At 39.4% G+C, this 72,089-nt stretch overlaps 1 protein-coding gene across 1 annotated transcript; it reads right to left on the bottom strand.

Annotated features, from left to right (window-relative positions):
- Positions 1-22,669: 22,669 nt before the first annotated feature.
- On the bottom strand, positions 22,670-69,304 carry LOC147438885 (uncharacterized). Its single transcript, XM_086483938.1, has 6 exons — positions 69,148-69,304; positions 25,343-25,429; positions 24,695-24,802; positions 24,349-24,591; positions 24,144-24,269; positions 22,670-23,808 (listed from the first exon to the last, which is right to left on the bottom strand). Exons 1-6 carry the CDS (start codon positions 69,302-69,304, stop codon positions 22,670-22,672), a joined length of 1,860 nt encoding a protein of 619 aa, XP_086340064.1.
- Positions 69,305-72,089: the final 2,785 nt, after the last annotated feature.

The following is a 72,089-nucleotide window of genomic DNA, read 5'->3' as shown; positions in this document are numbered from 1 at the left end:
AATTGAAAGGGGCACCATTTTTAAGCCATTTTTCATGCTTTTTGCCAGAGTAGGCTTCTTGCTAGGACCTTGGGCCGATGAGCCTACAGAGAGCCAAGATAGAGAGAGTGTGTGTGAGTTCTTGGGTTGGCTTTTCTGTGCAGAGGTGTGTGCCTGTAAAGGCCCAAGTGTGTGTTTTATTGCACGGTGACCATGTGGGTGCGCTGTTTGATGTAAATGAGTTGTAAAGAGTGTTTGAGTAGTGGTGAAGCCTCCATTGTGTTTGCTCTTGTGTCGTTTCCCCTTCCCCCCTTCGCTTTCTCCTGCTTTTGTGTTTCCCCTCAATGCTGGAAGTGTGGATGTTTGTGCCCCCCCGGACCGACGATGTTTTGTGTGAGAGAGTGAGATTTAGCTGCTCTATGTGTGTGTAAGGGTGGAGACCAACCATGGACGGAGGTGTGTGTTGTGTGGTGGATTTGTGGAGTGTGTGAGCGGTGGAAATTGGGTAGGTGGTGGTCTGCTAGTCAGAAGTTTCTTTTGAAGGTGTTTTTTGAGAGGAAAGGGGTGATGTGGATACCCTGAGCTATAGAGAGGCCCTTGTGTTTGTGTAGGGTGTCTTCCCCCATTCCCTCTCTCCATCTTCTGGTGCCCCTAGTGAGGAGCATGCTGATGCTCCTAGTTGAAGTCAAAGCGGTGATTTTGGTGATGCCAAAGGTGCGGCCTTTGAAGAGCAGGTGCTGCTAGTGATGGCTTGGACATGATTTTCCATTTTCACTAGGGTCGAAGATGCAAAAACCTGGCTTCAAGATTATGAATTTTTTGTGATGGAAAGCGGTCTATCGAGAGAAGATGATGCGGTACAGGTGTTCCCGCTCCTGGTTCGTGGTAAAGCGAGGCTATGGTTCGATAACCTTGGTGAAGAAGAAAGGGAAAATTGCAAAGCCCTAGAGGCGGCTTTTTGAAGAAGATTCATAGTGGATGCGCAACTGGATGAAGTAAAGCGGAATTTGGACATACCACACATTTTGAAACATACTCTTGTATGTCCACTTTCATGGTAGGCCAATAGAAGTACATCTCTACTCCTCGAAGAGTAGGTTGAATGCCTCTATGCCCGCATAGGGAGGAGCATGGGATTCATACATGACTTTCTCACGAAGGGAGTGGGTAACACATAGCCTATTGCCATGGAGAAGATAACCATCCTACAAGGTGAATGGTTCCTCTTTCTTCCCCAAAGCAAGGGTCGACATTATATCTTTAAAGTTTGGGTTAGAAGCATACTCATCTATCATAGAAGATAGATCATTGTGAGTTGCTATAGACACCACATTGACTTTTGGTCATCGTGAAAGTGCATCGGACACTTTTTGTGCTTACTAGCAATGTGAGAAATATGAAAATAAAATTACGAAAGAAAATTTGCCCACCTGTTTGAGAACAGATCAAGCGGGCATCCATTTGGCCGGACACGTAGCCGGACACCACATTTATACTCTATTAATTGTCCGAGCTAGTGTAGTGATACTCTATGTAAATCCTAATTCTAAAGTAGCAGGTCAATTCCGTCAGTTGTAATGATGTCATCATAATTGTAAAGTCCGTGTGAGCCGGCCACCGGCCATTTAGAATGCCCTATGTATAAAGGTCAATAACTTTAATGTGAAAGAAGGCTTATCTCTAGAACAAAGGGAGATTTGAAAATGTACGCTCAAGCTACGAGATGCTCCAACTTGTAATCATCGCATTAATGAATGGGTAATCAGTTTTCAATTCCAAAACTTGCATTGTGTTCCTCTCTCTTTGCTCTTCAATTCAAGTGTAAGCATTGTCAGTTTTGTTGTGGTTTGAAACTACGTGTCTGTGAGCTATAATTACAGATTTGAGTGCTAAAATCACTATTTATAGTCGCTTTGAAAATAGGAGAGTGTTCTTAGACCATAGGGAGACCTTTTTGGATTGATCTGTTGCAATTTTCAGGACCTTTTAATGATGGATCGTGATTTTGGTACCTTGTTGGATTGCGACCAGAGTTGGTAGTATAGTGTCCCTAGGTGTCTTAAACCTCCTCCTAAAGTTTCGTTGCGCCAATGTTAGCAGGTCGCCACGACAGACATCTGCAACATAGCTTTTTGGTACTAACATAATATCAATACTCAGGGAAGTGAGTCGGATGGGACACGGAGACTTTTTGAGATCGTCAATCTCAAGAAGTGAACCTTAACAAGCAAACACACTAGCTCAACAAACAAACCAATACTCAAAGATCAGGGAAATCTGCCTATGTCCTTTCTCACAGCTCTAGGTCATCACACCATTTCGGCACTTGAACCGACTCAAAATGCAACGAAGCTTTAGAAGGAGTTCTAGGACACCTAGGGGCACTATCCTACCAAGTCTGTGCGCAATCCAACAAGGTACCAAAATCACGATCCATCATGAAAATAGTTCTAAAAACTGCAACAAATCAGTCTAGATAGGTCACCCTATGGTCTAGGAACACTCTCCTATGGTCAAAATGACTAAAAACAGTGATTTAAGCACTCAAATTTTCAATTAAGGTTCATTAACACGTAGTCGCGAACCACAACAAAATTGACAATGCTTACACTAGAATGAAAGAGCAAAGAAAGAGGAACACACTGAAAGTTTTGGAATTGAAAACTGATTACCCATTCATTAGTTGCGATGATTACAAGGTGGAGCACCTTCGTAGCTTGAGTGTACATTTTCAGAGCTCCCTCTTCTTCTATAAAGATAAGCCTTATTTCACATTAAAGTTATTGACCTTTATACCTAGGACATTCTAAATGGCCAGTGGCTAGCTCACACGGACCTTTACAATTATCATGACATCATTAAAACTTAGGGAATTGACCTACTACTCTAGAATTAGGATTTACATAGAGTATCACTACACTAGCTCGAACAATTAATAGAGTACAAATGTGGTGTTCGGCTACGTGTCCGGCCAGATGGCTGCCAATGTTTTTCGGCTATGTGTCTAACTAGATGAATTCCCGTTTGGTCTGTCCTCAAACACCACCTCATTTGTTTGTCGAAAAGCTTGGTTTGCGTCATGAAGTACTTGAGATATTGGTGGTTTGTTTGTAAAATGAATGGAGTCCCCAATAAATAGTGCTTCCATGTGTCTAGGGCATGTAGAACAGCTAAAAGCTCTTTCTCATAAATGCCCAAGATCCGTTCATTTGTATTGAGCCTTTGGTTCTCATATGCTATGGCATGCCCTTCTTGAAGCAAGACTGCTCCAAGGCAATCACCAGAAGCATCACATCGGACCTCAAATGGCTTTGAGAGATCCGGAAGCATGAGGACTGGTTGAGAGGTAAGCTTCTCTTTGAGCTTCTCAAAAGATTTTTTCTCCTTAGCTGTCCATGAATACTTAACGTTCTTCTTTGTTAAGTCATGTAATGGTCCTGCTATTTGAGAATTTGTTTCTATCTCTAACTTCAATGGATCCATACGGATACCATCTCAAGAGATAATATGACCTAAGTATTGAATCTCTTGAAGGAAAAATTCACTTTTCTTTTGGTTGAGAAAAAGATTTTTCTCCCTCAATGCTTGAAAAAATCACTTGGAGATGTTGCTTGTGTTCCTCTAAGGACTTGGAGTAGATGATAATCTCATCAAAGAACACTCAAGTGAACTTGCAGTAGGGTCTACATATTTTCGCCATCAAATGATTGAATGTGATTGGTGCATTGGTCAAGCCAAAAGGCATGATTAGATATTCATAAAGACCAAACATTGTACAAAACGCGGTCTTTAGGATATCTTTATCCACTATCCTTATTTGATGATAGCCACTTTTTAGGTCAATCCTACTGAAGTAGGTAGAGCCTTGTAGCTTATCAAACAGACCTTCTACCTAAGGCACAAGAAATCTGTTTTTGATAGATATGGTTTAGTGCTCAATAGTCCACACACATACGGTATGTACCATCTTTCTTTTGCACTAAAAGGATTTGAGAACAAAAGGGAGAGGAGCTAGGCCTCACCATCTCTTGTGTACCAATTCTTGTACTTGCCTCATGATCTCCTCTTGTTGAGCTCGGGAAACTCGATAAGGAGGCTTGCTAGGCGGTGAGCTCCCTGGTAGGAGCTCAATTCCATGGTCATCATCCCCTCGTTTTGGAGGTAAGTCCATAGGGATATCATCGATGAAAACATCTTGGAATTCATTTAGAAAATTAGACAAGTCTAACTCTTCTTGATTCCTACCATTTTCATTTGATAAACCATTAGCATCATTAGAGGATTCTTTGACAAAAATCATGTACGCAGATATCGAGCTTTTCATTGACTTATCAAAAGCTGGTGAATTTACAAGTGGTATAGTACGACCAGACTCATTAGCATCTATAGACATGTTCTTTACCCTATAGTTGAAGTAGATTCTCCTCTCAGGTACTTCATGTTGGCAACCATGCAATCAAACCATGACGCCCCTAGGATAGAATCCTCATATTGGAGAGGAGAGATGAAAAAGTCTTCTTTGTCGACATAGATTTGGACATGAAGCCTCAACTTCCCAATCAAGGGAGTAACCGAGACTTGCTATCCCTTGAAAGCTATGTCAGCCATTATAATGTCTCCCATCTCGAAAGCTTGAATGCCCAACTTGTTGGCCAAATCCATGGATATGAAGTTGTGAGTAGAGCCATGGCCAAATAAGATGAAGGAATCATGCTCCCTTACCTTTTCCCAAGCATAGGAGAGAGATGATCCTTTGCAATGAGCATCCTCTTTGGAGCTTCAATGGTGAAAGCCCTAGGAGTCTCATTGTTTGTGAGCATTTTTCTTGGGGCAAGAATGATAGCCATGTCCTTGTGCCCCACATTTAGAACACTTATGGTCCTTGGGAAAAACTTCAAGCTCTTCATGAGAGAGTTTTTCTTTAACCTTTGTAAGCTCCCTTCTCCTTGGACCTATTGTTGTTGTATTTGTTGTTATAGAAAGTGCCTTGGGAAGAATTTTGGGCATTGGTTTCCCCTTTGCATCATTTTTGTCTTTGTTTTCCATGGGTTTGACATTCTGTCTAGCCCCAACCATGGTGTGGCGGATTACTTTGGTGATAGAGCCAGGCCGTTGGGAGTTGACATACTCGGCCATTTCTTCAAGTAATCCTGCACAAAATTGTTGTGTTTGATCGGCAAAGTATATCTTTTGAAAGATAGTAGCATTGAGATGTAAATCCCAAAACTTGTTCACATATTTGTGAATAGACTCATGTGAGAGAGGCTTCAAACTACGCCATTAAGTATGTACTTTGTCCTTTGCATCGCTTGCAAGGAATTGCTTTATGATGAAAACTCGTAGAGTTTTCCATGTCTTTGGAGCTTCACCGTTTCCACTATTGATGAGCCGATTTTTGGAAGTGCATAGATACATGGTGTAGCTTGGAGGACTCCGTGAAGCCCTTGTCTCCAAAATATGCATCAAATTGTTGGATGAAGGCCAATACTTTGTTGGTGGTGCCAAAGGTGCCATCATAGGTGAGAAAAGAGATACTCTTTCCTCCCTCTTTGAACTTCTTGAGCTTTTGTGATCTTTGCCATGCAGGGTATGATTTGTGATATCCTCCCCTCTTGTATTCTCTAGGAGAATAGCCTTAGCTTTAGTCGGGAGAGGAGGAAGGTGAAGAAGAAGGAGAAGAGGGTGACCTCTTTCTTGACCTTTTCTTCCTTTGTTTCCTCTCTTCCCTTTTGGAGTGACGAGGAGAAGGTCTGTGTGTTGATCGCTTCCTCATGGGAGGAGTTGGCGATCATCTAGACCGCCGTCTTCATGGAGCCACATCTTCAGAGGAACTTAGGGATTCATTACTTTCTTGTTCTTTGGATCCCTTCTCTCGCATGGGAGAGAGTCTTCTTTCTGGGGGTCTCATCAAGAGGCCTCCTAAGCTCTCTCTCCTCTTGGAGAGGAAGGTAAATCCCATAAGCACGAATGTTGTTGAGTAACTTCGGCTTGCAAAGTAGGGTTGCCCATAGCTTGATGCAACATAGTAACAAGATAATTGATAAACATGGGGGAATCATCAATAGCACCTTCATGTACAAAATCAAAGTTATGAATGTTCATTCTACTCTCTTGGTTATTGCCAGCCATGCTAATTATACTTATGTGTTTTACTTAGTGTATTCTTTGGCAATTCAAAACCTTAGTTTCTAATCCTCTTAGCCTTTGAAAATAAGCACTTAAGTATCTACACCCACGGTTTGAGATGGTTAATTATATAGAGTAGTGGGGTGGGTCTAACATAGCAAAATTTCCGAGGGATAGCTCCTTTTGGACTTCTTATGGATCATTAATGGTAAAGCCGTAGGAAAGTCTAAAAAGACCCCATTATTAAGACCAAAGCTCCCGAGGTGTGCGCCATATCCCACATAGTGGGCTCAACAAAATGATAACAGATCCCAGTCTCACTTGCCCTAATATAATTAACAAAATCAACCATTAATAGGCTACTTAAGGACCTCTCTTCTTAAGCAAGAAAAGAGAACCCAAATGTTATGATACCAATGTAATGGAAATGGTCTATGAACTTTGAGAATAGCGGAATTAAGAGAATTAGAGTGAGCATTTTTGTGAGATTATTTGAGAATATAGAGAGAGAGTATTAGAGAACATGACAATAGTTGATGACCGGATTTACTTGGAGCCAGCGGTCCCCCCTCCAAAAGGTGTTTGTATTATAGATTCTCTCATCATCAAGAGAGACTTGTTACAATACAATCTTTGTGTTCCTTGTGACCTTGGTGATGCTATGAAGATGGAAAGCTTCATGCATCACGAGCATAACATAGACTTTGCAAAAATCATTAACTATCCCAAGGTCTCAAACACCTTCTAAGGTGGAGAGAGTTCGCGGGGAATGAGGGAAGGGAAGAGGAAGAAGAATCATCCATAGGAGAACAAAATAGTTCCTCATTTATCATCACTCTTCTTGCTTAGCATAGCATAACAACATAGTAATGAAGATGAAGAAGATGTCAAGCTTAAGCATTGAAGCATCGCTCTTGGTTGGATTTGCATTCCATAGCCAAGAGTGTTGGTGTAGGCTCTCCACTTCTCAACAAGCATGGAGAAGGAGATGGAGCTCTTGCACTTTGCACTCCATACAATGAGAGAATGTGTGTGTGTGTGGGAGAGTACCCCCCTCTCATGCTTGGTCCACACCTCTCTCTCTCTCTCTCTCTCTCTCTCTCTCTCTCTCTCTCTCTCTCGTATTATTTAATTATTTAATTTGGACATGTGTCCTCTTTTTCCTCTTTGAAAGAAAGAACTTAATTATATATATTTTTATGTATCTAAATTCTCATTGGACCCCTTTAAAACCTATCCAATAGCATTCAAGCACATCATGAGGGCCACATGTGGAGGATCATTTGAAGGTGTGTCTTTTATGATTATAACGTCATTTGGTTTGAATTGAATACTTCAAGCACTTAGTCAATCAAGCATGGAAATGTTGATGCCTCTTGAGAGTTTATCTTTGAATTGAAGACTTCAAGAACCTTAGTTATTAAAGCACGGGAGAAGCACCTCAAGCTTTTGGGCAAGATTTCCACTAACACTTAGCAATCCGACAAGCACCTCTTGCTTGGGTAGGATTCCCACCTCAACGTCATCCCTAGCTTGCCTAAGATCAACTTTGGGAGGTCTTTAATGAAGATAACGCTAAGGTCTTTAATCTCCATTAGGTAGCATTGCTCTTTTACAAACCATCTCTCATTTGGACCCCTTTAACCTTGGGTCCGTGTTGAGACAGATCCATAAGCACATGTCTATATTCTAACCGTTCTTCCCATCTATTCTCCCACATTAAATGATCAGTTTAACACTAGAATGGTAACCTAATAGGACATAAAAGTGTCCTTTCAGGGTTTTAGGAAAAAATTCCAAAACCATAGTACTCATTTTGAAAAATCCTTTCATGAGCTTATAGTTCAATAACTACTACATATGGAAAAAATGAGAAACTTGTAATTTTTCTCATCCCTTAGTCAATACAAGCCTCCAAAGTTGACGGACCACTGCATTTTGCCCAAAACAACAATTTCTTACGGTTGATTGCAAATAAATAAGAGTGGAGATTTTTGTAGGACATGAGATAAAATGCCCCGTTAACTTGAATGGGTTGGTGACCAAAACATATGGTTGCTTTTACCTCACTAATTTGTTTTTGGGCAAAAAAAATAGGTACAAAGAAGTTGCATTTTTGTCATTCTGCGGACCTATCATCAAAGTTTCTATAGTCACGCTCAATACAGATACTATATACATGTTTTCTTAGTTCCCTTTGGGCCTCTGGATTCAAAAGGAGCCATGGAGAATGTCAAAAGGATAATAGATCTCTTACAATTGGAACCTTGGGGGTAATGATAAAGTGCTAAATACAGCAAACATGAAAAAATTGGGTTTAGCATTATGACCTCTAGAAACCCGTAGAAACTACTCAATATCTAGCCAAGTTTGTAGTCTATGATTAGATATGGTTACTACCTACAAAATACACACAATTGGCCTAAGAAACTAGCAATATTGAGAAAGTTATACTTGCTACTCTAAAATGTATCATATTCTTCAGCAATCAAAAAACTCAACCATCATCATATACTATGCTATATAGCATATTAGGTCCCCCAAAACTCAAGGAAGATTAGCTTTATGTTATACATTACACTTACACAATCAAAATTGAATTTGGATATCAAGAAAGCCACCAAAAAAATCATAAAAGTGCTAATTTTGGCCAAAAAGCAGGATTATGCAATTCTTGTAAATTGGTCATAAATTTCAATTTAACACTTAGCTCTCCCTACAAGCATCAAAACATGTTGAGAACTATGAATGCCTAACCTCTATCCATCTAAACCTCACAAACATGAAGTTTAGAGTGGTATAGTTGCCAAAAATTGAAAAAAAGCCAAAAACAGGACCTGTTTTTTCACACAGTTTAGGTTCAAAAATGTTGTGCAAGAGTAAGGTTAATGGTGAGATCGATACTCAAAAAAAAATGCTAAGTTTTTTTCAGCTTACAAGGCAACTTTGTGGATATATAGCACCTAAAAATTCATGTTCATAGTCTTCAAATAATTCAAGCAAAATGGTCACTTAATAGGACACAAAAGTGTCCAAGAACATAAAAGTGTCCTGTTACCATTCTAGTGTTAATATGAGAAAATCATTTGGGTTGGTTAGATATTAGATTTTATGACACTATATATGAGTGATTTAGAAGGTGTAATTAGTTTATTTTTTTGTTGATTATGGTGCTTAATTAGTGATAAATTGCAAATGTATTGTGTGCATTACATGGGTAGAGGTTTAATTGCATTGTGTTGAACACTTTTGTGCTTTTGATTTGCAAGAATTTTTCTAACATAAGTTTTCATGTGTGTGTATTGTAGGTGAACTTTCCAAGAAAGTTTAATTTGGGGATCACCCACCACATTGGTGGAGTTTACACATGGAGCTAGGAAACCTTGGATGTAATTTGATGTGAGTGCACTATCTCTTCTAAGTGGAATTATGCTTTTGAAACTTTTGGATGATCAATTTAATACTTTTGAAACTTTTGGATGATAAATTTTTATGCCGGTATAATGCCAACTTTGGGTAGAAAATGCATGAATGTTGGCATAAAATTGACAAATCCAATTGGTAGCTAATGATGTTTGCTTGTAAATTGAGTGGTTCATTGTGTTAGTTTCAAGTAATTTTAACTAAATCTAGTGTATGTGAACATTAATTAGTGTGTGTATGCGGCTGAAGTTAGTGAAAAGTGCTAATATATATATTTTTTTTGGAGGGGGGGGGGGGGGGGGGTGCACTTAAATTTAAGTGTGTGTATGCATGATTTTATGGATATAATTGCATGATTGGAGTGTTGATTATGTTACTAATCCAAGAATGTGCAAAAGATTTGATTAATTTTGTGGCTAATTACATGCATATTTGAGTACAAATTGGGATTTGAACACCAAAATCGAGTTTAAAATGTACCATTGGGTATGATTTCGATTTCTAATGATAGATGATGTAAGTTTATGATGTTTTCATAGCTGCAAAATGAGCCAAAGTGCCACAAATTATTGTAACTTTTTTAGCACTAATTTGCTATTTTATGCACCAACTTATCACTTAATCACACTCTAAAATCTAGATTTTTTCATGCAAATTGTGGAATCTTTCTTGCCAATGATTTCTTGAATTTTATAGAACTTAGTTTGATTATTTGGGATGTTTTGGGAGAATTTTGGTAATTTTTAGGCAATTTTTGCTAATTTACGCTCTCATACCCCACTGCTCACATCCAATCCTGAACCCACGCATGCTTTATCTTTCTTTTTTCATTTTTTTCAGTTATTAACCTACTTTTCTATTACTTAATTATTTTAATTGATTTTTGACTTTTATTTTATTTTTAATTTGATTCTATTTCTTTATTTTGTTTTTTAAAACACAAAAAAAACATTCACACACGCACACTTGCTTGGCAGCTTGCTCGCATTAGCTCACAACAACTTGGCACACACAAATTCCACTATGTGAAGGAAATGTTTTTTTTAAAAAAAATGAATATAAAATTTTTCACATAATCACACACACTGCGTTCCTTGCAAGGCAGCCTGACCCCATTGACTCTACCAATCATCCCCATACACTCAATCTCTCCCCCTTTCCTTTGCATTGCAGGTCAACCTTGCATTTGAGGCGTAAACACCTACTCACACACATGTACCTTCAAGACTTTAACTCAATAACCCATACAAACCCACATTCTCCCTCTTTTCTCCTCTCGTGTGTTGTTGGACACATGGGATTGGAGACTCACACTCTCTCCTTCACATGCTCTATGCTCTCACACCCACACCACATGTCATCCTCATAGGCAGCTACCCCAACAACTCATCCTCTCTCTCTCTCTCTCTCTCTCTCTCTCTCTCTCTCTCGCTCTCTCTCTCTCTCTCTCTCTCTCTCTCTCTCTCTCTCTCTCTCTCTCTCTCTCCGCCTTGCGTCCTACCTACAATGGGCTAAAAAAACAAAGAGAAGAAAAACAAGTACTCTTAATTTTTAAAAAACCAAAAACCCAAAAAAAGTACTTTTAATTTTTAGAAAAAACCTAGAAAATTTTTAAGAAGTGAGAAAAATCCCAAGAATTTTTAAAAAATATAAATTTATAAAATAAAAATAAAAACAAGAACAAACTATTAAAGACATCTAAAAAACAAAAATAAGTAAAACAACGTATAATAAGATTTCAAAAATAAATTTCCAAAAAGTAAAATATCCCAAAAATCAATAAAAACTAAAAGAATCACAAAAATTTATCAAAAAGGTCAAAAAATGAAGAGAATGCAAATAAATCATAAAAAACCAAGAAGATCACTAAAATAATTGTTAAAAACTTAAAAAATGTGCATTTGTGTTTCTTGTTAGTGCATATTTTAATTTTCACTTTTATGTTTTGTTTAATGTCTCCTTTTTAATTATTTTTCTTTTCTTTGTTATTGTTTCTATTTGAAAATTCTCTTTTTAAATTCTTTTTTCTTTTCTCTCTCCCATTTCTTCTCCCGCCCTCTCCCACATTGTGACACACCCACAAATACTTTATTCATGCGCACATACATCGAGAGTCCATTTTGGCTTCAATTACAGAACATTTGTCCCAATTGTACACATCGGCTTTGCTCTTAGATTTTGGTTTTAGCCTACATTTTGCCCTGCTATGATGAGCCTTTGAGATGTCTCACACGCATTATCCCATTTTGGCTTGATTTGACAACACACACTTGATCAGATTTCATCCAATTTGACCACTCATGACAAGATTTGATAGAATTTGTCGAGAGAGAAGTTTTTTGCTATAGTTTATGTAATTTAGGACCCTTTCACGTGTTGTATACCATTTTTGGCTTGGCTGTGACAGTTGATCATACACTTATGCATAGCTAACCCCGATTCAATGATTTGACCGAGATTTGTCCCAGTATAGTTTATGTAATCTAGGACCCTTTCATGTGTTGTACACCATTTTTTTCTTGGCTTTGACAATTGATCATACGCTTATGCATAGTTAACCCCGATTCAACCATTTGATCGAGATTTGTCACAGTGAGCTATTTTTTACCTAAACGGTGACCAACTTAGACGTGGAAAGCTTCACCTTCTAGACATAAGATATTTTCCTTTGCATTTGCTTAGATTCACTTGGAGATCATATTGTGCGGAGACTTCTAGGACACCCCATCTAGACACACCATCAGGATGAGAACCTTATGATATGAGTGATAGAAGAGATGTTATGAGACCTTATATACATCGAGAGGAGACTCATACAGAGGGATGAGTAGCCATTAGAATTATAGGCAGCGACTTCACAATAGGATACATCTCCTGGACCGCATTAGAGCATCATGATCCATCCAGACATAGATAGTGATGAGGATACCATGAGTCAGGACATAGAGATATGTTTATACCGCACAGGCGAGTACTAGGGCCTCTTCCTATTGTTGAGTGCTACTCATAGGCCACCATCTATAGAGATAAGCGACGCAGGTTGAGTCTAGAGCTATCATCATGAGTGGGACACATCATCCTTCTAAGCGGGCTCTACATTTCATAAGCCAAGATAGAGAGGTTTGGATTTTTATGTTGATTTTTATGTTACATATTCCATGACCATTGGATTGATCTATTCTCCACAACACGGCTAGGGTCTTGGAATGATGACCACACATAGTCCATAGACATAGTCTAGACATGACATCCCCTATTAGGTCAGCTCCCAAATCTCCACCACATATCTTGCCACAAAGTTGTAGATTCATTGAGATTTAGAGTGATGGAGATGAAGGAGACAAATAACATTATTGATGATAGGATGACTTCTCTTGAGGGGATGACAATCAAGCGACTTGTGAGACTTAGTCTTGACACTACTTGAATGTTATATAGCCTAGTTAGATAGCTCCTAAGCTAGAGGCAAGTTTTAGGCCAATGGAGGTAGATAGAGTGCAAAATTATACACATATTGATAATGCTCATGCACATATCTTAGATAGAAATACCCATCTTGAGCCTATACCTGAGGAGATTTCTCATGTACATGACCACAAGAGTGATGTTATGATGATTGAGCCATTAGAGACTGAGATACTTGCTACCTATGCTTAATCATTTTTGTGCATTTATATTGGCTGATTGTGGATTCATGATTTAATCAAATGCATTTAATTATGTTTTATTAGCTACCATTATGGATGTATAAATGTATCCTTGCTTCAGTTAATTGACCTCGGGTTTAGTTTTGTTAATGAGCCCTAAAGTTAGTAGGGTGTGACTTTAGGTTAACGCATTGACTAAAGTGCTAGTTCTTGTTGGAACAATTATCTAGAATGGTTGAAACCTTAGGGGTATTCTAGGCATAGGAAAGCTTGCAAACTATAACAACAAAGGACACTAGTAAGAATACACAGGAAATTGAAGCACAAACACAAATGCTACAAGCATAACGCTTAAGTTGGAAAAAACAAATTGGTTTGGATTTGGTCCTTCACTCACATGTAGCATTTGATATTAGAGCCCTAGAGGTTTTCTTTGAGAAGCAAAAAAAACTGAGGCACACATGTCAAATGACTTTCAATTAATGTGGACAAAGAAAAAGCAAAAGCAAGAAAATGAAAATGAGTCCAAAGGGGCTAGTTTGGTTGGTTGAGAATTTGATCCGTCGTAACCTAGGTCATGGGTTTGTTGAATATAGCCAATTGACTAGGATGGTGTCCATGGATGTATTTTGTATCTAAACGAGAAAGAATGCTCATATTGCTACAAAAAATTTTGAAAATGAAAATAAAAAATTACTTTCATAGAGCTTCAGGTAAAATTCAAGCTTTGGTTTGAAGTTGTGGTAGCTAGTTACTTAACTTAAGCTAGAAGACACAAGTAAGAAATCTTGAATTTTAGATAATCTTACTAATTTAGCTATTATTAGAGTAAATTCTTTAACCCTTGATTGTAGCAAACTTTGTTGGTAGACTCATCTGTAAGTCCAAAACTCTTGATAAAATAATTTGTGCAAGTGCAATTTTATTTTTCTTTATCGATGGTTTAACATTATGTTGGAAAAGCATCTTCACAATAATATAATAGTTTATTGACTTTTGATCTCCTCCCTCTCTCTCTCTCTCTCTCTCTCTCTCTCTCTCACACACACACACACACACACACACACACACACACATATACCCACCGTCCTTAGGAGAGGTGTTACACTCATTAAAATAAAAGTTGAAAAGGAATTCATGTGCCTTGTTGAAGGAACCACAAAGTATTTTCAAAACCAAAAGTAGAAAATGTATTCATGTATCCCTTTCAATGAAAGAATCCATTTGCACACTAAACAAGGTGAACTTATCTATTTGGAATTCTAAAACATTCAAAATTTAAAAAAATCAAGTAATTGCCTAAAAAATGAAAGGACCCATTGACAAACTAAAACACAAAGAGTATTTCTATTGTTCACGTGGAGAAAAGGTTCAATCAGAGTACAAAATGATAATTTTGGATATCCATCCAATTCTCTAAGGCAAAAGGTGAAATATATCTTTTGAAAAGTTTATTTGTATATCTTTTGGTGACTTTATAATACAATCACTCACAATTGTGAGTTTTGCAAAAAAGAAAGCCAAAATTTGAATTAAAAAAGTGAAAGGATCACGATGGCATTCTAAAACAACAAGAAGATGATAAAATCATTAGGTTGAGTTTAACTAGAATTATATAAGGTAAAGCATTGTTCCGGAATATCTCCTTTATTAAGGGACCAAGTTATCTCCTTGCAAAGAAGAAAACCGAAAATAATAGTCAATTTTTTGAATTTGCAAGATTTTTGAACTAAGTTCTCACATATTTCACCATGTTTTCTTCCCTTTACCATGGTTTTCTCATTTTGTGTGTGTGTATATATATATATATATATATATATATATATATATATATATATATATATATATATATATGTGTGTGTGTGTGTGTATGTGTAAAATAAATAAATATATGTATGTCTATGTATAGAATTTACTAGAATTATCCAAGGTGAAGCTTCACTTTAGCATTCTAAAAGAATAGAATGCAAGTGAAATCAAGCTGTGTAAGGATGTGAAATGAAAGGTGAAATAAAAAGATTCATTTAATATTTTAAAATGGAAAACACATTTAAGGTAAGTTTCCATCATCGCACCTAAAACAAAGAAAGTATGCCTAACCCAACTTAACACTAAGGCTTTTTTTAGAAATAAAAAAATTGGAGGTCTTTCTCTTTGTTCTTGAGGCCTTGTTTTAACATGCCAAAGAGGTGTTTTTTTACATGCAAGCTTCAATATGAGTTTTTGAACTCATTGAGGCTATGTCTTTCAAATCTAGGAGCCTTTCATTTTGACTAAACAAGTTTCATGTAGTAAAAAGAAGTGTATAAAAACTTACAAAGCCATGGAAGATATCTCCTTTGATTGCCAAAATCACGTCAACTCTACTGAATGAGTTTTGGAAAAAAGAATGTATAGAAACTTTAATCTATACTCTTTTTGACATGCTAAAAGCCTTAGTATCCATATGGGTAAATGTCGTTCAATTCAAGATGCTTGACATGTGTCCCTTAAAAGTTCAAGAGAAAGAAATCATTTCCTTTCAAATGCTATTTCCAAAGCTGCTTTCATTTTCTTTTTCCATGCGTCCACAACAGAGGCTGTCCATTGAAACAAAAGAAAATTTCACTTTTTTGGACTCACAAAAAAATTAGCAAGACTCCCTCTCCTCCCTCAGAAGAGTAGTTCTATCGTTTCTTTTCAACACAAAACATGGATTAGCTTGATTGAATTGAATCCAACAGTGTTGTGCTCAGCAATAGTACCATTACATTACAACTCATTGGACATCAAAATCTTGCCAAATAAATTCTATAGAGCTGTCTCTGTCCCTTGTGAATGAAGGGAGAGGTGGAAGAAAGAGTGGGAGGCTTTTGCCACCAGCTCTTGTGAATCTAGCTTGTGTATGTATAATACATAATATAATGTATATTTTTATTTTCTTTTCTTTTCATTTTTTGGCATGCTAAAGGCCTTAGTATCCATATGGGTGAAGGTCGTTCAAATTTGTTTGCTTGACATGTGTCCCTTAAAAAATTGAAAAGAAAGCATTTCTTTTCAAATTCTATTCCCAAAGCGGCTGTCATTTTTTTTGGCATGCTGAAAAAGACTAAAGAACAAAAGATTAAAGAAGCTCCGTAAGATTTTGATCCATATTTGATGTGAAGTATTGATTCAATTTATTTTTTTAATACTTTCACTATTTTAATGCTTTATTTTTTCAATACTTTCACTATTTAATGTTTTTTTTAAATATATTTTTTAATGTGTGCATGGTTAGGTGGACTAAATACTTATGTCCCGGACATTGGTGGTGGAGAGGTAGCTTCTTGCATATCAAAGCAGGAACCAAGTGAAGAGTTCTAAATAAAACTTTAAAGTTTCAAAGCGTGACATTTATGATTAAAATATTCCCACGACCTTTGGCAGTTTCGTAGTTCGTTCCCTCCACGCCCTTGGAGAACTTTCAAAAAAAATTAATCGGATGTCTCTCCCTCTCTCTCTCTCTCTCTCTCTCTCCTCTTCTCTCTCTCTCTCTACATGCACAGACACCTTGCTCTCTCCTTCTCTCTCTACATGCACAGAAACCAAGCACAGGAGAGTAAGTATTAATAGTCTTGCACAAAAATTTGCACAGAAGCTTCTCTACGAACCAAACACACAAGGGGAGTTTCTTACAAAGTTGGTAGTCTTGCAGGAGCATTTGCACATAAGCTTCTTTTCCAGGCAAAGACAAACACAGAAGGGGATTTTTGCAAGAGGTTTTGTAGAGAAGACGTTTTGCTTTTGTTTTCCAATCGGCAAGCAGCTACAGCAGCTTTTCAAGCTAAGCACAAAGGGTGTTGGTAGTGAAGCAGGAGGTTTCAAGCAACAACTACAGCTACAACTACAACTACAACTACAACTACAACTACAACTACAACTACAACTTATACATTGCAGGAAGAGTGGTCAGCGTGCCCTCTTTGCCACATATCAAGAAGGCCATGGTGGGAAGACAGCCATGTCTCGACCTTACAAGCGGTAGGACTTTAACTTTGGTCTACATGGCACCCGCATCGAGCGGAGCAGCCTCAAGCATTGGATCAACATTGGTTCTAGCACCCTTGGGTAATGGGTTTATTGGAGAAAGAAACAGGAATGCATCTATGGAAACAACATTGATTGGGGCATCGACAAGTTTTGGAGCAGGGTTGATAGATGGAACAACATGTGTTGAAGCTCCCGCAGGTTTTGGAGCATGTGCAAACCATGCCGGCATTTTCTAGTGTGCAAAATGTAGAAGGCTTGCTGCCAGAAGTTATGAAGCTCGCAGAAAGAGAGAGTATCATCCCAAGCTCAAGGAAAGTTAGAACCAATATCCATCTCATCCGATTATTGCGAAACGCCAAGCTATCGCAAAGCATATTGTCACATGTTTCAAATAGCACACAAGAGGCCTTGACAACGAGACAAACGAATCCATCATGAAGGATGTGATGAATGATGGTTGCATGCGTGAGCTCAAAATTGAGACGCAAGAGAATCCAATGCTGGTGGGTTTCAGGGACACTCTTTCCACCATCGAGAAACCCAGGAGCAAGAAAGAATTGTTTCTTAAGAGGGCGACTATCATGATGGCCATGAGAGCACCGGCCCCAAACATTTATGTAGCTTCAAAACTTCTAGGGACACATCGTAGAAACTTCTACGCAGCAAGAGAGAAATTAAAAAATGAATCCTTGCCATTGAATTTATGCGAGCGACAGACCTGCACAAAGGATGCAATCTCTGATGAGGTCGAGGAATTGGTGCTCTCCTTTTGGACAGAGAATACGCGTGTCTCGCCGAACAAGAAGGATGTGTACCGAAGACGAATCAAGAGAAAATTGTGGCAAAAGCATCCTGTGCATCTTCTGAGCAACCCCAGTGAATGTTTTTTGCATTCTGATGTTTTTCTGCACTTTGAAAAGCGTCTTGAGATTACATTAGCTTCATTCCTATCTTTCTTGTTGGCGTGTTGTAAGTTTTTTTTAGCTCTAAGATTAGGTGGGATAAATATGGTAATCAGCCCTATGGTGGCAGCCACCCCCTGGTTTTCATGAGTCCTACCATTGGAGTGATATGCGGCAGGCCGTCAGTGTTGATACAAGCTTAGTTCTTGCTGCATATCTACAGGAATGGTTTTCATAGTCACCAGATTGTGTGAGGTAAGGGTGGTAGCTATCAATTTTAACGAAGAAGGCATTGATATGATGCCCTGTCAATGAGCATGCAGCTTATAACCTGGGATGTCCACCTACTATATACATTAGTATCTTTAGAAGTCATTGTCTAGGTGGATGCCCAATCTATAAGACATATTGAGTGTAGCTACTTACTAGTAGGCATCCAGGATGGTAGTTATAGTGTTGCTTGTAGTAGAAATTTGTTGGTCTAGTAGCTAGGTTTTCCGAGCTGGTGGGGTCGTAGTTAATTTTTTTTTGGTGTGGTAGCTAGGTTCTCACATCTAGTGGTGTTTGAGCACAATGTATCAATTTAGGTCAAGAGGTGGCTATTTTCCCTTTTCACATGACTAGTATGTCCTTGGTAGCTACCTTTTGTAAGTACCTTGCTTGGTAGCTATCCCATTATTTGTGGTGGGGTGTGCTCATGAGGTGGCTACAATGACATGGATTTCAGTTTTTCTTGAGAGCAGCACAATTATGGTCTAGGTAGCTACCCATTTGGTTTTCAGCCTCCCAAGGTAGGCGTGACCAATCCCTTGCTACCTTCCATACATGGTAGCTTTCCCCTAGGGTCCAACTTGCTATTGGTTGAAGATTATAGTCAAGTAGCTACCATTCTACCTTCATTTTTGGTTGGGTTCTATGTGGTGGTAGATGCATGAAACTGGTACACTAACAGATCATAGAGGTAGCTACCCCCCTAGGTGGTGGCAACCTGAAAAAGAGCTCATCAAGGAGGCCAGTCTGGTGACAGGTGGCTATAGATTGCATGAAACCTGCTAGCTTCCTGTATTAGGGAAGGTATTTTGAAGTGAATGGTTTCCATCAAATATACTTAAGTTGACTAGGCCATAAGTAGGTACAATCAAGTGCATAATAGAAATAGGTCAACATTTTTTTTTTAAAACTTGCTGCTTAAACTGTGCTCAAAGGTTTGCATGTTTACTGGTAGAATTCTTCCTTCAATTTCAAAGATCCCATCCAGATGTGAAGATTGGGCAACGAACTTTTGAGAAACTGAAGCCATACTTTGTCTGTAAACTTAAGGATAGGTACACGTGCTGCTGCATAACACATATCCAGATGTCTTTTTTGAGAGATGCCTTAAACTAGATAAGGCAAGGTTCTCTTGGCTTGCATTCTGTCAACTGTACTTGCCAATGTAAAATTTATGGGGCCACTGACAAGTGCAATGCATGTGCTCAAACCTACAGCAGTATGACGGTACTATGGGAATCTGTTGTGTGTCCGAAGTTTGAAAGTGCCAGCCATCACAATAAAAAATGTTTAATGGGAGAATGCTCTATTTGTGGACCAGAAAAAATGCCTGCATGCCCAAGGGAAGAATCACAGACATGATGCATCATGACAGTCAAGCTATTTGAGGATGTCGAAGTTGGACAAACAGATGCCGAGAAAAAGAAGAAGAGGAAAGTCCTTTCATTCAAGAAGATGAACAACAAAGAGCTTCTGGTTTTGTTTAGGGATCACTTGAAGAAGTATATCCAACATAACTATGTGTATAGATGGTAGGCTGAGCAATTCAAAGAGTTTCTTCTAGTTTTTCCAGAAACGGTGGTATTGTTTGTAGTGGACTTTGCAGAGAACAACATGTTCAAAGAGCAGAACGAGATTCAAACAATGCACTGGTACTCTGATTAGGTCACAATATTTGTCCACATCACCTATATCCGCGTTGCAGGAGTGGTCCAAAAATATTATCACTTCTACATAACAGATGACAAGACTCATGATACTCTTTTTGTTCAGCATTGTTTCATGCTACATCACCAATGGTTGCAACAACTTGGCATAGCAGTCCAAGAACATTGGGTGTGGTCAGATGGCGCAGCCTCTCAATTCAAAGACAAGAGGCCTTTTTACTTTGCTGCTAGGTATGGAACTCTAAAAGGGGCTCTTATGAAATGGAACTTTTCAGGATCAGGTCATGGAAAAGGTGAGCATGATGGAGCAGGGGCTGTCATCAAACGTCATCTCACTCATGAGTAGTTGAAGCCAAATGGAGTAAAACTGGGATCAATTTAGATGAGGTCGATCAAAGTCAGGCATGGGATTGTAAGGCTGTCCCTAATGCGTGGAGCATTCATTTCGTATCTGGTTATTCGTTGACAAATGGGAGAGATCTGAGAAGTAGGACACTATCATGATTTTGTAGTGCATTGTATGCACGGTCTCTGGAGGAGATGCTCCAATTCTGTGCATGTGGGGTCTTGGGAGTATGTTTTACTTGAGCCCACGGATGACTTTGAGGCGGAGGAAGAAATAGACAATCCAGCCTATGAAGGACATTATGACGCCCTAACAGATGTTCTACATGTAGATGATAACTTTGTTGTTGCTACAAGTGCAGGCAATGAAGAGCTTGTGGACTTCTATTTGTTGAAGTGCACGGGAGAGAAGTCATGCATCCGGTCTCCAATTACCAATGCTTGGGGTAATTATTGCCTGTGAGGATCTTATGTGGTCAAGGGAATTTGGTATGAGCAGCGATCTGGAAATCCACATGAATACAAGCTCTTGCACTTGAAGCCCGAAGTCTATATGTTATCACACCTTGTGAGAGCTATCAAGTTTCCCATGGAGAGAATCGACCACAACTTGTTTATGATGTCCCCCGATGTATATGAGGCTGTTTACAACAGCATTCCCTTTGATACATAGGGACCTTAGAATTTCCAGTATATTCAATGAGTAAAGTATCCTTTGTTTCTTCCAAATTAAATGGTGCAAGGATATACTGCTATGTTGTTCTTGGACTCTAAGTCACAATAGGACGTCTGCTCTCTATTTTTTTACGTGTAATGGTTCCTTCCTTTCCCTTCGGAGGTTGCTGTGGGTAGAGAAGTGTTTTCTTTGTAATGGTACCTTCCTTTCACTTGGGAGGTTGTTGTGGGTAGGGAAGTCTTCAGCTGATGGTTTAGGGTTCGAGGCACAAGGCCTCATCGTCAATGAACAAACAATAATCCAACCAAAATTCCAAATCTCCTATGAATCCTTAAACCTCAATTTAGCCAGAGCGGGTGATGACTAGGTGTGAACAAGTCAGGAACCTTGGTATTCAAAGCCATTGTAATTTCCCACTTCTAACTAAAAAATAAATACCACAAGGGGTGCCGGACTTTCGAGCCAACCAGGTGTTGAGCAAGGAAACGAGTTTAAAGTATGTGTGTGTGAATAAGTCTAGGTATTAATTGAATGAATTACCGCTTTATGAGACCATAGACGGGTTTTATGGTTCCATCAACGAAATTTGAGTTCTTTTCTACAAGTCTGACATGGATAGATTTGGGCGAAAAGGATTCACAGACAGTTGCCTTTTAGGTGAGAAAAACTAGCATCCTCGAGTCACGGTCTCTCTCTCTCTCTCTCTCTCTCTCTCTCTCTCTCTCTCTCTCTCTCTCTCTCTCTCTCTCTCTCTCTCTCTTCCTCTCTTTGCAAAAAAGAAGGTGGGCAAAAACTGTAACATAAAACTACACCGTAACGGCTCAAAACCCAAACACAAGGCTGAAAATCGTCGAGGTAAAGCCCTTGAAATATCATATCACAGCACAACCCCAAGGGGACGAGCCCCAGCCCAGAACAAAAAAGACATAGGATTAGGATTAAGGATCCACAACATGAGCTTTTGGTAAGTGGTAGGAAGAACGAACATCCAAGAAGAGGATTAAAGTCTTCAGTTGATGGTTCCTAGACCGAGGCACAAGGCCTCATCATCAAACTCCAACCGCAAATCAATTTAAAAATTGGAATTGTAAAACCAACATCCTCTCTCTCCCCCCTCCCTCTCTCCCTCTCACCAGTCATGAGCATCTAGCTACCATGCTGAAAATAGATAGCTACCAGTAATAAGAAGCTAGCTACCATGCAAAAAGTAGATAGCTACCAATCTTAAACAGGCAGCTAGCATGCAAAAATAGATAGCTAACAGTCAAGAATAGGCAGCTACCATGCAGAAAACAGAGCTAACATTCATAAAAAAGCAACTACCATGCAGAAATAAACATCTACCATACAACAAGATTTATACTGGTGGCATTTGCAAGGAGGAGACAACACAGTTGACTAAGCTTTAAAAAGTTCAACTCAATTACAAATGACTTGAAGTACCTCGTATCATTTCCCAACAAAATCACAAATGCCAAGAAGTATGAGATATCCATTTTAGTATGAAGCCAGTTTACAGATTCAAAAAGGCTGATAGTGACTAGGTCAATGATACAAAAAGGGGTTATAAACTCCCATTGGATGTTTACACAAGTACATAGGCCCAAACCTAAACTTGGTCTCTTACGATCGAGTCGCTTTTCTCTGTGACCAAAATTTGATAACATATTGGGAAACCTGGTCATTCTCATTTGATGTCATGTGCATCCTGACATACTGATAAGGATCTTGCACATAGTTCCACCCCTTTAGCCACGGCAATAGAGTGTTCGTGAGGTAGAGAGGATCCTGTGATTCGTCATCCGGTTGAAATGTTGGTGGACATATCATGGTTGTATCCCTGTTGAGAATATTTTTGTACCATGTATCGTCCACCATAAGAATTGATGACCCCCTCCAATCTCGTCTCCTTTTTAAGAGCTCCGATAATCCCTTTACAAAAAGTGGTTTTGCTTCGCCGCCTTGTAGCTCTCTGATATCAGTAAGTCTGAAAGGCAATTTGACATAGTCAGTTTGGTAGAATTGCTCTTTGCAGATTCTGGGGTGCATCCCGCTCAGGCAACCCTTATATGTAATATTCATGTTTCTGTTAGTGCAGATGGACCAGATGCAAAGGTGAAAGATGTCTGCGCAATCACGAAGAAATTGAAGCACATCTGGCCTGATTATGCAAAAGGTACCACGGTCACTACCTCCCTTGAACACTTTTCGATAGAGAAAATCTTTGGTTCTTGGAGGGATCTGTGGATTGGGGTATCTTATCAATAGAACCCCATTCATGTCTAATACCAGGAATTTTTGAGCAGGACAGGTTGGAGGTGGCGTACCCTCTATCAGCGGAGCAATCACAATGCTAATTGGGAAAGGCATTAGAACGTCCTTCCACCTTTTTGTACAGGAACTTACATCTTTCTGTAACTCTGGTGAATGCACTTCTTTTGGAGGCTCTGGCTGCACATCTTGCCCCAGAGGGGAATCTTTCAAAGCATCACTGACAGGGACGAAGTCTGGAGGGGCCGCTGATGTCCCGATAGTAGGATCCTCTGATTCATCATCAGACATTGTACCACTCTTCATGTTAGTGCCTTCCTTGCCACGAAAAATAGCCAAAGATTGTATCAGCAGGAGAAGCTCCTTTGGTGTTTTTGCTGTGTTGGCAAAACCCGTGCGTCGTAAAGTAGACAAGATCTTCAAAACCCCTTCCAATCCTTGGGGCATTACCCATTTCCACCTGTTGTAGCCCAAGGGTTCTGTTTGTTCCTCTAAACAAACAGAATGCGAGAGTCAGAAAGTTGCAATATTTTTTTTTTATAGAGAAAATGGATCTCACCTCAATGGACAAGGCATCAAAAGACACATGCACCACATCACAAGTCACATAAAAAAACACTTTGACAATGAAAGAGGAACTCCAGGATGATCCAAACGGTCTATTGCTACATTACGAAAGGATTGCAGTACAAAGTAGGATAGTGGTTTGATACAAAAAGGATGGTACAACCAAAAAGGCTCATAGAAGGGTTGGCTATAAAGCATCGCTCATGGACACTAGGTAGAGTCTAAGCCATGCATCTTTTTGCCCGTGTGTTTGCAACACCTTTTTTGAGGTTTGCTCCGCTTACTGCACCGGTGCCCCCATCCACAACCACAGAATCATTCTCTTTAGAACTCTCTGACCCTTTGGCTGCATCCAACCTTTCATTCTGGTCTCCCCTTGCCCCCCCTGCAGGAGAAATAACTATTAGTAAACACCCTAATCAAGCCATACAGATGCAAACATCTCAGAGACTACCCAATTATACCTAAAGTCCCTTTGCCTTTTTTTGCATTTCTTGCCGCTGCAAAAGCCTTTGCAATATTAGGGCTTTTTGAGGGAGATTTCTCTTGGTTCACCGATATCGATGTCAAGGGTTTGCTAGGATACTGGCTCTTGAAGAGCTCCACTTCTTCCCTTACAAGTGGCGATTCCGCAAGTATTTCATGCGCAATGGGGAGCACATCACCATCCATTAATTGGGTTTCCTCTATATCAGGTACATTTGTTTCTGAAACATCCCAAAAATAAACTCTAGGTGCATTGTGAAAAAGAATGATGAGTAAAATTTGTACTAAACAAGTGCTTCGAAGGACCCAAGGAACTGTTGTTACCTTCTAGATTGCAATGTCTCTCTTCCTTATTGGAGAGAACACTGATCGTAGCGCCCACTTTGACCTCTTTGGAGATCACTTCGGTGGTTAGATCACCCTTTTCAGCATCTGATCAATAGATAGGAAGCTTAGGCAACATTTATTGACAAAACCATACAAATATTGTATGAATGTCCCCGAAGAGAGGGTTACCAAAACTGTCATCTCATTTGGTTGAAAGGACCTGCGCCTCACTTTTTTTCTTGGAGGTAGATTCTGCACAAGCATTAGGCAATTTAGGTTATGACAAGCTAACCATCAATGGATATAACCTTAAAGATTATGTCCCACCATGCTAGATACCATTGCATGAAAAAGGTAGCTATCCTCAAACTGGTAGCTACCACAATACTATTGGGTAACAACAATGTGCTGGGTGGCTCAAACCATAGTAGCTACAATTTAGCCAGTACAACATTGGTGCCTAAAGATTGAATGTAAGACACATGATCATGGCAATAAAGTGGTAGTCACCCCCTACCATAGATACCACCTTTGGAGTAGTTAGCACACAAGCCACTAGCCACCTAGCCACCTACTATCCAGCCAGGCATCTTTTTGCCTGTGTGTTTGCAACACCTTTTTTGAGGTTTGCTCCACTTACAGCACCTGTGTCCCCATCCACAACCACAGAATCCTTATCTTTAGCTGTAAGGTCCCTCCCTAAACAGTAGAGCCATTCAGAAATTTTTCGACCTAGAAAATAATTTAGAAAAAGTAAGACCGACAAAAAAAGAAGTTATACGGACAACGAGACTTTACTCCAGAATGAAAAGGCAAGGATATTTTAGATAAGAAATTACATCATCCCTATATTTTTTTTTAAAAGATTAAGATTATTTTTATACTTCTTCATCAAAAGCCGCGTGGGAACTGATCTAGATCGAGAACTAGGAGAAAAAGGGACTAACTTAATTGAAAGGTAAAGTTAAGAGATAAGAATTAAGAAGAAAATTGCGGTCCAATAGCATTTGAGAAGAGAATTGGGGTCCAATAGCAATTGAGAGGAGAATTGGGGTCCAATAGCATTTGAGAAGAGAAATAGGGTCCAATAGCATTTGAGAAGAGAATTTGGGGTCCAATAGGAATTGAGAAGAGAATTCCACCCACCATTTCGTATATAAGCACCCCCTCTCCTTTGTATTTGGAGACATACACATATTGCTAAGCTACTTGCATATTTGCCATACTCAAGATTATGCTTAAGTAAATCAAGGTTTCCATTAAACCTTGCTCTTGCTCTCTCCCTCTCTTGAAGGCCAAACCCTTAACTCTCTTCCTCTCTTGAAGGCCAAACCCTTAAGGGTTTTGTGAAGAAGCTCCTCTCTCCTTCCTCTTCACCATAAATCCCTTTCCTTCCTCCTTGAGCCTCACATCTCTTCAAGAAGGACTTCAACCCCACTTCCCTCTTGCTTAGAGGAGGTAATCTTCATTTCTAGTAGGATTATTAATCCATGTGTTTTAATACTAGGAAAGTTTATGTGCATTAGGTTTAAGCTTTAATGGTAACCTTGGAATTAGGATTAAGTATTAATGGTAGTTATGCATTGAATTAAATTATGCTTCAAAAGTAGATTTGCACTCATAAGCTAAGCTTTAATGATAACTTTGCACTTAGATGTAAGCTTTAGTGATTACCTTGCATTTTTAGGTTTTAAGCTTTAATGGAAACCTTGCAGTTAGGGTTAAGTGATAAGAGTATGTACGCATCATGAAGTTAAGCTTCAAAGGTAGATTTGTACTCGTAAGCTAAGCTTTAATGGTAACTTTTCACTTAGATGTAAGCTTTAGTGATTACCTTGCATTTTTAGGTTTTAAGCTTTAATGAAAACCTTGCAACTAGGGTTAAGTGATAAGAGTATCTACACATAATAAAGTTAAGCTTCAAAGGTAGATTTGCACTCGTAGGCTAAGATTTAATGGTAAATTTGCACTTAAATGTAAACTTTAGTGATTATCTTGCATTTTTAGGTTTTAAGCTTTAATGGAAACCTTGCAATTAGGGTTAAGTGATAAAGAGTATCTATGCATCATAAAGTTAAGCTTCAAAAGTAGATTTGCACTCGTAAGCTAAGCTTTAATGGTAGCTTTGCACTTAGATGTAAGCTTTAGTGATTACCTTGCATTTTTTGGTTTTAAGCTTTAATGGAAACCTTGCAATTAGGGTTAAGTGCTAAGAGTATCTATGCATCATAAAGTTAAGCTTAAAAGGTAGATTTGATCTCGTAAGCTAAGCTTTAATGGTAACTTTGCACTTAGGTGTAAGCTTTAGTGACTACCTTGTATTTTAGGTTTAAGCTTTAATGGAAAGCTCGAAAACTCATAAATTATAGGATGACCTTCTAACTTCCTAAAATGGAAAGCTAGGTACCATAAGAAAAGAGTAGTTGTCTAAGCTCGATAGAAGTAGTTCAATTTTTGGCATTGAAGAGTATTTCTAAAGTTTTTCAATTTCAAGTTTGTTTGTAAATACGGGATGGGGGAGATAGGGGATAACTTCGCGGAATTGATCTCCGTGTTGTTTGAACCGAAAACTCTACAAGCTTCCATGGAGATGTCCCATGGATGGCAAAGGATTGCAAAAACCTGGGAATCGACAAAACGGGGGTTGAACTTAAAAAGTTGGCATTTCCGAAGAGACCTTAACCATCAAATGACTATGGCAAAAACTTGCTTGTATTTTCTAAATAAACTTGGCTGGTAGATAATTAATGAAAGTAGGAATTAAGGTTGATAAATGAATGAACCTAGAAAGTACCAACTAGGAGTTAAAAGGAATCTCGAGAGGTGATAGGGATAACCCATTGCAAAACATAGATTTAACTAGGAGTTTTGAAGATTGTCTGGAAATGACTGGGAACCAAGATGGATATTGTTGGGGTCAATTTGATTGAAAGGCCGGCCCATTGAGAGGATTCTCTTGGGGAACTTGTCGGAGATTGGCCCTTTTCGGCTAGGACAGCGTAACCGGCAAGTTGTTATACCTAGGTCATTCATGCCCGAGGGATAAGGGATGAATGGGTTTGTTATATTTTTGCCCGGCCGGGTGAAGTACCCGCTGTATCTTATTGGAAATCGGCCATAATCCGGGTATTTCCTGATGCCAATAGTTGGATGAGAAGGTTATACTCAGGGAGGATGATGTGAATTTAATTAAGGAAATTTGTTCGACTTGGTTTCTTAAAAAGTAACTGGAAAGGCTAGGAACATAGAGGCTATCCTGTGCATCTGTTACTAGATGATGCTATACCTCTCGAAAAAAAATGCTTAGGAAGGAATGATTAAATTACTTGATGAGCCTTTACCAAACACTTAATTTTGGGAAATATTGTGAAGGTGATGCCATTTTGATGGCTTGTAACCGATTATCTTGGCCTGAATGGGGAGGTAAGATGAATTGGTTGAAACTAAATGTGTTGCGTGATTAGTTAGGAAACTAGTTACAAGCTAATTATAGCAGATAAAGGAAAGAAAATGAATTAAAAGTTTCTAAATAAAGATCTGGTGGGAACAATCAGATGAATTTTCCTGAATGAGGGTATGCAATAGATTGCATGCTGCTTGTTGTTTGATGATGTCTGATAAACTACTGTCTTCCTGATTTTGTAGTAGTTAAGTACTACCTCGGGAAGGGATTTTCATGAAATGGTTTGGTGGGTGGGCGGATCCGGAGGGTCAGATGGACGGATGTTGATTCAAAACTTTTATGTTAAACGCTAGGACTACGCCGGATAAAAATGGGTAATCGAGAACGAGCGAGACCAGGTAGGATTGCAAGATCCCTCTTCTTAGGGGAAAGTGATAACTGCCATGCCTGCTTGTCAGGAAAAAGGGGTTATCGCCATGAACCAAGGGAGAACAAGAAAGAAAGAGCAGATCCTCAAGTTAAAGATCAAGAGAATCAAGACTAAGGACCACGATTCTGGGTGCGGAAAGCTGTCAAGGACAGATTGATTATGAGAAACGAATAGAATCATTGAATGAAGGGATGTACCCCCTTGGGTTGGCAATCGAGATAGGCTGGAGTCTTGTCTGAGTGTCGGACCCAAGTGGGAGGGATACCTGCAGATAGATCTACGTCATTCTCTGGAAAGGTCTGGAGGACTGAGGGAGCTGAGTAGGGTCGAGTCTGGGTATGGCCCTCACATTAGATTGGCGTTCGAGATAGGCCGGAGTCCTATCTGAGTGTCGGTCCCAAGTGGGAGGGATACCTGCAGATAGATCTACGTCATTCCCTGGAATGGTCTGGAGGATTGAGGGAGGTGAGTAGGGTCGACTCTGGGTATGGCCCTCACATTAGCACTCTCTGACCCTTTGGCTGCATCCAACCTTTCATTCAGGTCTCCTCTTGCCCCCCTGCAAGAGCAACAACTATTAATAAACACCCTAATCAAGCCATACAGATGCAAACATCTCAGAGACTACCCAGTTATACCTAAAGTCCCTTTGCATTTTTTTGGATTTCTTGCTGCTACAAAAGCCTCTGCAATATTAGGGCTTTTTTAGGAGATTTCTCTTGGTTCACTTGTATGGATGTCAAGGGTTTGCTAGGATGCTGGCTCTTGAAGAGATCCACTTCTTCCTTGACAAGTGGCGAATTCACAAGTATTTTATGCGCAATGGGGAGCACATCAACATCCATTAATTGGGTTTCCTCTATATCAGGTACATCTGTTTCTGAAACATCACAAAAATAAACTCTAGGTGCATTGTAAAAAAGAATGATCAGTAAACTTTGTACTAAACATCCTCAAATCACATTCAATTTTACTTTACAAGACCATTTAAAAGACACTAAAGTTTTGTCCATGAAACCTCAATGCTCATACAAGCACAATTCTCAATCAAAACCCAAACCTCTTTCATGGTATCATGTAGCCTCGCCCCCAATTACATAGTCGTAACATCAAACAGTTGAAAGGAATGCTTGGGCTTCCACCTTAACAACGACCATTTTATGATTTTGCAAAGATTTATGAGCTTCTAAAGTGAACCCAAACAACATTTTGATAAGGGGAAACCCTAATTCACTCCCTCACAAGCTCATATACAAGATTGCGAAGAGGCGAGACTGCAACACACATAGAATGGGCAACCATGGAAGCTATTGAATAGTAGAGAAAAATTGCAGGTTTTTTTAAAATGAAAAGCAGCCCCCTCTCTCTTACCCAAGGAATTTTCAGCTGATGTGCCAATTTTTAGGCCATTTTTCCATTTTGGACCAAAACTAGGCCATTTTCAGCTCATTTTTGACCCAAAAAATGCCATTTTTTATGCAAAAAATCCCAAATAGAGTAAAAAGAATCCATAAATTTGTGGGATCACTCGCATAATCATAAAAAGAATAGATAAGAATAATTTTCCATAAATATACCATATTGGGTCACTTTCCATGCAGTTCTGCAACGACGCCTGTTAGCTGCTATTTTTGGCGATTTTTTTACCCGCATCAGTCTTTATAGGCGAGATGAGTGTGCCACAATGAAACATTTGGAATATATACATTTTAAAACCAAATTAAGCATATTATCAAGTAGAAAAGCACGCAAATGCATCACATCCAGTGCCACGACTCCCGGGATAGGTATGTACATGATAATGACCGCAGTAGATGCTTCAACATATATCACAATATGTACATGATTGCTTTTATTTGCATACATCAAGAAGTGTCAAGAGTGAGGTGAATGTTTTTATTTCACACTATATACGTGCCACGACACGACAACGTGGATGATATTCTCATAGCCATGAAGTTAAGATGAGATTGCACTTCTCAAGGATGCCTTAAGCAAGCAATTTTCTATGAAAGGTTTGGGTGATGCACATCACTTTCTTGGTATGTGTATCGAGAGAGATCACAAGCATGGTATACTTGAACTTTTGCAGGAAGAGTATATTTACAAGGTCTTGCAAAATTTTAATATGCAAGGGGGAAAAGCATTGAGTACCCCAATGGCAACATTCAAAAACATTAGCAAACATAATTGTCCCAAATCGGATGTTGAAAAGGCAGAGATGGAAAATGTGTTGTATTGTTTGGAAGTTGGAAGTCTTATGCTTGCCATGGTTAGCACACGACCAGACATTGCATATGCAATGGGAGTGGTCAGTAGGTTTATGGAAAATCTAGGCAAAAATCATTGGAAAGCAGTGAAGCACATCTTGAGATACATCAAGGGCTTAGCTAGCAAGTGCTTATACTTTGAAAATAGTGATGCATCCATAGTTGGATACACTAATTCATATTATGCGAGTTGTGTGGACACTAGGAGATCCACATTTGTTTATGTTTTCTTGTTCATTGGAGTGGCAGTTTCTTCAGGATCATGTATCCATAATTGCACTTTGTCTTCCACCATTGAGGCAGAGTATGTTGCAATTTCCAGTTCCAATAAGGAATCTATGTGGTTATCTCGTCTAATGAGAGACCTTGGTATACACCAGACTCCAGTGCTACATTGTGACAGTTAGAGTGTGATTGCGCAGCGAAGAACCTCGTGTTTCACTCCAAGTTAAAACACATAGAGGTCAAGTATCATGTGGTACGGGATATTTTGGCTAGCAAACACATTGAGCTAGTCAAAGTTCACACATATTAAAACCCAGTGGATGTTGTAACTAAGAGCTTAGCCTCAGAGCGGTTCGCACATTGCATAGAGATGATGGGCATAGGGTGAAGCTACAGTCATGCTTCATGTTTGTACAGTTGTACATAATAGCCCCTACATTCTTTAGCCACTTGGGCCACGTTGGTCTTCAAGTGGGAGATTGTTAGGTTTCACACTCTGTGGCCAGGTTGCGGTCAGACACCTGCCCACTTACTCTACATTGTTTGATTATGATGATAATAAGGAGAGTGAGAAAGGATCTTCTCACAAGCTTTACCAAAACACCTCTGTGTCTCCTCTCATCTCCTTTTCTGTTTGGTGGATACAACGGAATATCACCTAAAAACTTGGCTACATGCCACACTTTATTGTACTCAATCCTTTTTTTTCAAAATAAGCATTGTAATTGTGCTAGTAATAATTCTTGAAGTGTGATCTAACCTATTATTCTCTATTGCCCACTCAAAACCTACAACCCTTGTAAAGTGGCCAATGGCCATGGGAAAGGGTCCCAAGTTTTTGAGTCAAAACCCTTAGTTTGAAAGCAAACATTATCATTATCTAAGAGGATTTTTGGACGTCGACTGTCCAAGTATGCTATAATTCGTAATCAATCTTTCTCTTTGACTAGTGATCAAAATTTAATTTTGTTTAGTGCATTATGTTCCTTATCTCCTGGTCTTTAATCTAAGTGTATCCATTCTCATTTTTTTTGTGATTTGGAACAACCTCTTTGTGAGCTAAAAGCATGGATTTGAGTGCTAAAATGGTTATATTTTGATGTTTTGACCTTGGAAGAGTGTTTCTATACTATAGAGCTACCTTCCTAAATAATTTTGTTATAGTTTTTTGCACATTTTTTTGGGATAAAATGGGATTTTGGTACCTTCCCATATGACCACAATGCTTGGTAGGATTGTGTCTTAGGTGTTGTAATCCTCCTCCTTAAGTTTTGTTGCTATCCAACATGCCGAAAAGGTGTGATGACCTAGAGCGTTGACGTTGGACATGGACTGAATTTTGGACTAGAGAGTGATAGATTTTCTAAAAGTAGTTAATCATGTACACTACAAGAGGCTATTCATATTAGCGACGCTCACACAGCGACGCTCAAAAAAAGAATTCCCGGCGTTGCTATGAGCGTCACAACTTTCTTTGTAAATTTGCGACGCTCATAGCGACGCCGGCTGGGCTAAAAAAATAACCGAGCGCGCCCAAAAACTCAGATCTCAGATCTGAGTTTTTCGGCGCCCTCAAGCAAGGAGCAAGTAACGCTCTCCCTCTCTCTCTCTCTCTCTCTCTCTCTCTCTCTCTCTCTCTTTTTCTTCTCCACACACACACACACACACACACACACGAGGAGAGGAAGGAGAGCCAGGTATGCTCCTTCCCTCTCCTCATTCTCATGTTCCCTTCCCCTCTTTCTCTCTCCCTCTCTCTCTCTCTCTCACACACACACATACACACACACATAGTGTTTTTGAGAGAGAGAGAGAGAGAGAGAGAGAGAGAGAGAGAGTACAAACAAAAACAAAAACGCACACACACATACATAAACAAAGAATACACACACACATTGAGAGAGGAAAAGAGAGAGAGAGCATGCATAAACAAAAAACGCACGCATTGAGAGAGGAAAAGAGAGAGAGAACATGCATAAACAAAAAACGCACACATTGAGAGAGGAAAAGAGAGAGAAAACATGCATACGATCCAAAAAAACGCACACACATTGAGAGAGAGAGAGAGAGAAACTAATTTAACGTCCTAGGAAACTAATTAAAATTAAAAGACCTAAAGATCTAGTCGACGAGGAGTTGAACTCAAGACCTATTATTCAAGAGGGAAATGGCATAATCAATCTATCATACTTGGCATGGGTGATAGAAAGGTTATACCATTTATCTCTTTTTATTGGCACACACATCCACACACGCGCACACACACAAGAAGAAGAGAGTTATAACGTCGTAGGAAACTATCTTAAAAGACGTTAAAGATTAGGTTATATGTAGACTTACATTAAATTAGATTTAGGTTTATTTTTAACTAGATTTACGTTTATTTACGCTAGATTTAGATTTACGTTATATTAGATTAGATTTAGGTCTCCATAGACTGCGATGCCTGCATGAAGCGGGTGAAGAAAGCCCTCAATGGAATATAGGGTATTGCTGCCTTCACTCATGGTGGGCTCCGTCGATCCAAAAGTACTGGTGAAATGTCTTCAGAAGATAGGTTATAACGTCGTAGGAAACTATCTTAAAAGACGTTAAAGATTAGGTTATATGTAGACTTACATAAAATTAGATTTAGGTTTATTTTTAACTAGATTTACGTTTATTTACGCTAGATTTAGATTTACGTTATATTAGATTAGATTTAGGTCTCCATAGACTGCGATGCCTGCATGAAGCGGGTGAAGAAAGCCCTCAATGGAATATAGGGTATTGCTGCCTTCACTCATGGTGGGCTCCGTCGATCCAAAAGTACTGGTGAAATGTCTTCAGAAGATAGGGAAGAAGGTGGATCTTTAGGGCGGCAAGAGTCACTACATCCCCGACACAATGACCATCTAGACAACCTCTAGTCATTCAACAGCAACTTCAAAGTTAGTAACAAGAGCAAGAACGGTCTAAAGGGCCAATTGCTGTCGTCAGATGTGGATGGAGATGAGGCAGCGTCACCGCCGGAAGTTAACTCTCACATCTTTAGTGATGAGAATGCCAACTCTTGCCAAGTTTAGGGAAAAATTATGTGTTAAATCAGTTTTAAGGTTCTTATAATCCCTGTTAGTTTAGTTCTTTGTTTTTAATATAACATAATTTACGTTAGATTTAGATTTATGTTATATTAGATTAGACTTAGGTTTATATAGGTTTACCCACACACACACACACACACACACACACACACACACACACACACACACACACACACACACACACACACACACACACACACACAAGAAGAAGAGAGTTTTAACGTCGTAGGAAACTATCCCAAAAGATGTTAAAGATTAGGTTAGATGTAGACTTACGTTAAATTAGATTTAGGTTTAGTTTTAGTTAGATTTACGCTTATTTACGTTAGATCGAGTCCACGCAAGAATTACTTACGGTTTAGGGTTTAGAGTTAGACGAACAGTGAAAAGATCTACTGTGAAAAGATGTTAAGATGCTGTGAAGTGCTACAGCTAGAGAAGAGGCAAAGGGGTTTTGTCCACTACATGCAGTATCATGTAGACGTGGGTGTGTAGATTTCTTGTACCCACAAATATAGATATTGACCAATAAAGACGAGATTATAACCCGGTGGTTCTGATCTCCGTGCACCTCTAGACCAAGGTGTGCGGGGATTGGACATGACTAGAGAATGTGAGGTAAAGAGAGTGAGAGAGAGAGAGAGAGAGAGAGAGAGAGAGAGAGAGAGAGAGAGAGAGAGAGAGATAAGACGAAGAATGCCAATAGAATATTAAATTTGTTGTCCAGGTTATAAGTTTTTTATCCTCATTATGAGTAGTGACGAGGATGTGGGACCGTCCAACCGAAACACCTATCTCTCAACGAGGGTCTTATGTCCTTGTAATCAATGCAAGCATGCTGTGCGATGGACAAGACGTGTTTCTTTGCAGCACGTTCGCGAATTTGGCGAGTTCGATCCATCTATTATAGATCGAGTTGTTGCCAATTATAACTCGTCGGACTCTGACGCTGGCCAACAAGCAGCAATCTTGCAACCCAATAGACGTGTTCGCAGGTGCTTTGGTCAAGCAGCATATGTGAGGCCACAAGATGTAGCCTCTGACAGCTCGGGGGATGATCATGCAGAGCACATTCCCAACGAGGCAATGTTTGAGCCCGAGATTGATGAAATGATCGAGACGATCATGGATTCAGAAAGGCTTATCTATGATGATATGAAAAGTGAAGCCGATACGCCATTGTATAATGGAGCACGTATGTCTAGATTGAAAGCACTCCTGGTTCTTCTCAACATGCAGGCAAAGTTTGGATGGAGTGACACTAGCGTCACAGCGCTTTTCAGGTGATCTATTACAATTAGTTTACTTTAATAAAACTCTAAATGTATAATGATCTGATAGATTTTTACACGACTGTATCATATTTTTATGTTGTGTAGATTGCTGAAAGAGCACATACTACCAGCTGACAATGTGATGCCAGATTCTCGAGATGAAGCAAGAAAGATTTTGCGAAACTTGGGGATGGATTACAATTCTATCCACGCTTGTCCTAATGACTGCATTCTTTTCAGAGGGGAATACATAGACATGGAGAAGTGTCCGAAATGTGATTCCGAAAGATATCGAGTAGATATCCACGGGACAAAAATTCCACAAAAGGTTTTGCGACATTTCCCTCTGCTTCCTCGCATCAAGCATTTCTTCGAATGTAAGTCCATGGCCGCCCTAGCATCATGGCATGAGGAGAATAAATCTTCGGATGGTGTGCTACGAATTCCTGCAGATTGCGTAGCCTGGAAACATATAGATGGAACATGGTCGAATTTTGCCAGGGAAGCTCGAAATTTGCGCTTAGGCCTGGCTATGGATGGCGTAAATCCATTTGGTCAAAGATCAACATCTTACAGTGTATGGCCCGTTGTCATCGTCAACTACAACATTCCCCCGTGGTTGACTACGAAGAAGGGGCACCTATGGCTAAGCTTGATTGTGCCAGGGCGATATAAAGTGGGGAATATGGATGTGTATCTTCGTCCACTATTGGAAGAAGGAAAGCGTACCGGTTTGAAGTCACACGATTGGCATAAAATGTGTCAGGTACGTTCATAGTGGACTTTAATATCATTACATAAAATGTGGACTTTAATATCATTGCTGCACATACTTTACAGTTTATTTTACCGGTTGCCATTGAGGGATGTTTGTCTCTCGACATCTGTAACACAATCTACAAACTTGCAAAGCTGGTGCAATGGATCTCACAAAAGGAGATCAATGTAGACTCCATACCATTCGCCAAACTAAATGCTGCGGAGCTTGTGTGCATGTTTGAGAAACATTTTCCTACTACAATGCTAACCATTCAGGTGCATCTTCTTGTTCACATAGTTGATGAGGTGGAAATAGCTGGCACAGTTCATTCCAGATGGATGTTCTTCTTAGAACGTTTCATGAAAATGCTTAAGGGATATGTGCGTCAAAAGGCACGTCCGGAGGGTAGCATGGCAGAAGGTTGGTTTGTATCAGAGTCCCTAGTGTACATTGGAGAGTGGCTAGACGGATTTGATAAAGCCCGGGACACGCTATGGCGAACCATAGATGATGAGCGCATATCTGGGATTGTCATGTGCAATCTCGGTGTTGAGAAGAAGATGACGGAAGATCTAGAGGCTAAAATCAACCGATTTTGCATGCTTCACAATCCAGTGATGCAAAAGTGGATTTCACAATATGAGGATGCAAAGCAAGAGCGACAAAGGGCACGAATCGAGTGGAGACGAGGAAGACGACCACCGATGCACTATCCAGCGGTTCTGGAGAGCCTACCAACCTTCATGAGCTTAAGATGGTTGCACAACCAATTGAAAAGCGCACAACAATGCGGTGACGAAGTGACTGAGGAAGAGTGGGAGTACTCTCGGGGTTGCGCGACCAAGGTAAGTTTGCAATGTACGACTAGCAAGTGACTTTATTTATAAACGTTTGAACGGCCACTCATAATCTTTGTTCGTTGTAGTATAAGTCATACACAGCAGCATGGTGTAAAGGTCGACATTTTAGGGTGGAACGAATCGACAAAAAGCGTTTTACTCAAGATTGTGGAATCATGGCAAAATTTGAACAGTCTAGTCGACGACGTTCCTCTGATGCAGATCCTGTGGTGGCGGAACTCACTTACTTCGGCACGCTGCAAGAGATTTTGAGGATCGATTACAGAGGATTTTTTGTCGACTTGTTCGACGTGCAATGGTTCAAGATAATCATGGAGGGTCGCAACGCTACTGTGCGTAGAGGAGAGTCTGGTTTTCTTGAGGTGGATTCTACTAAGAAATGGACCGACCTAAGAGACACTTTCGTACTACCCGAGCATTGTGAACAAGTAAGTATGTAAATAGTTAACATCCCCCTTTTACAAGTTATGTGCTTGAAAGCTCTCATGTAAGTTATGTGGCTCTGGCAGGTAATATTTCATCCTACAAAGTCTACATCAAACTGGTGGTACATCATAGAGGTAGCCCCTCGTAGTGCAAGGACGTATGAAGGCTACCATGTGCCAATCACAACGGCATCAATGGAGGAGATCAGAGAAGATGCTCAATCAGAAGCCGCTGCGGTGGTGCCAGACGAGCATCAAGATGCTACTACTCTATATGGGGTGCATGCAGAGGAGCTACAAAATGAAACAGAGGATATGTGTTTAAACGGAGAGCTCTATATAGATATAGGAAGTTATGCTCAGTTATGCGAGGATGAGAGAGAGATCTCTTAAAGCCACAAATATTGTATTTGAACAATTTTGCTCCGTGTTGTAAAAGCTCTGGCTCTCTAAGTACCTTCCATGGTGTATAACGCTCTTTTCTACTCGCGCTCACATCTTTTGATTGAAAATTCTGAGTTTTCGACTTGCCTCTTCTATCACTCAATTCATTGCGTCATTGTATTTATATGCGTCATTACGTCATTGTATTTAATGGTCTTTGCGTCATTGTCTACTCTATTCATTCAATATTAAGTTTAAATATTCGTGTGTTTAATGCAGGTATGGATGATGAGGAGTTTCTTTCTTCTTTGTCACCGCAGCAGAGACAGTGGTACGTGGACCGTCATCGCTCTGGCGCATCATCGCGCGTTCCTACTCCATCCGCATCTCCCTCTCTTTCGGAGCATTCGGCGCGCTCCAAAGCTTTAGCGTCGACGAGACAAGCTTCACACTCGTCTAGACACCGGCACTCTAGTGGTGGCGGTGGCGGTTGTTGTGGGGATTCCGCCACCGATGCCTCCACACCGCCTCGTGTTCAACGAGGCTCTTTACCCTCCCCTTCTTTGCCCGCCCCCACACCAGCCACAGCATCGCCATCTACGCCAGGTTTTGCACGGCTGACTGTTCCTAGAAGCTACACACCTCTACCTACTCCGCCAGGAGCCACCCCACTCGACACTCCTCGCTTCGGGGCCCAGACGCCGGTGGAGACACCTGACGTCCGTACCCCCATCGACACGCCGCTAGAGACCCCTGCCGGGACACCCAGGTTCACGCGTCACCGGCCAGAGGGCTTGTCTTACTCCATCGACTTCAGCGGCGGCATCATCATGGATGATGACGGCAAGAAGGTGATCTCGCGCATGCGTGGTCTTTGCTCTCAGCTGTTTAGACACTACATACTAAACAAATGGAGTGAAGTACCAAGTGATTTAAAAAACAGAGTCATCAGCATACTTCATGATGAGTTTCCCATTCCAACACGGGATCAGCGCTTCAATGAAGACCTGATGAAGATTCGAATGCGCGAATACTGCAAACACAAGCGTTCCGAAGTGCAAAAAGCAATCAAGAATGGGTGGAACAGGCCAGATTGGTTGGCCAAAGAAGATTGGAAGAATGCGAAGAAAGCAGCGCGCGAGAATCCCGACAAGTGGAAGCAACAAAAGGATGCAGCCAGAGCGCGAGTAGAGGCAGGGAGCTCACACCACTTGGGGAGCGGTGGATGGGCATCATTTGAGGCCGATTTTGTAAGTGTTTTCACATTGCTCTTTATGTTCGATAGTTTAGGGTTTATGAGTTTTTTAATTCTAACATAATGAAATCTTTGTATGTTTTGACAGTGGTCGATGACAGGACGTGATCCCACACCGTACGAGCGCGAGTACGCAGGCAGGAAGGGCTTAAACGCCCTGATGGACATTCTCAGTTCTCGCAGCGGCATGGTTAGTATTAGGGTTTACTCTTTTTTATTTTTTGTATTGTTTTATAAATGTCGTTATATGTTTATACTTACTGAAAGCTATCTTATTGTCTTTTTTTGCAGAATCCGACAGATACGCCGCTTGGACGTGATGAGACGTCTAACTAGACGACGTCAGTTTAGCCGTAGCTAGATAGCATTAGTTTAGGGTTTCTCATAGCTTATGTATCATGAGACGGATTTTATACGTCTTTTTGAACCATGTATATTATTACATTTGTCACCGCAGTTCCTTTTGCCAATCAATTCTTTATGCCTATGATGTTGTACAATTGTCATTATTACATTTGCCAATCAATTCATTTTGCCTATGATGTGTACAATTGTCAATTTTGCAAACAATGCGTCTTGTGGGTGACTATTTTGGGTCTATTATCTACCCTTGCACTTTTTTTAAAAAGTGAATCAAGTACAATATGGTTGATGGGTGGTAGGGCATTCAATGCCCTGCCACCAAAAAAAATTCTCTCGGGCGTCGCTACGAGCGTCGCTATTTACGGCTCTGTAGCGTCGCTATAGTCTGCAGTGTAAACGTCGCTATGAGCGTCTCTATATAGCGACGCATATAGCGACACTTATAGCGACGCTCGTAGCGACGGTTTTAGCGACGCCGGGGGTTATAAAAACCCAATGTATTTCCGTAGCTAACAGCGTCACAAGAGCACACAACCTCTTCTAGTGGTAGTTATGTATGTTCACTTCTTGACACTGACAATCTCAAAAAGTCTATGTGCCCCATCTCGAGTCGCTTCCCTGAGTATTGACACATATGTTAGTTCCAGATAGATATGCTATAGACGTACATCGCACAGAGACCCACTAACATTGGTTCATTGTCGAAGAACACAATTCTTAGGTAGTGGTGACCTAGTTGTAAGGAAAAGCTTCTTTTTATAGATTTTGACAACCATTCCATTTACACTTAGGCAGTAAAGCAGCTAGATGAGGGTTTAGTGCTTGGTAGAGACTGAAGTCAAGGACTGACCAATTCTACTCTTTAGGAGCAAGGAGGTTGTGAGTGAGATATAAAAGGTATTCCGTTCTTTTTTTTTTCTACGCTTGGTAAGGGATGCTCATCCATCTATTACATTGTTATTTTTGCACGGTTTTATTTATTTATGTTCCTAGATTCATTTTATCTCATAGGATTAGGTTAAATAACAACTACAACCATCAAATGGGGCTGAAAGCGTCAGGGTAAAAACTGTCCAAAACCATATTTGGGTACAAAAGACCATAACTCTGGACAAAGTGAAAATTTGACAGTGAAAGCATCAAGCTTGAATCAAAACCAAAAAGACCTTGAAAAAAGGGATAACCAGGCCTGCAAGAAAATATCTGAACAATTTTTTTCTCAATTTTGCTAAGGAACATGGATCGTGATCCATGTATCTCTATGACCAATTGACTAAAAATTGTCACCATTTGTTTGAGCTTAATTCGAGATACCAAAATCTTGAGTTTGACACAAAATGGACTGCTAAAGTACATCCAAAATCAGAATCAAAAAGTTTGATCAATCTACAAAAAACCTTGGAAATCTAGTAAACACTTGGGAAATTGAACTTTTAGGGTTCCAAATTCAAAGAGGGGTGAGATTTGGCTTTTATAGGCAAGAAGGAACCTGCAAAACCAAAATTCATCCCAAGGTGCTTCCCGACATGGATCGATCCATGTACCTCGTAGAAATTTTGGGATAATATTTGATGAGTGCATCCCTCATAACTAGTAGATCAATTTTTCCAAAAGAGATCACAACAAAAAAGTGCAAAAAGCTTATCAAAACACCAAAAAACAGTTAGCCAAAAACCACAAAGGAGACACAAAATCTTGCTTTTGGATGGGCAAAAGTGGCTCAATTCCAAAAAAAATTGGGGAAGAGTATCACCATAACCAAGACTATAAGCTGACCAAATCTCATGTCAAAATGAGGTCAACATGGATCGCAATCCATGTACCTCATTTGGATTTTGAGTTGAAATTTTCCAGGTGGATAACTGGTAAGATTTGAAGAACATTTTTCAAAAGAACTATTGTCAAAAAAGTTCAAAAAATGGGTCAAAAGGGCAAAAAACAGTTCAAGGTGAAAACCCTAAAACAGACTTAAGGATTGAATTTTGGTTGCAGACATCTGTGGACCATGGAGAAGATGTGTGCCAAGTTTCAGTTCAATCTAACACATAGGTACATGGATCACGATCCATGTTTCTCTGTCACACAGACTAATACCAAACTTGCACCATAGCTAGAGCCCATCACAAGGAGTCTTGTGGTATTTTCAAAACTAAATTTGGATATCAAAAAACCAAACCAAGAGCCCAATAATGTCAAGCATTCAAAGCAAGTGCCAAAAGTGACCTAATTTCCAATCCAAAGGTCCATTCTAAAAAAAAATTAGTACCAAAGGACCTACTAATCATGCTGATTCTGATGGTACCAAGAGATGTCATTTTGGCCTCCCAACATGGATTGCATCCATGTCCCTCTAAGACATAATGAGATCAAAATTTTACCATAGATACAGATAATATCCACGACCTTGGTGGTATTTTTAAAATTAACATTTGACTTGAATTGTGGATGTTACGAGCAAAATTGTGAAGTTATTGAAAGCCTCATATAAAATTTTATCGATTGTAAGCTTGGACTAGCAAGAGCGGCTGTAAACTCATAGCCATCAAGAAGTTTTTAAGTGCTAGAGAGGATGGACCAACAAGTAAGACAAATTAGAAAAGTACAAGTTAACCAATGAGGTAACAAGGTTTGGGTTTTGTAAGATCAGTTCCTCATGTATTTGCAATTAGGAAGAGTGTACTAGAATAGGAATCCTAGTGTAAGAGACCAAGTGAGCAACCACTCAACTAAAGGTAGTGTGAATCAAAATCCAATGCATCTGTTAGAAGCCATTTTAGAGGAAAGTTTCTTTGATACTTCATCAGAAAGATCATCATGACACCATAATGGCTGAGGGATTCAACAAGGTGAAATTTAAGGAAGAAACTTCCACAAGGATAGGTCCTTCTCAAATCGCATCTAATGTCAAACTATTGTATCTAGAATTTCAATTCAAGAGCGAGCTTAAAAGAAAAATCTATAAGGATAGAATGCACCACTACTGTGTTAAGTTGGAAAACAATCCAAGCAAGTTCAAAGACCTTGTATATGTGAGCTATAACGGCGGAGATAGATACTTTGACCGGGAAGGAATGATGTATCTACTTGTACACAACCCCTTTATTGTGGACAAATGGGGATTGACTCGCACCAAGGAAAAAGTAGATGAGTAGTTAGTGGATGAGCCACCAAAGTTGGACAAGCAAAACGTTCTACTCAGGTGCCCTGGGGAGGTCACCTAATAAAAATGTAACCTATCACGTGAGTTCAATAGAAGGGTATTCAAAGTTTTTGAAACTTACAAAAATATATATACAGAAGGGCATTATTTTTTCAAATTTCAAAAAAACTTACACATTTTAAAAGAAAAGGGTACATTATATTCTTTACAAAATTCACAGATAAAGGGTTTTACAAACATGTCTTGAACGCACGTGATATGGTAGTTTTACACATAGTGAACCCCCGAGTCAGGTGCACTAATGAGACAGAGAGGCTCAATATAGAAAACACTTACATGGGGTTATATAATTTCAGTAATGGAGAACAAACACTCTATTATAGATGTGATGAAGCATCGAGGAGTTGACCGACCACAAGAGATTTTATGTTTTTACATACACAAAGGGGAGAAGCATCCAAGTGGTCATGATGGATAAGCATGCCCGTAAATACTCTCCTATAGACTGTAAGGAGCTAGAGCGGTATACATAATTTGGTGGACCACTCCATCAATATTATGTAAACCCGAGCAAGTTACATGCATGAAGACAACTCGAACGAGACCAGAACTGGATACATGAGTCCAGTAAGAACAAGAGTGGAGGTTTCATTTGGGCACCAATTACAATTTTTGAATGCAGGACCCATGGGATCAATGGGATCTAGGTTTTCTTTGAACACACACAGGGGCAGTGAAGCACCTAATTTGACTTACGCAACTAGAACCCTTCCGACTCTTACATGAGATCGAACAAAACTACTGTATGAAATAATGGTGGAGAGGACACTTATTGTAGTTCCAAAAGGAGAATATGAAACTAGAGAGGCCATATTAGGAGGACCAGAGATGGTTAGGATGATTGACCAGAGATTGACCCTAGAAGGAACAACCTTGACCTAGTTCCAGCTAAAAAGTCAAGATTTCCCCAGCATAGAATAACTTCTATGATAATTTGTAGAGGAGTTCTTAAAGAGAGGGATTAAGCATAATACGGTCTCCCAAATCTATGCATTTAGACAAAAGGAGAAATAAAAGGTGAAGGAAGCCTTGCTTTGATTCAAGCAGTACATAAAAAGATGTCCTGCTAGAGAGCTACCTTAGGATGAGGGACTATCAGTCCTTTTCATAGAAGGATTTCAAAGTAATACTCTCAAAAAATATCTGCACTTGAAGGAATGTGTTACCTTTGAGAAAGTCACTAAAGAGGCGTTGTATTTGATAGACAACTCTAAAGCATATGGGGAGGTGACTACAGACACAAACCAAGAGACAAGTAGCACCTCTTCAACCACTAGTGAATCCACAATGAAACTGAATGGGTAAAACCCAAATGATCGAGGAAGTGCTTAGAAGGATGAACCAAGGAAACAGGTTGGAACTAAACACACGACAACAGCCCACATGGAAATGTGACACTTGTGCAGGAGATCATCTAACTCAATGGTGCAACATGTAGTGGAGGCAAGGAGAAAACGTACAATGTGTATTGAAGTGGTTTTCTATATTAAAAAATGGATAAACCATGAGACCTACGAATGTTTTTACAACAGATTCTATGTTAGAGAAAGATCGTATGAGCCACTTGGAGGGCAAAAGTTTCCACCACCTCTAAGATACCAAGTAGGAAAAAATAATGCAGTCCAAGGGCAGGAAAACCTCAACCTATGTTGGAACATCAACCTCCTTTACCCCAAGAAAAGAGAGCCATGGTGATAATTTCACAACCCATAGAGGCACCTGTGGATCAGAGTATGATACAGGTAGTTTCATACCGATAAGATTCAGACAGCTCTTATGAGAGAGGTTTACACAGTAGTGCGTATGCTTTTGAAGGACAAATTCCATGGATAGGTTCTGAAGGGATGTCAGAATCATCATACATAACACATCCAACAAAAAACCATTACCTGATTGATGAAAAATATGTTCATGTTCATGGTAAATCAAATTTATAGACCTAGGGGATACCCTCCTAGAACCAGACAACCGATGGGGACTCCACAAGCTTCCCCACCACCATTAGGACCATGCTATGAATGTGGCAATGATCATTGGGCAAGAAGTTTTCCACACAAAGGAGAGCATATCAAACTCTTTGGGTATGTGAGGGATATACAAATGATCATCTAATTCCACTTTGTCCAAAAAACGTTGATAACAAAGAAAAGACTACCATGAGAGTTGTATCAAGATCAAGTGGATCAAAAATGGAATGAACAATTCCAATTGTTGTAACAAGAGCACAACTCTAGGAAGCAGCAAGGAATATACCTATGGGAGACAAAAACATCTTACCCAGCCAAACCAAGATAGAGAATTTGTCGATTAGGACCCCCAGGAAATCCTGGAAGGAAAAAAGGAACAAGATGAAAGCCAACAGGATAAAAGAAAAATCACCCTTAGAAACCAAATTACAACAAACAGAAGAACAATTGAGAGTGGAAAGGGATCATAAAAAAAAGATTGTTGTAGAAAAATCATCAGGAATACCTTTCGGAGGTTTGGTCTCGGTGGACAAGGTCTTTGAGCCATTAGATGCAATTTTGAAGGCTTATGAAGCTATGCTAAAGCCCAACCAAACACATGAGTATAGATGGTTAACGTATCGTCATCTAAGGTATGAGAAAGAGAGGTTGCAGATGTGCAAGGAGCTCATCCAAGCGGCCCAACATCTTATGGAACCACCTATCCCTATTGCTCCAAGGACTGAGGTGTTGATCCACAAAAGAATCAGGAGATGGATTATTGAGGTATCAAAAACAGAGAAAAAAAAGAACCGGTAGTTGAAACACCTTTAGATACGAGGGTGGTAGCCAATACCACAAATAGGGTGTGCTCATAGGTAGTTATGCCAATTTTAATAGTAGAAGAACCATGGCCATAGGATCTGTGGGAGGATATCAAAAACAAAAAAGATGAAAGTGTGACGCTTTTGTCAGCCCCTATCACTAAGATCCATCTAGAACATGAGTTTTATCTAGGCAATATCTGATCACTATATGGTGATGCAGGTACAAAAATGTCAAAAGACAACAAATCTTAGTCTTTAAAAAATGTACCTTCATTCATTGGCAACCACAAAACAAAATCAAAAATTAGAAAAGTACCATCTCAATGGAAATTTGATCTTAAGATGATGGACACTAAAACTCTTCATGAGTTGATGTTGTCTCCTATCCATTGTACACTAACTCTATCTGAGTTACTGCACGTAAGACCTCATCTTTGGAAGAAGTGGGAATTTTTTTGGAGAAAATAAGACTGATAATTTTGCAACCAATCATTCCTCCAAAAACATCAAATAACCAGACGTCAAAACAACCTAAACCAGAGCCAATACCAATGAATAAGGTGGGAGACTAGTGTGAAGGAGAAGAAGGGAACGGTACCTTACCTGTGGAATACAAAAGGAGTAAAAATGGTTTCTATATTAGAAAATGGGGATGGATTCCATAGCAACCAAGGCAATGTGGGAGAAATGGGATAAGCTTGTTCTAAGGAAAACCCGAATGAAATTGCAACTAGCTGATGGATACCTAGAGAGACCTATGGGAATTTTGGAGCAAATTGTAGTATCCTCTTGTGAAATTTCATATGAACACACCTTTGCTATAAATAATTCTGATGAGAGCAGCAATTTTGATATCATATTGGGCAGACCATTCATGCATCAGCTCAAAATGGTACAAGACTGGGGCTATGACTATATCTACTTAAGACATAAGGATGTCATTACAAAGATCAGTGTCAAAGATCATAGTTATAAGGATGTTGAGCAAACCCCTAGGGAAGAATTTAACTCCACAACTGAGCTAGAAGGGGAAATACTTGCTTCGTTGCAAAGCAAAGCGCATGTTTGGATGTGTGGAGCTTCGGAGTGTGGAAGTTTGAAAAAAGAAGATTGTATTCACGACAGACCAGTACAAGATAAGGTGTACTTCCCAGCCTTTTCCAAAAGAGATGTTCAAACAAGGTACCAATCACGCCACCTCAAATGGATTCCAAAAAAGTCACACCAACTACCCAGCTATCCTGTCAAGGTTACCAATCTCTTCCATCAAAGAGCGGGCATGTCTTATCCAAAATATTTTATTCATGCATAGTAGCTTTAAAGCAACCTTTCGAACAAAAGCCACTGAACAAACCATTTAGGATCTACATTTTTCATAGCATCCTGTTACCCCATGCATCTCTTCAATTTGCGCGATAGGGCCACATTACACAACCTTGCACAAACACATAATTTCAGCCCATGCATCTGTCGTATCTTTGTCTAAGACGACTTAGAATGGGAAGGGGGGAGTAGCACGAATGCAGCAAGATGTTAATAACTTGAAGCAAGATGATCATATCTTTGTATATAATGATTTCTTAATAATTATTTGTTTTTTCATGAGCTCTTTTAGGCATATTACTGAGCCATATTGCAAAATTCATGGGAAGTAAGATGCTACACTGGGGATGTGTATATATGAGTAAGCATAATAATTTTGGTAATTTTTTTGCCAAATAATTATTATTATTGGTAATTTTCTTTTAATTTCGGGCAAAAAAAGCTTTAAAAAAATAATAAGTTGAGCCAAGACAACCAAAATTGAGTTTTGAAAGAAAACATCAAATCTACAAAGCAAGGTCTTCAAACATGGAAAATGTGGAAAGGTTTGGTACTTGTCAAATTTTGAGCCAACCAGTGGGGGATCAAAACTGCAGATTAAAAGCCATTTGGCAACCAAATGTCCAAATGATGAACCATTTGAATTGCAGGTGGTTTGACAGAAAAATATGACCAATCAAGGTAAGTATGCATAAGACCTTCAGGGTACGTCGGGAACATATAGTCAGAATGCGGCATTTCAAACTCATTTTCTTTTAGAGAGAGAGAGAGAGACACACACACACACACACACACACACAAAGAGAGAGATGAGAAATCAAGACTTATCTGCCGCACTTTTGCCTATTGCAACCACCACAATATCTCTTACTGCACCAAATTTTTCAGGTATGATCATTAACCTTGCAAGAACAATTGTGCATGTGCTACTCTGTACCAAAAAAATCAAATCAACAGAAAAGATCAAATCAAATACGCAAGATCTGCAAACTTTTAGAGCCAGTTTGGGATAGCTACCCATGTCAAAACCACAAAAGTTTTCACCAAAAGGCTCCTAATATGTGGCAGAATCAGCCCATCACAATTGCAAAAGGCCGAGAAACATGGATCGCAATCCATGCTCCCAAAACCCTAAACTCATAGAAAATTGGGTAGTGCATTCCCCATACACCTAGAAAAACACTGTGCTACATGGATTTGCAAACCATGCTCCAACATGAATCGCGATCCATGTACCCTAATGACAGATTCAACAAAAAGCTCAGACTATGGTTATAGGTAGCAAAGAGGAGCATACCATGCAAATTGGGCACAAAATGGGACATTAAATCACCAAGAATCAAGATTTTTAGTAGATTCAATTTGCAAACAATCAGTTTACGTCCAACCTATGATAAAAATGATCATAGGCCCAAAATTCTATTTCAAATGGATTAGGATATGTGTCCAAAGCAAAACCACCAACTCTGGCAACATTTGAGCCCAGAACATGGATCACGATCCATGTTCCTCAGTAAAATTTTGACACGGTTCAAATTTTCAAACCAATGGTTTCATACAAGATAAATATAGGGCAATTGTTGTTAGGACAATGCATAAATGTTGGTTTTGAAATTCAAAGCAAATGAGTTGGAAAACAAAGTGCCTAAGAGAAATAGTCAAATTTCAAAGTTTGCAAAATCTTGCTAAAAGTGCTTTCAAGGTTCCCTAATTTTCTCAACTGGATCTCCAAATTCACATGCAATCAGAGAACATTGAAAATTCATAAACAAATGGACATCAAGGTGATCCTCAAATACAAATCAACAGATGTCAAGGAAACATCAGAAACCAACAAAGGGAATTGAACAAAAAGGAGTATGGTCAAAGTTGAAAAAACATGGCCATAAATTGAGAAATGAAGTAAACTTAGGAAAAACATGTCCAAACTTGTAAAAATTTCACCAGTGTACTAGGATAAGCTATAGGAACATGTGTGCCAAATGGTAATTCCAAACCCTATCCAACATGGATCATGATCCATGTACCTTTTTCACCTAGCCAAGAGTGGACACCACCATCTGGTCCTAAATACTCTACAAAGTCTAGCCCTGAAAACCAAGTCATTTGGATCTCAAAATCCCAACCAAGGTCCTCAAATTCTTCATGTCTGTCAAATTTTCCAAAATTTGGCCTAAAATCTTAACCAATGATCCAAACTCCAAAAAATTTGGACCAAAGCATCACCTTAATGTGCCCAACCAGGCGGTATGATCAAATCATCAAAATGTGCTCCAACATGGATCATGATCCATGTATCCGTGATCACTTGCCCTTGTGACTATAGTTTCCTAGATGCACTGGTGAAGTTTGGTCAAATTTGGAGTAGTTTTGAAGGAGTTATGCTCATTTCTCATTTTATGGTCAAAGTTTGCGTTTTTTTGTTTCTTGAGAGCTTTTTGATCATTGCCTAACTTTCAAATCAACTTGAAATTGGTCTAAGGATGCCCCAAGAAAAGCACAAAAAGAGTGGGAGGTGGCACCTTACAAGATCACTGATATCTCATCAAACTAGAAAGCTCACATCATGGAAAAGGAACTAGAAGAAATACCTGAAAACATTTTCATCGGAAAATTCCAAGCGGTAGATGGAGTGATTGTCAAGACCACCTTATTTCCACAGGAATTGTGGACGATACATTAAAAATCCAAAGTGTAGAAGGGGCCATATGTCTATGGTTGGATAGCTTCTTGAGATTATCTCCATGGGGAATAGATTTTTGAAGAGCCCATCAACTAATCATCTCCATTCAATGCAATGGGGAAGAAACTCTAATACACAAAGATGGGGCTATTGCCAAAGTAAAAATCATCAACAAAGGCCTTCACTTGCAACACAAAACCCACAATCTATTGCAGAAAACCAAAGCCATAGATAATGACAAGGCATTCTTGAAGCAAAGGGGACACAAATTGACCTATCAAGATCTGATCTACTCCGAGATGGAGCTACCTGAAATCAGCCCTCAAACATTTCATAAACATACAGTTCTTAAGCATGAGAGGAGAACATCACTACCCAAAGCAACACACAAAACCAAAGCCATAGATAATGACAAGGCATTCTTGAAGCAGAGGGGACACAAATTGACCTATCAAGATCCTGATCTACTCCGAGATGGAGCTGCCTGAAATCAGCCCTCAAACATTGCATAAACATACAATTCTTAAGCATGAGAGGAGAAACATCACTACCCAAAGCAACACACCACCTACTGCACAAATCATTAAACTGCTTCACAAAGGCATCTACACCCTTATCATCACCCTGTATAAGCCCTTCAATGGAGTGCCATACATTTTTTGGGTCCTCTAACTTCCTAAACCTTTCAAGGAAAACCTTCTTGACCTCATGATAAGTCATCATTTGGAAAGTTTGAGATGATCTCAACCAGGATTCATAATTGTCATACCATTTCCTTGCATCCTCTTTCAAGCAAAAGAACAAAATCTTCATCATAAGCATTGGATGTTCTTTATTTTCAATCGAACAATAAAACTCAAATTTCCCAATGAAGTCCTTAGCATCTTTATTTACATGACCATAAAAATTTAAAAACTCTGTCATCACATTAATAAAACCTATAAACTTAAGGTCACTTGAAGCAACTCCTCGGTGGTGGCACCAAAACACAAATGGAAAAAACAATACATGGGGCACCTCTATAGCAATGTCTCCCAATAGCGCTCAAGATACAAGATTAGCACCAAAAAGGGAATCAAAAGAACCCAAAAAAAACATAACTCAAATATAAATGTTCCCCTAGGAATTTACAAGCACACGCCCATCCAAAAGCACATCATGGAAACTAGGAAGCGCTTGCCTTGGCATGGATTTACAACACATTCCAACCAATGCACTTGATTAAAAGAGATTCCCCTTCAAAAAATGATTCTTCAAACCAAAATTTTTAGGTGTATAGACACCACCAAACAAGAGAGCTTCCACAACCTACCATACATCAAACTGCCTGTAGGTTTCCATATCCTATACCATGTGGGAAATAGATTGTATCTCCCAAAACACAACTCCAAAAGGGATAATTTCAAGCCTAAATTATTTGTATTTCAAACAAAAAAAGTTTTGAAGATCACAAATTTTGAATACAAGAACCTCTATGTGAAAAATTGGCACAAACAGCAAGCTGCCATGGCCCGACTACATGTAAACAAGGCTAATCAAGGGCGAAAACTGCATGAAAAAGTATGGAGGAGGCACAACAAGAAAAAACCTTTAAATTTATGATATTTGGATGAAAGTTTTTACTTTTATGCACGAGGTTTAGTTATATACAAGTGAAACTTCAAAAAACTCACTTATGGGCACCCAAGGCAACCCTATAGTTGTTGCTATGATAGTGACTTGCACTACGTCATGTACACGTTCTTGCTAAATCAAGATAAAAATCCCACAAAAAATAAAACACACACCATTTTGACATCGAACATCATACCCATATGCACAAATTTACAAAAAAAGGGGTGTCAAAAATGCGCGCAACAACACTTACAAGTGTTTTTTGTGGTTTAAGTATATGTCCTCAAGATCTTGCTTTCCAATCATTGGATTTCTACTTTTGAGAGTCCATGTGGTTAATCATGGAGAAGCTGACTCTTTCCCACTTCACAAGAATTGAAAGAGTATGGAACATGATGTGTTTTGGAATTAACACTGTGCATGTTTCAACATTTGAGCATGACAAGTTGGAAATTTTAAATCTGGCTTGGGGAGGATTGGATTTTCAAAAAAGATAAAGATAGCTTGCCTATTTTGGTTCATTGGAACCCCCCGAGATATTTATGTAACTATTAATGTTTTCAATATGCTCCAGAACACTTGGGTCTACAATTAGGTTGTTCGCGTAGTGCCACAAGATTGAGTAGCTTTTTTTTGTTGAATCTTAAGTCTCCTATTTGATCAAGATATCTATGAGAATGCTCTCCACATTCATGTACAGACAAAGAAGCTCTTGATTAAGCAAATACATCATTTTTCTTCAATGAGACTTGTGCCAATATTGAAAGAAATGTGAAAGTATGGATTGAGGCATTAGAATATTAATTTCTAGATGTTGGTACTAGAGCTAAAAATGAAACCATGCTTACCCAGTTTTGACTAATGGAAGAGGCCAAGATTTGGTGGAAGAAATGGTGCAAGCATAATGGTTTCAAGGAACATATCACATGCACATCTAACATTATGTGCATGTGGACAAGTTGTAACTGCTACTTCTACGGTGTGGGATAGCCTAGGAAGTGTTTTAGCATCCTTGTTAGCTTGTATGTAGGATGCACACATCTAGGAAAATAAGCATAGCTGCATATCCTTTGATTTCACATAAGCATACTATAGCTAGTGTCTACTAGGTTTAGGCCTTGGGGAATGTTCCCCATATAAGACCTTGGGACTGCCCTGCCTTGATCCTTCCCCCAACCACCCTTTATAGGCCTTGCCCTAGGATCCCATCTCCATTAGCAGCCGGTCCTTGGCCTGACATTACTCCCCCTTTGGAGAAGCATTTTTGTCCTAAAAAACAAGAGTGATGATACACTAATGTTTTCCACAGTGGCATCCTTCATGGATCCATTTGTTTGCTTGACTCGAACACGGTTTAATAGGAGGTTCAATGAAACCAAGAGTAACATCTTGATTTTCCACATTGTTGTCCATTTGCAACCATCTGATTGTAACGGTTCCTATGCAAGCATAGTGTGTAGACTCCATTTAGAATGCACATGAGCATGCTAAACGAGTTATCACAACAAAGATGTACCGGAAAAAGTACCTCTTTTCACTTTCTATGCAAGTAACTTCCTGACATAACTCATCAGCCAAGTATAAGTCCTTGACTTGTTCTCAAATTTCATTAATGAACAACCCCACCATAACTAGTGTTCAAGGTTGAGAACCTGCCTTATACATGAAGAGACTAAACCTAGTCGCAAACATGTTGTAACTTATGGTAAACAAACTCCAACTAGAGCAATAAATGCTTACTAATTGGATTGTTGAGTGCTAATGTACACACTTTGCATATCCTTTAGCACAACATTATACTTTGTAATCTGTCTATCCCCTTGGATAACTGACAGTACTCAGGTGTTTTTCCCCCACGATTTACAGACAACTTTCCCAGATGACTGGTAAACAAGGATCACAATATCATACAACATTGCCGAGGAATCAACAATGTCCTGAATAACCATCATGGTTAACTTGAAAAATCCACAATCATCCAAACCGAGCAATGACCTCTATTGGTGATTGCCATACACAAGCAACAACTTGATGAATACACATGCCGTTCCAAATTAGCCTTTGCTAAACACTAGGGCCCATAATACCTAGTGTGCATGCATTTAGCAAAAAACAGATTTGAACATGTATATCCATGATCATCCTTGCCAATACTTATGGCGAATGTGATGCACCTAGCACACATTAAAGAGGAATGTAAATAGTCCTCAAAAGAAACTAAATACTTTTAGTTTCCATCATTTGCAAGCCTTGCTGAAACGTTTGAACCATAATAGAAGGTGAAAGAGTAATCACTTCTAGGTACAAACAATGAAATTTTTTCATTAACAACTCATAGTCTTGCTATATATATAACCAACCATCTGTAATGTTGTTTAGTAGCACTTGTACCTTAACAAGTCATTCTAAGTATCCGACAATTTTTTGCCACTGAAATTGCTCCTGATACGTCGTGCTAAAAATGGTCTAGAAAACAGATGTAACGAGCACCTAGGGACGTCGTCGCAAGACATACTTGAAATAGCGGCACCAGTGTCTGTCCCAAAGACTCATATTTCCCACATGTAGAATATGTCACAGGTAAGGATGTCTAAAAAAACTTCTTTCAAGTACGAGATGTCCTTGGGTGTGGAGGTAACTGTAAACATGCATGCGATGTGCATGAGAGAGACCCTCATTATCCATGCTCCACATTGGCTAAACTGGACTCCTTGAGTTCCTAGACCATGTTGTATCCCAAGTGACAACATGTGCCAAATAAACCCTACGAGTGGGTCTATAACTACACAATGCAAAAAATATATTTTGAACACAATGGACCAAAATTCTTTGCTCTTACATGACCTTGTCATCTCTCTAAAGATCAGAAATGGATGAAAGCCATCCAACTTAGTCACCCGACTTGAAAATTAAGCAAAGATAATGAAAAAATGTAATTAAACTAAAGTAGATGCATACCTAGAGGATGAACATAGTGTTCACTTATGCGTAGTGAAAGGCATTTGTGCAAATGTCTCGCCTGCAAAGGCCTAGGAACACTAACTAAAAATTAGTGAAATGCAAGTAGTATTGCAGATGGAACCTTGGGTGTTGCCTTTTGCAATCCAGACCCCTTGGTTAAAGCACATTGTCAAACCTCTTGGTCAAACGTAGCATGAAAATGTCTCAACGAGTAGTTGACCCTTGGACTTTGTCCGTGACCCCCCTTAGGTTTGCCTGTGGCATGTCCTTACTTTTGAAGTTGAAAGGTTTCCACTACCCCTTGGCAGTTTGTGGACTTCTTTCCTTGAAAATGCAAGTGTTAAGGTTCCAAGAATGGACCATCAACCCTTATTAAGTGATTTAATAATCATGCGTTGGGTTGTACCCCAAATGCTACTCATATAGGCACTCTTAGTGCTAATAGGAGCACCACTGAAATTGTAGTCGTATTCACAACTAGATCTTTTTCACACCCAAAAATCCATAATCTTGGGTTGTTGTGAACAATCGTGCGGTTTGAAATGCTGGCTTCATCCATACACCTTGGTAGAGACAAGCCCTCACGAGTTTAATACTTCAAAAGCTTAACTTGACTTGCACACTTAAAGTGTGGAGTGCTAAAATAATGCCCAAAAAATCACTAATGGCAAGACCCTTGCTTGTGCATTATAATTGATGGGTACTTAATTGGATAGAAGTGTTCAATCTAGTCACTAATGGACTACAAACAGATGGCTCGTAGTCATGCCAAAATAGGTGGTAAAAGATGGCTCGTAGTCCTTCCTGTGGGCTCATAGCCCGTTTTGTTATCGTTTTGTCATAGAAAGATGTCAATAAAATCATGCCTAAAGTCACCTTTCTCGCAAAGAAGTAGGAAGGGGGGAGAGAGAGAATGTTGGGCTGAGGAAAATCCCATATTTGAATCTGTTTTATGTCCCTTGCACATGATGTCGTGCAAACCATGTCTGTATCTTAGCTTATCATATAAGCGTATAGCAGTGTACTGGTACCATGCTCTCGGAGAGAGAGGTACCATGAATAACATCTTGACTCACTTATCGTGTATGTGATCATGATTGTAACAAGGTGCATATGGATGGCACTTTTCCTGTGAATACACATAAACACAAAATGTTTGAAAACATGAATAACTAAGCTCGTCCTTGATAGAGTAGCTAGTACTATAGTGGAAGTCTATGGAGTGATGGGTGTTGTAAGGCCATTGTACTAGTATGCCATGCATACATATCACAAAATGGAATGATAGGCCCTTGGATTCAATAACAGTCTCAACCATGTAAGTCACTAGTATACGTACATGGATACATCACAGTGCAACATTGCATAAACTGTGAGATTATATCCATGTAGTGCTAAAGATGTGTACCATTATTGTTGATCTGAAGTCAATCGATAATACCTTTGCACAATAAAGAAGCTTTGCTGCGTTTGAAATTTGGCAAAGCACTTTGCTTTGTTCAGTGGCTTCATATGAAGTTTGTCCAAGCACTTTTCTTTGGAGAGCAGAGACATATTTTGCAAACCGTATTGACAAAACAAACATAACTTGACATTTAATAACCTTGTCACCCACTTGTGACCAGGTTGTTGGCAATTCCTTGAAGCTGGCTCATAGCCAGATATATTGGTTGAGTGAGTTAGCGTACATATCATATATAGTCTCTTGTGCCGTAAAAACCTAAAGACATCTTGGAAAGTGTCCCTCAAGTATGTATGCTCATAGCATATTCCAAACTGTGAAAATCGTGATGCCAAATAACAAAAGTGAAGCCTTGCTTCATGTAAGTACTTATGTAGTTTTGGTGTGCATAGCTAACAGATACTCTTGCCGGTTTACAATGGCATAGCAAAAGAAAGTCGATCGTGTCGAGCATTCACAGATAATTGACCTTGTCAGATTGTACACTGTATTGAAAAACAGAAAAATACTCGCAAGAGAGGTACCTTGTTCCTACTTAGCTTGATTACTATTATCCTATGGATTTGGAGATGGATCCTTGCTCTCATAATGTCGGCATAACATTGTCGTACACGAGACAGGGAAAGAAAAAGTTAACCCTACTAAGTTTAGCAGTGCTGCTGTGCATGCAGTCATTGCCAATTACTTTAGAAAACTTGTCGGATCACATGGCACAAGCCTTGCCTGAACCTGGGCAACATTGCCTAGGATCCATGTCCTAACAGAAATAACAAACCAAAAGTAGTAAATTGACACCGATAACTGTAGACTTTTGATAGTAGAATTCATTGGGCCAGTGTGATTGGGCTCATAGCCGTTTAAGACATCACATGCATGCATGAAAAACGTCAAACATGCTTGAGCGGCTTGATGTTTGCGACAAGTAATTTTCCTTCAATTACCCAATGCATGCTTGTAATGCAAAGAGATCTGCAAAATTCAATGAATTTAGAATTGAAAATGTGAAAGTCAACTTTCTTACCAACGTTGACAAGCCCTCTTTGAGTAGTGGAACCATGTCGCCGTATTCTTGATGTCCATGTTATCAACACCTTACACGTTGCATAATCTTGCATGCCAAGCTTCTCGTATCAAGATCCTTTGAAATTTTGTTGTAGTTATATTCATTGTCCCACCATGTCTTGTTGCAATTGTGGTGATTGTCCCGTTGAAGCTCAAGCCTTGCTGAAGCCAACTTTGAAGACAAGAGTAGGGCCATTCCCCTTGGGAAACCTCGTGAGAACAAGCCTCCTAAACTGGTCCCATCACCATCATATCTGCGTTGTCCATGAATAAGCCATCCAACCTCTGTAGCATGGTGATGGAAATTGAAGGCTCATGACGATGCTGATTTGACAAATTTGCGGTGTCTGTCGCTACTCGCATGCCTTTGATGCTCGCATGCTCTTTCCATGGCTATGAACACATGGGTTGGGCCCATTGGACTTCCCTTTGGGAAATGTTGGGAGCCCAAGAGAAACACTAAGTTTGAAAAAAAAAAACGATTTGTTGCTGTCTGCATTCGGCTTCTGCGTTGTTTCAAATTTGCTCACCACGGGTGCTACGAGCACCTATATGGTGCATGCCATGCACAAAAAATTCTCCAATTTCCATGGCAATTCTATCAAGAGCACCCCCATGCAATTCTATGAAGGTTGTTCTTGGTCGCAAGGGTATTTCCCACGGCCGTTCCTCGTGTTGGATCCTCCATGTACCACCCAGGAGATGTGCCCACGACCTTGTCCTTCATGGCCCAAGCCCACTCAAAACGAGAGAGAGAGAGAGAGAGAGAGAGAGAGAGAGAGAGAGAGAGAGAGAGAGAGAGAGAGAGAGAGAGAGAGAGAGAGAGAGAGAGAGAGAGAGAGAGAGAGAGAATAACCCCTGTCAGGCCATGCATGAGCATGCAATAATTGGAATAATTTTCCCCCTCCTCCATAGCTCCCTCTTCCACCAAGCTCTGTTACCAATATAAGACCGTGGGACTGCCCTGCCTCAATCCTCCACCCAACCTCCCTTTATAGGCCTTGCCCTAGGATCCCGTCTCCATTAGCAGCCGGCCCTTAGCCCGCGGGTCCTTGACCTCCAGGGTGGCCCTTATCTTGACACCCCAATGTCTACTAGGTGTTGGCATTGGGCAGTTTTCCCATATAGTAACATAGTACCAAGACTATATAGTTGCCATATATACAAAGCACCTCTCATTAATAATGCCCTGTTTTATTAATAAGTAACATATTAGCCATCAACTTATATCAATCCATTGGTTTTATGGAGGATTTTCCTACCTAACCCTACATCCCTATGAAGGTGGCCCCATGGTCACCACTTAAGGATCAGTCACTACCGCTTATGGGAGTAGCTAGACTTGGCATTTTGCTAGCATCAAAACACAATGGCATTTCCTTCAAAGCCTTGCAAATTTCATTTATCATCTCATCAACCCCTTAGAGTTAGCAAGACTCCCAACAACATTAGCATTTTGGAAGAGAATCAAGCATCACAAATTTTAGCATAGCATTTTTAGATCCAACCATCCTCAACTAGCACTTTTAAGATTTGTAGATTTTAGCCCTTCATCATCATTAGCAGTAGCACCACCATCATCATAAACACCATCATCATCATCATCAGTAGCACCATCAAATTGGTATTAGCAGATCAATCCATAGCCTCATTATGTTTTCAGATCTACATCATCTCTATTAACGGGGATCTATCTGACCAGACACGTAGTCAGACACCACATTTTTACTCTATTATTTTACAAGCTAGTGTAGCTACGCTATCTGTAAATCTTGACTTCAAAGTAGCAAGTTAATTCCTTGAGTTGTAATTCTATCATGATATGTGTAAAGGCCCATGTGAGATGGCCACTAGCTATTTAGAAAGCCCTAGGTATAAAGTTCAACAACTTTAATGTGAAAGGAGGCTTATTTGTTCAAGAAGAGGGAGCTCTACAAAATGTACACTCACGCTACTAAGTTGCTCCAACTTGTAATCAACTCTTTTAATGATTGGGTGATCAGTTTTCAATTTTGAAACTTGCATTGTGTTCCTTTCGTTTTTCTCTTTCATTCAAGTGTAAGCATTGTCAATTTTGTTGAGGTTTGTGACTACACATTAGTGAGCCAAATCTTCATATTTGAGTGCTTAAATCACTGTATTTTGATGTTTTGACCATTGGAGAGTGTTATCAGACCATAGGGTGACATTTCTAGTATGTTCTATCGCAATGTTCAGGACCTTTTTCATGATGGATCATGATTTTGGCATCTTGTTGGATTGCAACTAGACTTGGTAGGATAGTGCCCCTAGGTGTCCTAGACCTCCTCCTAAAGTTTTGTTTCATTTTGAGTACGTTTAAATGCCAAAATGGTGTGATGACATAGAGCGGTGAGAAAGGACATAGGAAAATTTTCCAATCATTGAGTATGTTTAAATGCCAAAATGGTGTGATGACATACAGCGGTGAGAAAGGACATAGGCAAATTTTCCAATCATTGAGTACGTTTAAATGCCAAAATGGTGTGATGACATAGAGTGGTGAGAAAGGACATAGGCAAATTTTCCAATCATTGAGTGATTGATTTGCTTGTTGAGTTGGTGGGTTTTCTTGTTAGGTTCACTTCTTGTGATTGATAACCTCAAAGAGTCTCCGTATCCCATTTGAGTCACTTCTCTGATTATTGACATTATGTTAGTGCCATATAGCTATGCTATAGACGTCTATCACGGTGGCCTGCTAACATTGGCACCGTTTTCGAGGATAATGATCCTTAGATGCTGAGTGACCTAGTACATATTTAGAGCACTATATTCCAAATATTTGTCTTTCCATTCCATTTACACCTTATCAGTGAAGCATCTAGACATGAGACTTAGTGCTTGGTAGAGTCTAGAAGTCGAGAACTTGCTAGAACTATTCTCGAGAGGTAAAGAGGGTTGTGAGTGATATAGCCAAAAGCATTTCATTCTTCTATTTTCTCCTTACTTTCAAAGTGCTATATTGTTTTTTGTTTTGAATTTATTTTGTACCGTTCTATTTGTTTCTGTTTCATGTTTCATTTCAGTACTTAAGAGTAGGGTAAATAGAAACTACCACCATCAAATTTGGGCTAAAAGATCATGGCTGAAACGACCATAGCTCTGAAAATAAAAAAATTTGATGGTAGAGACCTGAAAAGTGATTCAAATTCAAAAAATTATGGATCAAGGGCATTAGCATTCTCTCTAGAAGCAATCTAATAAGTTTTAGATTTTGTCGAGGAACATGGATCGTGATCCATGACTCCCAGAGACCATTATTGTAGAAAATTCATAAGTGAGCATCAGTGGGATATATTTTTTATCGAGTTTTCTTGAAAGAAAAAAATCACATCAGAATTGGTTGATAGGGAAAAAACAGTAAAATAGACATTGCAGACACAAAATTTAGGGGTTTACAATTTTTTGGGATCCAAATTAAAAAAGAAGTGAAAATCTAGCATCCATAGAGTGCATGCATACTATTGACCAAATTTCATGCTCAAAAGTCGTGGAACATGGATCGCTATCCATGTCCCCCTTGACCATCTAGAGCTGAGATATGACCAATAGGTAGCTTATACCATTTGGAACAACTTTCCCAAAGGCACTATAGCAAAGAACTGGAAAAATAAGGTCAAAATAGCCAAACACAGAAAGTAGTCAAAAATCACAAGGCAGACAGAAAACATGCTTTTGACTGAAAAAAGTTATCCAAATTCAAAAAGAAGTGGTGGAGTAGACTATTGATATTGTCAGTAATCAGCATGCCAAATTTGGTGTTCAGATATGATGGAACATGGATCGTGATCCATGTCCCCCATCAAGATTTTTGGCTGAGATTGGAGCAGTAAGTAGCTCAGACATAGACAAACACTTTTTTCAAAAGAACCATTTGCAAAACGGTTGAAAAAAACTGATCAAAAGAGCCAAAAATAGAACATATTTAAAATTGCTATAGCAACCTATAGAATTCACTTTTGGTTGGGCAAGACTGATCCAAATTCCAAAATTTGTGGATGAGCAGGCTACAAACATCATAATCTATTAGCTCACCAAAGATCAGGTGCAAAAGTACTGGAACATGGATCAAAATCCATGACCCCCATGAGAATTTTTGGACAAAAACTATATCAACCTGTAGTAGAGACCGTTGTGAACAAAAGTCTCCAAAGGAGTTTTGTCAAAAAAGTCCAAAAAACTCTTCAAAAGTGCCAAAAATATTTCAAAGTGAAAACTCTAAAATAGATCTATGGATTGACTTTTACTTGACCTAATCAAGTCCAAACCACAAAAAAACCATATAGCTGGTATCAGGGGACCAAGTGCAAGTTGTGTACCAAGTTTCTTCACCTTCTGACAGAAGGGTACATGGATCGCAATCCATGTCCCCCTGTCACACTTACCAAACTTGTACCCTAGCTAGAGTACATCAGAAGGAGTCTAGTGGTTTTTCAAAGTGAATTTGGATATCAAAAGACTAGACCAAAAGCCCAAAATTGTTAATTATTCTCACAAAGTGCCAAAACTGACCATTTTCAAAAAACTTAGAGGTCCATTTTCAAAAATAATTGATACCATAGGACCTACCAATCATGCTGATTTTGATGGTACTAAGAAAATTCAATTTGGTCTTCAAACATGGAACATGATGCATGACCCCATAGTGACATCTTGACCTAAAAAAAAATCAGATCAATACTGCATATATAAGGAAACATATCCCCAAGTCCAATATTGGAAAAAAACCAAAAAAATTGGGTCAAAAGGGAGCAAAACAGATGAAAAACTAAAAACCATAGTGCAGTCCAAGTATTGAGCATTTGACCTATCAAAACAATTCCAAACCCAAAAAGCTTTGAGATTTAGCCAATGGACATAATGAGTAACAAGCTGCAAAGAGATCAAGTCTAGATGTGGTGGAACATGGATCACGATCCATGTCTCCCAACCTTAGAATTTGATGAAAATTGGTATAGACCTTGTATATGACCTTATCTACATATTGTCAAAATTTGGGCTGAAAATTTGATAGGGGGTCATGGATTGCAATCTATGTACCTCTACATAGTGAGGGTATCTGAGTTGATGATCTTGTAGACATAAAGTACCTCCAGAAGACCAAGATACAATCCAAAGTTCTTGTGTCCTGTCCTGAGACTGTCTTGAGTGTTGTTTCAAGTGCACTTCACCAAAATTGCTCTAACTTTTGATAGACAACTCCAAATTGAGTCAAGTATAGCCAGGAAGAAATCTTGCGGGCAATAGGCCACACCTGACTTGAACTTTTAGAGCTGATTTTTTTCATGCTTCCTAATTCCGAACTTTTAGGGTACCCCAAGACTAGTTGCTAAAGACCACAGGATCAAAAAAACCTAAATTTTAAGAGACCTGACTAGGAGCAAAAAGGGATAAGTTGCATGAAGACAAAGTGAGCTTGTTAGAGACTGTCTTGAGAGTATGGAGTGAGCCTTAACCATGATATATCATCCACCACCAAGGTTTTCTACTCCACTCAAAGACATGAAAAATGCAAGAAACACTCCGAAGCCAACAACAATGGGATTGAAAGAAGACCTAGAGGAGAGGTATCCTTTGATCAACAAACTGAATGTGAGATTCATAAAATTAATGAGGCCATGAGAGTTCTAATGGATTATTCTCATGATCGCTTGTATAGGTTCAAAAATGGAGATCCATATATCTTCTACAAGTATGTAGAACCCAATGCTAGAGAGTTGACAGATCATAAGAACCTCTATGTATACAGATGTTCACAGAGTGCAAGTTTTGATGGTAGATAAGTATGGAAGAGAGTACAAACTTTTCAATCCAATTGACTTAGAAGGGTATGCATACAAGGGTATACCTACAAGGGTACTCCAAAATCCACTTATTTTCAGACAAAAATCATGTCAGAGCACGAATTAGAGAGGATTTCACTAGGATTTTCTCCCAGACGAGAAGAGAGAATGCGAGCCGTTGTTGGGAAACAAGCAAACTGGAACACCTCTATAGCAATGTCACCCAAGAGCGTTGAAAGAGCACTACAAGAACACCAAAAGCTTTGCAAAATCCCTTTGAAACACCACATGTCCAACAAGAGTAGTCCCCTTGGGAATTTACTGGCATGTTAACGTGTCAGTGAATATGTTGTCTCGGACAGTGCTACTTACCTGTGCTTGTTAGCATATACTAAAAACGGATGGGCAAGTCCTTTGAATTTCAAATGTTCCATCAAAAAATTATTTTCCCACCTCATGTGCTTCTGTTTTCAGTTACTGAAGACGACGTCGGGACTAGCAGGCGGTATGTTGAGTCTTGCTTTCTCTCTCTATCTCTCAGACTAGCAGGCGGTCTGCTGAGTCTTGCTTTCTCTCTCTCTCTCTCTCTCTCTCTCTCTCTCTCTCTCTCTCTCTCTCTCTCTCTCTCTCTCTCTCTCTCTCTCTCTCTCTCTCTCTCTCTCTCTCTCTCTCTCTCTCTCTCTCATTCGTTCCTTGCACCGAGAATCCTGCCTGAGAGATTAGTTGTCAAAGCTGAGCTCTTTCTCTCGTTCTGACACAGACCTACAAAAATGGAAAACCAGCAGCCAACATTATAGCCACTAGCTCCAATGCTGGAAATGGAGCCATACTGTGATCAAATGGTAAGAAAATCTTATGTGTTGCCCACCCACTCCAAATGAAGTCATTGGTTTTTTGGTCACATCTATAGTTTTGTGACGGCATTTGTTCATAGTATGTGTGTATTACAACATCAACTGTTGCTATACATTTAAGTGATTTTAAGTAAGTAACATATCATGCACATCTACAGTTCTCAGGAAAAAGCAGAAGAGAGCCACTACAAGCAATGAATTACAACTCCCAAGATCCAGCTCTTTCTGTAATCAGGGAATATGAGAGACTCTTTCTGTAATCAGGGAATATGAGAGAGTAAGAAAGAGGAAACAACGGGAGCAGAAACAAATGAAATTTGAGCGACAACATCATGCCCTCAACAATGAGGAGAAAAAGAAAATCTCCTCCAAGATTGTGAGAGCTTTCAAGAGTAGGACTGAAGGTTTTAGTACAGAAGCAAAGTGGGAAATCTGGAATCTTGTTGCTTAGCATCCGCATGTTCAGGCGATCCATGATGAGTCTTTCCAAGAGGAGGCAGCTGTACATACCGCAATTGTCTCCAATGTCCGCAGCACACTGGCTACCGTCAAGCAGCCGGGTTCCAATGAGGAGTTGTTTTTGAAGAATGCAGCATTGTAGATGATGTTGAATTCAAAGGAAAACATGCCTATTGCAAAAATTTCCAGGGTCCTAAATGTCAATCGTCGCACCTTGCACAAGGCAAAATCACGACAGGTGAATCCCGATGTTGATGGTCGATTGTTTTCATTGGCTGCATGTCACAAGCAACACCCTCATAGCCCATCACAGATGAAATTAAGGAATTGGTCTACACATTTTGGAAAGTGGAGACTCGCATTTCACCAAACAAGAAGGATGTTTGGCGAAAGAGGATGGGGAGGAACAGGTACATAGAACACCCAGTGCACCTCCTAGACGAGCCTCAGGTGAATACTTGTACCATAACTTATGCATTTTATGCATTGCATCTCTAGTGCTTAGTAACTTGTATATGCTGATCAATAGCATACTGATCTGTAGACTTTTTCTAGTTAGCATACGGACTGTGTTGGTTAGCATATTGACTATGGTAGTTAGCATATGGAGTATGATAGTTAGCATGTCTTGGGGTCTAAATAGCATACAGAGTTATTTGGTTAACACAATATGTATGATAATTAACATACCTGGTATGCTAGTTAACAAGTGAACAGGGAGGTGAAGTGGAATTGTGCCACTGTGGAAAAAAATCACTCTCTACATGCTTTTCATGGCCACAACCCTGGGGATCCAATTGCCCTTGCAACAAGAGCCTTGGCATGCTTCAGTGATGCATGCATGCACGGAAGATGGAATCGCTGCGTCAATAAAGCTCACGTGCAGCCTTGGGATTATCATACTCTACTGCCACTACCTGATGAGGCTGTGTCAAATTTGGAAGATGAAACAGTCGCCTACGATGACTTCACATACGAAGGTCATCATGATGTGTTGAGTAGCTCTCTATGTGCTGGCGACACATTTGTTGTAAATCCAGATGCTTCAACCAATGTCGAGGATGTGGATTTCTACCTGGTCAAGTGTGTTGCAGCAAAGGAGAAGGTGGAGAAGGGGTACCTCGATGAGTGGGGCAATGCAATTGATAGAGGCTCATATGTTGTGCAAGGTATGTATTACGAGCAATTGGATGCATACACCTTCAAGCTAGACCACAAGCAGCCCATCGTCCACGTACTTTCACCTTTGGTACGATGTATCAAAATACCCATGGAGCACATCCCAAGGAGTACTCAATCAACCCAGAAAGCTATGAAGCAATCTATAATAGCATGCCCTTCAGCTTTTAAGTTGTAATCACTGCATCTTCAATATACTTCTTGCTCGGATATAATGCAGTTTTATCAAAAACTTGGGTATCTTGTGTCTCTTGTGTGCTTTGTGTATACATGGCTTTGGTGTCTATCACAAAGGGGATCATTTGTACAACCTGTCTCATTGTGTTCTATGGGTATGCTAACTAGCATAAATGGTATGCTAATTAGCATGTTGTTAATCCTAGTTAGCATACAAAATGTTCTAATTAGCATACCTTTTGCTGGTTTTCAAGGAGAAACAGATGGAAGCTTCTTGTATATTGTCTATGCTAATGCTAATTAGCATACTGTTTATGCTCATTAGCATAAACTTATATGTGCTAGTTAGCATAAACAATTTGCTAATTAGCATGACTTTGCTGGTTGTCAAGGAGAAGAGATGGCAGCTTTCTGTATACTGTGTATGCTGATTAGTATACTATGTTGTGAGTGGAATTCGCATTCTGTGGGTATGCTAATTAGCATAGTTTACAACATTAACAATATGCTAATTAGCATAGGTTCGCTGGTTTCAAGGAGAAGAGATAACAGCTCTCTGTATACTGTGTATGACAATAAGCATTTCATGTATGCTAATTAGCATACTGTATGTTGGTTTCAAGAATGGATGGTAGATTTCTATATACTGTGTATGCTAATTAGAATACCAAGCATGCAAACTGGCATATTATTTATGCTAGTTGGCATAGACAGTATGCTGATTAGCATACCATTGCTAGTTTCAAGGAGAAAACATGGCAGTTTCTATATACTGTGTATGCTTATTAGCATACCATGGTATACTGTGAGTGGAAGTTAGCACATACAAAAATGCTCAGTATGCTAATTAGAATGTATTCTAACTAATTAGCTACTTTGAGTATGCTAACTAGCATACATTGTATGCTAATTAGCATACTGTTTTGGCTGTGTTAGCATAAACACTCTGCTAACTAGCATAAACATTATGCTAGTTAGCATACCTTTGCTGATTTCCAACGAGAATGTATACAAATTCAATGTTTTCAAGACGCCAATAGTACACATGGTATTGTCTTCAAAACAAGAATAGTACAAGATCTAATCATTACTATCTGAAGTGACAGTCGGAATAGTTACAAACATTGGAAAGGCAATTTACAAATTTCCTCTCATAATGTTACAAAACTGCAAAGAGCCTCTTGATCTGGATAAGATCGTGGTTTAGCGCACTTGTACACTCACTTTTGCCTAGTGTCCGTTTGCTTCTTTGTTTGCTGAGCTTTTGGGTCTTGCTGGATTTCTTCTTCTTGTTGATCTTTTGGTTCTTGCAACTCTCTTTCTTCTTCTTCTTGCTGCTGCTTCTCTAATTTTTCCCTCTGTAGCCTCTCTCTCTTATGTCTTTCAGCTTCTTCATCAGCCTCCCTTTGTCTCCTAGCATGGATTCATTACACTAGGCTACTGTATGCCGGTGCATTTCTGATTCCAGATTCCTGATCACTTGATGTGAAAAAAAATCTAGGGCAGTATCAAACGCATTTTCAATTGTATACACTGCACGATCCTTTGATTGCAGCCATAGGAACAGCCAGCTGCTCAAAGTATTTATCAGGAAGTTTTGCCGCTGTTCTTTGGTCTGGTCCTCTATCTTAGGAGTAACAACCCAACTTCCTTCAGGGTTCTGACACACTTTGTACATACTATCGTCAATAATTAGACTATTTTGTGGCCCAAAGTTGCAATTCTTCCAAAACAATCTCAAATCCTTCAAGAATACAGGCTTATTATATATCTGCCAAGGCTGGCCAGTACAATGACCTTGTGTAAAAACACCTCTCAGCTTATCCCGTGGCTCTTTGAATAATGTTTCTAATATTGAATTCACTTTAGGTGTAACATTTAATGGCCTAAAAACTTGTGTGTAGTGGAAATTAGCATGAACATAGTGGGCATTTCATTAGAATAGATTCCTAATGAGAATTATAAGAGTGCTTGGGTGGAGAGAGCAACAAAAAGCATAACACCTAGTTAGATAGCATGAACAATACTTTCAAAAGAGAGAGAAATTAAGCTATTTACAATAGTTGAGGACCGGATTTACATGGAGCCGGTCCCCCCTCCAAAAGGCTTTGTATTATGGTTTCTGCCATCAAGAGAGACATTGTACAATACAATTCTTTGTGTTCCTTCAAGACTAGCTAGTGCAATGAAGATGAAAGCTTCATGCACTAAGCAAAACACTTATCAAACACAACATCAATTATCCCCGGTCTCAGACCCAAGACCTCACACACCTTCAAAGATGGTGAGAGCTAGCAAGGTATGAGAGTAGAATGAGAGGAAGGAGTAGTCTTACGATAAATATGTACATCTCCTCACATAATCACTCATATTAGCATAGCTTAGCTTAGTAATTAGCATGGTAGAGGAGATGAGCATGCATTGAAGCTTGGCTCTTGGTTGGATTTGCATCACAAAGCCAAGAGTTGTTGGTGTAGGCCTCCCTTCTCACAAGCTTGGAGTAGGTGGTAAGCTTTCCATCAAAGCTTGAGAAGGAGAGAGAGTCTTCTTTACTTCACACATGAGATTGTGTGAGTGTGTGAGTGATAATGCCTTGCAAAAATCAGCCCCCTCTCTCTCTCTTGGGCGACCCCTCTTGCTACCCCCTCATTGGACCTCCCTAGGGCTAGACAATGACAATTAAGCAGCATAAGTGATAGCTTCTGACATGTGTCCCCCTTTCCCCCTTTGTGAGAGCTTTAGGTAATTTAATAATTCAACTAAAATCTTATTGGACCCCTTTGCCTCCTGGCCAATAGGAATCAGGCAAGCCATTAGGTTGTTGAATGCTCATTAGACCCCTTGGGAGACTGTCCAATAGTCTTCTAGAGGACTTAATTCTCATTGGTTCTTTTATTAAGTGTTTTTAAATTAATTAAATTAGATTTACTCTAGCCTAATTCTCATTGGTCCACCTCCATGGCCATCCAATAGGAATTGGGTACACCTTGTGGGCATCTGGGCTAGGGAGCTGACATGTGTTCCTCAGTCCCTTTGTGTAAAGGGAGCTTGTGTGTGTGTGTGTCTGACTTTTTCTCTCATCCCCTACAAGCTAGGCTCGCCCCCTCCTAAGTAGGGATTTGTAAAGACTTTTTTGACACACACAAAGCATCCAATTCCCCCATGGTTGACCTTTGGAGACAACCTTTGAATTTTGAGACCTTATCATTTTGGAAGTCTTAATGGGCTGAACCTTAGGGTCTTTTTAGCCCATTGTTGCACATGGATCTTTTACAGATGGCCCCCCCTTTGGATCCCTATTTTCCCTCCTTTGGATCCCTACTATGGCTAGTCTGCTAGCTTAACCAATATTCTAGATTTTTCTCCCCTGGCACTTCCCCATATTAAATGATCAGTTTAACATGAGAAAATCATTTAGGAGAATTAGATATTGATTATTATGACAATAGGTGCCATGTTGGTGCTCCATATATACACATGGAAAAAACAGAGGCACCAATCCAAAAATGTGTGGCTGTCTTTGCGACAAAATACCAACCTCCTATCTTGCACATTGTACTTTATCATTTCCCCTGCATGTTTAGGGGGAATGTCATCGTGCATTGGTTCTACAACTTGAACAAGCAGGCCATTTAAATCAAGAACCAAAGCGTGCCCCTCATGTGGCAATGGCTTTGGCACGCATATTGGGTCTGGCAGTGCATACCACTCAGCATAAATAACTTCCCCCGAGGGATGAACATAATTGAAGTACTCATTTATTTTTGTTAAGTGTTTAAGATAGCTAGCCAGGTGCTTCTCAATCTCGGATTTTTCTTTTTGTAGTTGTCTAGCCTTGGCAATACGCCGCTTTTGTATGGTTTTTCATGCAATGGAATAATTCAAATCATGCAGGGCAACTAACTGCAATTTCTCTTGCCCTGTGACACAGAAATGGTATCGAATAAAGACATCATAAAGGACAAGCAAAAAATACTAAATTGTTGCACAATAAAATAATATTGAAAAGAGTTTTTCCATTACAAATATCTAGAGAGATACATGCCACAGGGTGTGGAGCTTGCTAGCACTACATAACTTGGACACAATAGGGAACAAATTCAGCATAATTTCTTCCAAGCACGTGAGTGAATGGCTTTCTTTTCACCTCTGTTGTGGTCGTTTATGTCATCCAGGGTGCTTGGAGGGGCAGCACATTTCTTGTCCCCAGGTTCTTCCAGAATCTGTTCCAAGCTACCTTTTCTCTTTAATTTCACTTTGTTTACAAAATCCTGTAGGGGGCTGTTATCACTGGCGTCTTGCATAGTCAGCCCACTATCAGTACTGAAACCTTCCTCTTGAGCACTCCTACCTTCCTCTTGCACACTCCTAACTGTTTCCTCTGAGACGCTTGTTTGATCATTTGTAGGGGGCTTGGGTTTGGGATGAGTAATCATGATAAAATCTTCATCATCATCATCATCTGTTTCTTTTCCATCTGCAGCAGCCTCGTGCGTTGTTGCATGCTGTGGCATTACATTTGCCCTTTCTTGCTGTCTATCCAGCTTATCAGATTCATCATTAGAGAGATTCTCTTCTTTCCTTTGATTGACAGGTGTCTTGTCAGGTTCATATCCTGCATCATTGATACATGTGTATTCCATTCACCCATTAATTTTCATCGATACCATTATGATTGCTTGTATGCATAATGTGACAAGTAGCATTCCATGTATGGTAGGCATTTATATCCTGTAGACATTCATATTGTCTATGCTAACTATGCTAGCTAGTATACAAGTGTGCTAACCACCACGATTAATATGCTAACTAGCATACAAAATATGCTAACAAGGAAGTGTGAATATAGTGTGTATGCTAACTAGCAGAGAATGTATGCTAATTAGCATATATAAAATGCTAATAGGCAAAATTGTGTGTATGTTAATGGTATGCTTATGATTGATGGTGTGCTAATTAGCATACATGCTATGTTAATGAGCATAAAGGGTATGCTAATTAGCATACAATGTATGCTAGCATACTAGATGGTATGCTAACTAGAGGATAAGTTATGCCAATAAACATAACGTCTCTGCTAATTAGCATACCATTTTTGTTGGTTAGCATATTGTGCATGCTAACTAAAATACACATTACGATAACTAGCAAAGACGTATGCCAACTATAATACAAATTATGCTAGCTAGCTCAAAATGTATGATAACTAGCATAGAGGTATGCTAACAAGCATACACATTTTGCTAGCTAGCAAAGAAGGTATGCTAACTAAACTTTGAATGCTTGTTAGCATGCACCATTTATGCTAACTAGCATACAGAGTATGCTAATTATCATACCTTTTTTTATAGTTATCATACTTGCATGCTAGCCATCATATTAAATGTTCTAATTAGCATAATAGGTATGCTAATTAGCATATATAATATGCTATTAGCATATCTTGTTAGCTAGTTAGCACACATGGCTAACAAGGTATTCTAATTAGCATACTTTTTATGCTAATTAGAACATTGTGTTTAGACATGTGTGCTAACTAGCTAACAAGGTATGCTAATTAACATATAAAATATACTAATTAGCATACTTTTTATTCTAATTAGAACATTGTGTATGATGACTAACATGCAAGTATGATAATTATAAGAAAAGGTACGTGTATGCATGCTGATTAGCATACCTTTTTCCTAATTAGCATACTTGCATGTTAGCCATCATACAGTATTCTAATTAGCATAAAAAGTATGCTAATTAACATATTATATATGCTAATTAGCATATCATGTATGTTAGTTAGCACACTGTGTGTGCTAATTTGCATACCCTGTATGTTAGTTAGCGCACAGGGTATGCTAATTAGCATACTTTGTGTCTAACTGGGAAACTCTCTATGCTAGTTAGCATGCATAGTTTGTTAACTAGCATAGAAGGTAGGCTTATTAGCATACACAATATGCTAACTAGCATACAAAAAATGCCAAATAGTATTCACAATGCTAATTAACATACAGGGTATGCTAATTAGCATACTTTGTGTCTAACTGGGAAACTCTCTATGCTAGTTAGCATGCATATTTTGTTAACTAGCATAGAAGGTATGCCTATTAGCATACACAATATACTAACTAGCATACAAAAAATGCCAACTAGTATTCACAATATGTTAGCTAGGATAACTATCTATGCTAACTGCTAGTTATATCTCATAGTATGATTACTAGCATAACTAGGTTTGACAACTACCATACACAATATGCTAGACACCATACCCACTAAGCTAAATAGCATACCTTCTATGCTAACTAGTATAACTAGTTTTGACAACTACCATACACAATATGCTAGACACCATACCCCGTAAGCTAACTAGCATACACAGGGCTAGTGTAGGAATCAAGGCTGGATAACTGTTCCTTAGCATTATCTTACCAGAACTCTGTGTGATTGGAGGTCCTTGCACTATGGCCTTGTCATACCATTCAGCTGGTATCCTTTGCTGGCAGGTGGAAGCTCTACATTCGGTCCCCAGAGAGCATGCATCAACAAAGAAGACTAGGTGATAGGTATGCTCACATGGCATTTTGACCATTGCACTGATTTCATGTACTTCTAGTGGTAGACCACAGCCAGTACACACGTTGCTGATTGTCCCATCACGTACCCCTCCTATACACTCTATAAAAGCGTCCATAGCTATCTTGCATAGGGTAGTGGGGATGAAGGAGCCTTTTATCATCCTACTTATCTGCATGAGCAGCTGCAATTGACTATCACACGCGTGCACTTTCGCTTCCTGCACCTCCACATTAATCTACAAACCAATCAAAACAGAGGCATGGTAGTTATGTCAATATCAATAGCAGTGGGGGTGTCCTCACTGTGAGGAAGCCCCAAACCATCCATTGTCTCCTTCAGTGTCTCGATCTTTACCTTGAGCTCTATTTCTCTCCTTGCATCCACACTGTCACTGAGGCCTAAACACCGCAATTCATTCTCAGCATCATGAAGCATGAAGCTTATGTCTCATAGCAAGTACTACAGGGCTGAACATATCATGGCTTGCTTTCAGAACCCTCGTAGCTTCAAGCT

This window comes from Adiantum capillus-veneris, chromosome 16 (assembly GCF_014529385.1).
Source record: "Adiantum capillus-veneris isolate H3 chromosome 16, ASM1452938v2, whole genome shotgun sequence".
NCBI lineage: Eukaryota > Viridiplantae > Streptophyta > Polypodiopsida > Polypodiales > Pteridaceae > Adiantum > Adiantum capillus-veneris.
Note: the sequence above shows the minus strand (reverse complement) of the source record. Positions and strands in the feature narration are given on the sequence as shown.

What these genes read in the sequence shown, in the direction of transcription:
- LOC147438885 (XM_086483938.1), bottom strand. Translation starts at nt 69,304, where the DNA reads ATGCAAGACGCCAGTGATAACAGCCCCCTACAGGATTTTGTAAACAAA. An exon ending in GGTTGTGGATGGGGACACAG is followed by an intron (nt 24,803 to 25,342) that starts GTGCTGTAAGTG and finishes TCTATTGATCAG; the next exon opens with ATGCTGAAAAGGGTGATCTA. An exon ending in AAAAGGCAAAGGGACTTTAG is followed by an intron (nt 24,270 to 24,348) that starts GTATAATTGGGT and finishes TTTCTCCTGCAG; the next exon opens with GGGGGGCAAGGGGAGACCAG.